This window comes from Schistosoma haematobium, chromosome 1 (assembly GCF_000699445.3).
Source record: "Schistosoma haematobium chromosome 1, whole genome shotgun sequence".
NCBI lineage: Eukaryota > Metazoa > Platyhelminthes > Trematoda > Strigeidida > Schistosomatidae > Schistosoma > Schistosoma haematobium.
Window position 1 is genome coordinate 31,181,053 of NC_067196.1, and position 62,259 is coordinate 31,243,311.

The window sequence follows — 62,259 nt, forward strand, 5'->3', positions numbered from 1 at the left end:
TATTTCACTTTCATACGAAAGAAAACACTGATACAATCATATTCAGTAGATTCCCTATTCAATAGCATGATTTATGTTTCACATCAGATAAAAAACAAACATCTTATCTGTCTTAATCGGGATTCTTCTTACGAAGTGTGCTGTGATTGATAACACGCAGTGCCACACGGTATCTCCATCTCTTTCAGTGTGACCCGAAACAAAATACCAGTGATGAATGCAAAAACATTGTCAGTTCATGTGTGTATTGTAAAGACAAAGGTATACAGACTTAAATTTTGATTGAGAGATGTCTTCATCTATTTATGTTGTATTATTATTGTATTACTATAACAATGTTTTAACTTTATTCATTTTGCTTATATTATTTATTAGTACGTAGAAACGTATAAAATATGGATAACACTTTCAAAAGGCAGCTGAATAACAATATTTAAGATAGATGACGCTGAAATGTTCGTTAATACAGTTTGTGTTTAACTGCATCTATTTCATCAACCGCCTTATAACCCTAATTTTAAAAGGTTTCCCAGCAGGTATGTTTTGCTGTTCTGTTTTTTTGTTACATTTACTTGTTAGTTCAAGTAAACCCTCGAAGTACAATCCCTATCGCAACTCTCAGTAATGATCTCGATATCCCAGTATCTTTTATGTAAAATATACTGATTATTACAAAACTTGAACAGATCAATATAAATTGATCAGAATATGCTGCCATATAGATACATATGAGATGTATTACTATGGTGAACCTAAGCATTTCACTATAGTTAACCATTTTTCGTGGCCAATGTGAGTAGACCTTTACGGAGTGTCTTTGAAACTTGTTTGTCAAGACGACGTGACTATATACTGTAAAAAAAAAACCAAGCTCATAAACTTGCATTTGAAGAACAAATATGATTCACATTGATATTTTTCTGGTCCAGTTGCAAGAGTGAGTCAAGGTTTGAGGGTTATGTATGCCTTACACTTTGTGTTCATCATATTAATGGGCTTATGTAATCTCGATTTCTTTATCGAACGGAAAATCATTTATCGTTCGGTTCTTCTCTATCAAAATCTACTCAATATTTCTCGATCACCTTGAAATTGTTTCAGTGTGCAGATGCTTGATTAAAGTGCTAAAACCTTCACATTGGCTTTACATTGGCTTTTACTAATTTCTTTATTCAGTCAATACTATCTGCCCTGAGTTTCCTTGATGTAATAAATTTGATTTTTCAGCCGTTACCGGTAGATTCAACTGTTATTTACTAAGAACTTGGTTTCTCAGTAGCTATTACACAATATATATTCTAATTTTTGAACTCTCTGTTTAGTATGGTTGTTGATGTATGTTGTCAACGTATAACTGATGAGGCTGTTACATTTACTGAATCTGCTTTTTATGGCTAGTGGAAAGCATTTATAAGCCGTCCTAAACTACACTGTAGAAGATACAGACAAGAAAACTGCGTTTTTTGCGGGATAACTTTCTTTGATTGAAACCTAGAACTTAGTCAGATCTTAGCATAAAAGTTTAATCTTTGAATTTGGTTTTAAATATAAAAAACACAGATAAAAGTAGTTGCGACTAAGGCCCATGGCAACACTAAAGTCTGTTGTCAGTTTTCACATAGTCATGTGACCTCAAGCTTTGTATGTCATATAGGAAACAAAATATGGTGTGGATATTTTGATCATTTCAAGATACAACTTTAAAGGTGCGTACATTGAACTTATCCGTTAAAATGCAGTAGTTGTTGATTGCAAGACGTCATTTGTAAATGTATTGCTTAGAAAGAAAACTTCAAGCCCAGTAAATACAAAGGTTTCTTCCTACTTAAATTACTGATCGAGCCAGTGATTATAGCAAACTGTCATCAGGATTTATAACTTCAAGTTGTGTTCGCCAGTGTTGTCTGCTTTCCTCACTTTTGTTTAGTTTCATAATAGGTATGCTTGTAGAAATAAAACTTTCGTGGTTTTACTTTTCAGGGGTTGATGCCCTTATTTGTTGACTCAGTATACACAGATGATATAGTTCTTTTTAATGAAACGCTGACAAAATGCAGTGTTCTGACCAACTTAAGCAACGATTCAGGCGCGTTTGGGATTCCATTTTCTCTCTCTCTCCCTCTCTCTCTCTCTCTGAATGTAAAATGTTGCTTCAGGATTGTCTTTCGTCATCGCCTGAATTTACGATAGGGAATGAGGTAGTTGAGCTTGTTGATCGCTTCACTTCTCTTAAGGTTCTCATCGGCATTGACAGATTGTTGTCTCAAGAAAGCTCGATTAGTATTTCCCAACTTGCATCACTTTTGGTGTAGGTGAGATATTCGTCTACCAACCAAATGAAGAGTTTACTGTTCATCAGTTTACTATGTTCTGCTTTGCGGCCGTAAAATATAGCCATAAAGAACAAACAACATTCGTTGGTTACTAGTATTCGACCATAGGTGTCTTAGAAGCATCCTCGTGTATTTTAGGACCACTGAGTAAGCAATAGCTGAGTTAGAAATAGGACACTTTGTAAGGATGGTAAATTGATTAATAAGGCAGTAAATGTTTATCAACTAAAGTAGTTGGGACATTTATTAGATATCCTCAACCATCGCCTACCTCGATAGGCTATGTTGTCTCGTGTAGGAGTAGGCCGAAAAAACGTTAAGGGCTGCCAAACCAAAACATAGCATCAGTTCATGAAGTTATTGGTAATTGAACTGAGCCATGTAAACTGGTGTAAAGTACCTGGTTGGAGTCCGTTTGACTATCGTAACCAATGTTTAAAGACTATAAATGAAACGGCTCAAAATCGTTTGCAATGGCACAGGTACATTCGTTCTTCCTGCAAATTCTAGACCTCTGAAGTCCTCATAATTTTTCTCCATTTCACTAATTTATATTTCTTGAACCAAGTCATCGATGCTTAATCTTTTCGATTACCACTGATACTAATAATACCATTATTACTCTGGGACTTGGACTAACAATTTTATTTTTAGCGGTTACGTCTTCTGGTTTCATGTGTTTAGTGAACACTTGATCATTACCAATTGCTAAGTCACTTTACTTATCGGTATTTTCACTCGAAGAGTCATCTGATAAGCATGTTTGTAGCCCAACATTCTTAGAACTTGAGCATTTGATCCTGCATAATATATATTCGAGTACCACCAACGTTTGTTATTCTTCTTTACAACTCGTGAAACCCTGATACACTGGGACACCAAATGTAGTGCACAAACATTTTAAATAAATCGAATTGAAATTTCATAAGTTTAAACGCATAATAGTTGAGTAAAAATAATTTATGAAGGTCCCTTTTTTTAAATATACATCTTTGTCCAGGAATAATGTAGTGTGTACAACAGTGCTATTGTTGCTCGTAATTCTGACGTGCATTTGATAACGATTTAATCCAATAAGTTAGATTGCCTCTCGCATTTCATATCGGAAGTCACAGTCTACGATTATATGCCAACCCAACACAATTATCCTTCAATTTACTATTTCTAGCCATCAGCTATTAATCTCATTCGCCAAATAAATTTTGAACACCAACGCTAGACCTTTCTACTATTTTTAGTGAATAATCACCGAAATTGAGTGACAAGGTGGACTTTTTCTATAGAGTTATTAAACTCCAACAGTTCCGATGGGAGGATCCGATGCAGACATAAAGGCGAGGATTGGCAAAGCAAGGGCCACATTCCTACAGTTGAAGATTATATGGGACTCAAAACAACTGTCAACTGGTATGAAGGTCAGAATCTTCCATACAAACGTCAAGAAAGTTCTATTGTACGGAGCGTAAACTTGGAGAACCACTACAGCCATCACCAAAAAGTATGAGTATGTATAAACAATCGTCTACGCAAGATTCTCAATGTTTGTTGACCGAATACCATCAGCAACAGCCTACTGTGAGAGAACAAAACAACTTCCAGCTGAAGAGGAAATTAAGAAAAGATGCTAGAAATGGATAGGACATACATTGAGGAAATCATCAAACTGCATCACGACTCAAGCAATAACTTGAGATCCTGAAGGGAAGTGGAAAACAGGAAGACCAAAGAATACACTGTATCAGGAATCGGGAGCAAATGTGAAGAGGATGAATAGTAACTATAAAGGATTGACCAGGATAGAGAATGCTGGTGGGTGGCCTATGCTCCTCCACGAATGGTGACAGGCGAAAGTAAGTAATAGTTTCGATTACATTCCATTCTCATGCACACTTGCATACTTAGGCTTTCGCCATCAAATATTGTCTTATGGATACATAATAAATGTGACCAGAATCATAGGATGTATAAATAATGAGTTACAAACTTAAACATTGTATTAGACGACCACTAAACTTTCCAGTTCATACAAATGCTTTGAATCGAAGAAGCTATCTACGCAAGATTGATAACATGTTAATGAATCGTCGTTTAGATTTAAAAAGTAATAAACTCTATAACGACCCTTCTTCAATCGTAATATTTTTGATGCTACTCTCTTTTTAGTTAATTCTTACAATACACAATGACGACGGAAGATCCAAAAGTACTATACCCTCTGCATTACCATGTTTGGAATAATGATTATATGGCTTTGGATGAGCTACTTCACCAGAAAAAGGTACGGATATGCATAATTTGACGAAATGCATTTTCACTAGCATGATATAGAGAAACTGGATCCTCATGGGAGAACCCCATTAATGTTATGCATTGTACTTGATCATTTGGAGTCTGCACGAGTTTTACTCCGCCATGGTGCAAACGCTTGCGTTTCTACTAGTAAATTCTGGACAGGTATTTGTTTCGAAGTTTGATTTTATCGATAAAAATTTAGCTGCACAGGAGGCCATTGCAACAGGAGACCCTGAACTTGTTAAACTAATCTTGGTTCATAGAGATGCTCAGATTGTCCGTCATCAGGCTGTTATAGTTGCAGATTTACTACAGAAGCTCAGAGAAACCCCCGATTTTTATATTGAGATGAAATGGGAGTTCACTAGTTGGCGTAAGTTATTATATTCTCATCACATTATAAATTTTGGTGAAACCGTTGAGGTACTTTGTATTGTATACATATGTATCGGCTAATCAATAACGTTTCAGTAGCTAACCTTTTTAAGCTTGATGAATTTATAATACTTCTAAGGTAACTATTTGTTGTAAAATGTAACTTAGTAAATGTAGTTGCACATGTTATCAATAGGTATTTGTAATATTGAGATTAATTTGTTAACAGAATTTTTTCTCCTTCAGTGCATGTGCTCTTACAAGTAACCTATTGAAAATTATGACCGAATAATCAAATTTAAATACAAATATCTTAATGTTAGATTATTTCTAATCTTGAATATTAGCGCTATTGATCTACCAAATAACAGTCAAAATCAGCACTAGTTTCACTTATTTTGGGATATTAGTATTTTATTATGAAAATAAACCTTGTGTTCGAATCTGCTTTAGTTAGTGATTTTTACACTAGAGATTTAACTGAAAGTCTTTTATAGAGAATTGTTTTTTATTGTTCGGTTTTTTATTCGCAATGAATAGAGTTGTTACTTGTTGACTTCCGAACTTATCGTCATGTGACTTAGTGATTGACACACTGCTTTCGACCATTAGGTCACAGTTTCAAGCCAACCAGTATCCCTAGCTCTCTCACAAAATGTGTATTTCAAAACCTAGCTCATGAAGCTGCGCTTGGCAAGATGAGTTACATTAGAAATCAAGTTTATTTCCAACTTAGTCATAATCAACTCGGTAAACGTTTGCATGATGCTTACTTTATTAGAGAGGTTTTTAAAAGACTAAACGGGTTCATTTTTTCCGAAATATGTGAATTATATCTAACCAAACGTACATTTTTCTGAAGTTGTTTTTCTTCAAACTCCACTTAAAGTCGTAAATTTATTTATTTATAAAGCGTCTTGTCGATGTGCTTCCTAAATTCGTTTTAGTACCACTTGTATCGCGTATGTGCCCAAGTGATGTTTGTCGGGTATGGAAATGTGGATCAAATGTTAGAATTGATACGAATCTACTGGGATTTAATGGCTCAGCATCATGGGTTCGTGGTCATCTGAGCTATATGTTTAGAGCCGGAGGTATGATATCAATTATTTTCATATGTTACGTATTGGTTCCAGTAAGGTTTATAAATTGATGTCTATCATTCTATGCTGAATATTCAATTTCCAGGTCAAATAGATCTCTCTTTATTTGGATATAGAGCAATTCTATGTTTTATATTTGTGAGCAATTATCAAAAGAGTGTATGTTAAATGTGTTTAAAACATGTAAACGATGTTACCAATTATCTATTTCGACTTGCTCATTACTAACTTCACTGTGAACAAATTAGTAGTATTATGTTGTGAAAAGAAACTATTAAACAATTGATTAAGTTAATATAGAGTCACAGATTGTCTATCAGTGTAATAATGACCGAAATGTAGGCAGATATTAAAAACACAACAATATTCACTCTACATATAATTTTTTTGGTGGAATTATCGCCACGTTTACTCCTGAAAAGAATATGTTGATCCACTAAGAAATTAAGACGTTTCATGCAAATACGTTTTGTGTTTAGGAAGATATATGTTTTTGAATGCTAAAAAACATTTAACCTTGTATTTTATGGTCACGGCTGAGTTTAAATAGTGTAGTGAGTTATGTAAGCTTTTCACTTGTATTGTTTAAGGTCTTGTAAAATAGAAATTAGTGTACACATCCAAGAAGATATGTTATCATGTTACTTTTTCCTGCTTATCTAGAATCTGGAGCATATATGGATGAAGTAAACCACACTGATAGAACTATTTATCGGCATAACGTAAATTTACTTAGTCGGTCCGATGGAATGGATAGCACACCAGGTGCCGGAAGTGGTGCCGGTGCTGCAGCTACTGCTGCTGCCCAACTCTTTGTACGTGAACCTTCGGAAAGTACTATTGCAAACAAATTAACTCAACCTATTTTCGTTACATATTTGGATACAGATAAAATAGAGTTTGAGAAGTGAGTTCTCTTGGTCATATAATATATACTTTTATATATTAGCCGAAAATACTTTTTTTTCCTTTGGCAATAGAATTGTCGACTGACTAACAGCTTCTCTTGTGATTGATTACTTCTTCAAGATATCCTTATTTTAATTATGTGTGTGTCCATATGGATGTTCTATACGCAGTCAGTGTGACATCACAGTCAAAATCTTTAACAGAAAATATTCACAAATCCAGTAAAATATTTAGTTAAAAATATATGGTTTCTATTAGTTTGGGATAAATATAAAATTCATTATGGTACTATTAGTTGTTATAATTTGATTTCGAACATCCTATTTTTTAAAGTCTCATTCAAAGTCAACTTCATAATAACTTGTTACTTATCGATTTTATTACAAACTTTCAAACTCTAGAGTGTTAAAAGTAGTAACAGTATTAGTAAAAAGAAAAGAGATTCGAGAAAATATGGGTTCGTGAAATAAAAAATAATAAGATAGTTTAGAAACTTAAGATTTGAGGAAGACAAAGAGTGAATGCACCTACTCCATTTCAAATGATTCTAAGCTATGTTATCTAAAATTTCGAACCATTGCTTACAAAAATCCAAAATAAAATCAATTTGTATGGGTGTATATATATAAACATCTTACTCAGGTAGTGTTTTAGTGTTGGTTATATGCTTTGCTGTAAATAAAGCATAGAATCTAAACTTTTTCATTTTTATTGGTCAGCAAGGTGTATCGTCAAACTCGACGAAATCCTTAGAGCTGTATCATTTAGACCGATCGATTTATACAATGACTGGGTTACCAATCGATTTCTTCTAAAATGAAAAATGTTCGGCAACTTCAGATATTTATAACATTTTACGAATTTTTTATAAGTGATCAGTCAGTCAGATGCTATGTGAGACCCGACTATAGCTGTTAGCTTGAAGTGGTAGTTAAATCGGCCCATCGTAATGACCTGATCAAGTTATGTTGGGTGGAACAATATTTCCTTTAAGCCCTGTAATGTTAGTCAGGTCAGTTGGAGGACGGTAAAACTAGGGTGAGGTCGTACTTCCGCCTGTACTGAGGAGTGGTGGTCGTAAGTTGTTTCCCTTGGGCAACTAGCATTTGCAGCAACATTGCTTTTTCACAACAAAAGAAAGAAGTTAGAAAGGTTCAGCTTTAAAAATTTCACACGCCACCAATACACGGATTTCCGTCCTTGTTAGTAAAGGTTTTTGAAGCGTAGAGCTAGCATATCACAAAATTCTCACAGAAAGGCCACATGTGATCGATTTCAAGCAGTTTCTTTCACAACGTAGTCACGCCACCATGTCGGTACGACCAGAGCTAATCCAGTTTTTCTTCAGGTCCATCAAGAAATATCATTTCACTGTTTACGCGATCGGGAAGTGAAAACCGACTTTATACCTCTAACAGCACTAGACGTCCTGTTGTTCATAATTGGATTACCTCATCACTTCCTAATGTTCTTTTTATTCCCATAAGTGACTGGATATGTGATGTACACTTTGCGGTTCCAGAATTTGTTTTCTCATAATATTTGGCTCATAAACAAAGTAAATTCCCAGCGGATTTCATCTCAAATCAAGAGCTACAATAAAGTGTTCAGTTATCTGAAAATTGCTTCTGAATACGAAATCTTCCATAAAATATGCTTATAGATCAAAAAATTGATGTTTAATTTGTAGTGATCTTTGTATTCGACAATTCACTTTATACGCATCTCAAATTAACATGTCCGACACGTTCCCATATTAATGAATAAGCAAACATTTTATTGTAAAGGGAAATGAAGATATTTATAAAAAAAGTATCTGACGAAAAGTTTTTAGTTCAATATTAAATCCCTGTAAGAGATGTAAATACAGCGAATTATTTAAGTAAACCGTCAAAATTTATTTAGTTAGACATTACTTTTAAATATTTTCGTATCACAAATTCACAGACCATTTTCTAGTAGGTCAATAAACTTAGAGTGGTATAATAGCTTGACTTTTAACCAGTAGGTCAGCGGTTTGAATCTCACTTAATTCCGGTTTGGACAATCGGATAATATTACTAGCCGTCACAAAAGTGTAGTTGAAGTCTGAGTTTATTATCCCGTATTTGGATAATGAACTACACCAAGGATTTGAAAATATATATCATGCAATGTTTTCTTTTAATTTGTCTGCGTAGTTTGATGTAGAATACAGTTCATTTAATCTTAAATAGTATGGATTGATGAATGGAAATAGTTCAGTATGTGTAAAATCATTGTTCAGACAAGTACACTAAATATATTTACTGTAAATTTTCTTAATTATCTACTATGATTTATGTGGTTAAATAAACAAACCGTGTGTTCTTGTTGAATGAATCCATATTAGTTTCTGTAGTGATTACTAGCTAAAAAATAATAAGACACAAGCATATAATTATGCAACCTTATAAGGACTTGTACTTCATTGATTTGAAAGTTCGTATTTAAAATGATGAATTATCAAAAAATTTGTATACTATTTTATTTAGATCCTTCAATGTAGATACGAGCAACATTTTTAACCGTTACAAAACAAGCTTTACTGAGTTTGTATATGAAATGATAGTTACCTGTTTGATAAATTAAATAATCGAATTATTTATATACTTATTTAGTATTTCCCAATATAATGCTTGTAGTGATCTCCATATTGCTATATTTCACTTATAATCTAATAAATAACGATTATTTGAGTGCAATAATTTTTAGTTGACTACATTTTGACTACCATTCGTTGCTTGTTCTTGATAGAGTTTCTCCATTTAAATATTTCTTTTAATCAATGGTTGTCTCTTTTTCTGTCTACTTAGTTCATATTTTACTATTTTGTTTCATAAATTTCCCCAGTTAAAACATTTTTTTATTGGTTATGAATACATGTATACTTATTGGTATGTTTGTCTGTATTATACATATAGAAGTAAATCGGGAATTTTAGGTTGGCGATCTGATCGTAAAGAAACTATCAACAATCATCCTTGTCAAGTAGGTTAAATTAAAGGCAATTGATAATCAATTCTGTTTTATTCATTTGCTTATTAATTCAATATATTTTATATAAATAACTGATAAATGTTTCTTCGAACTAATAAGTATTTCTAATGCATTTCAAATAACAATCCAAATTTAACACTGTTTTATGTAGTTTGTACATAATTGAATTACTAAAACGAAGTCGATTAAAGAAATTGTGAATAAAGCAACCGATTGATTTTAGTAGAACAAATAAAAAATTATCGAGCTTAATTATCTACATATTAAAAATTAATTATAAAACAAATATTCAGCATTTGTAGAGTTTGGAGCTTAGGAGTATTTTGAACTATTAAGAAAAGGTAGTCTAATTTTCAAATAGTGAATTCACGTTTTGTTTAATTGATATCTAAATTGAATCCCATACACTATTCATGAAATATACAGAAAAAAAGTCAGTTTCATAAAACTCTGGTAAGATACTACTCTATCTGGGACATTGAGAGATTTATCAGAATGAGCAAGAATGGGTTTTATTAAGATTTTAGTGACAAAGGTGTTAGGCCGTTGCTAATTTTCATAGAACATTACAATAATAGTTATGTAAGAATCACGAGACGAATGTTGAGAATAAGTAAAATACAAACAGTGGAAGAAATATGAAAATATTTTACCGATGGCCAAAGTAACGAAAGTAGTTGTACAAACTTTTTTTAAATGCAAAAGTTTGGTTTGTGAACATGGATACCAATGGTTTCAGCAATGTACAAAAAACGAACTCGTAAATCATGTAGCAAATTTGATAGAATTTGGTGGATAACCTTAAAAGCTCGATTCATTTATTCTTCACTTACCAAATATTAAAAAAATGGAAATTTTCACTACATTACAATAAACTCAACTTATTAGTTTGACATTAACACAAGTGTATTTTTGTTTGATTTCATTTATAAATATTATCATATATCAATCAATTTTATAACTGAAGTAAATAAACGTAAAAAAAACAGCATAATAAGATTGTATTGTTAATTTATTATTCCATTATGTGATTGTTTTCAAGTGTTAGTAGTATTATTTAAAAATAAGTTACCTTATACCCATCCATGTGATTTTCTGTTAATAACTTAAATATCATTTATGATGTGAATTAAATTTTCTGTTACAAAAAAATAATAATTAAAAAAAAAAAGAAAGAAAAACACTAAGGTTATATGTACAAAATGATGTAGATGAAGTAATAATTATGTCTAAATTCCATTAATTTCATCATTGTATCGTGATGAAATGCAGACATTTATATAGAACATACATTTACATGATTAGTTGTTATAAAAGTTTTCTATTGAGAAAGTTCAGTCTTTCGATGTATATCAAATCTCTACTATATAATGTGTTATTATTGTAAATATTTATGAATGAATTTGATATTACGTTGTTAAAATATATATATATATATATATATATATATATATATATATATATATATATATATATATATATATATATATATATATATATATATATATATATATATATAATTGTATTAACTTTTCTGTAAAATGAATATATATGTAACTCATGATCATGTTATAGTAGTGACATTTTTTCATTGATTCATGAAGTTGTTTAATCCACAGAATGATAAGAAACATTTACGAATGGAACAAAAATCGGTCCTTCTATCTTGCATAAGGTAGGGTTGATATCTCTGACATGTTAATTGATTAACTTTGAGTATTAATCTCTTAGTAAAGATAGTGTATTTCCTACAATATTTGTTTCTTTCAGTAATTAAATTCATATGAGTAATGGTGAGTTGTAAGGACTTGTATCATGTTAAAACAGAGATTATCCTTATAGTAAATTCAATCATTTTTGTAATGTTCATATCGATAGTCTAGATAATAGCCCTTATTTATAAAACTCAAATTTAATTTGTCAATCTAATAACGGTAAAACAAATCGTGATAACAATCATAAGTAGTCTATAACATACCATAGAATGAAAAAATACTCTTACTTTGTGAGTATATTTTACTGCATTATAAACCGCCTAGTTAGAAAGAAATGAGAATTGAATAGTTAAAGCCACTTTTTCTTCTAAATATGAATATCAGTCTGTTGTTTTTTTTTTCTAAGGTATACTGTGCATCGAATGTACAAATCATCACATTACGTCGTACAGAACATTTAACTGAAGAAAATCTACGTGATCTTAATCAACAGCATAATTCTAATGATAATGAACATGGTGGTGTTTGTGGTGTCAGTGGTGATGACATAGTATTTCCAGGTGGTCGAGGCAATTTACTAACAAATCTACTACAAACAGCCGCATCTGAAACTAAGACCAAAACTGATTTAGCTGTTACGCATGTAAATTAAATGAAACACCTATTTTTTTATTAGTACTAATTATGCGAATAATTGATGTACAATAATGTATTGTAGGTTTGTTTTTTCATCATACTTTCAATACTAGGATGATGAGCTAATTTAAATTTAACAGACTGTGACATCATTTAGTATAACTAGCAAAATTTGAGGTTACTGAAATTTTTTGTTACTATACTGGGTTTTTTTCATTATGAGTTGTTACTATGATTACTGATATTGATACAATGGATAGACTGGTTACTGAGTAATATAAAATTGAACTATGCATAATGATTAGTAATGTTAGTTTAACTGATTAACTTATTTTTAGATGAATATATTGTCTACACTAACTAAAATCAGACCTGCTATTTTCATATTTGTGGTTTAGTGTGCAGTCGTACTATGTTAGCTCTTTTCTTGATACTTTATATGGACACTGTAACGATAGTCTAGCATAGGAACTTATACTTGGTCACTGAGTCGTTTGTTTCATTTCACTAAAATTCTAAAACTATTTATATTGCCTACTAATTTTAAAAAATGCTAGGGATCAGATTCATTTTGGTACTAGAAGTATTCGATATTTAAGAAAAGTCAACTAGCCATAATCTACATAGAGCCTAACATTGGTGTGATTTAGCTCAGATTGTCATTTCAGGGCAACGAGATGAAACTAACAAGATGAATACCAAGAGAGTTAAAATAGTCTTGGGAACAGTGTTAGTAAAAAAATACTGTATTGAGAATATAATCCATGAAGACAAAATGAAAAGGCATACACGAAGGAATAGTGAGACTTAAGATCTTCAGGAATAGGAACAACGAATGCATCTTTACCATCATAACCGATCTGAAGCATTTCATTAAACATTTCCAACTATTAATCGTGGTTATATCAAGGACTCCAACCAGGTGGTCTACACTTACCAACACAGACCACACCAACAGTCAGTGACTTCAGATACGCCTTGCTTTGGCCATCGACAGATCTCTTCCAATCTGTTCCTACTCCAACCAGCACTGTGTCGGGGTAAACGGTGACTGGACCTACGTGACACGTTTCCCAGTCACCTAAGTCGTTAAAGGTTCACAGTTTTACCAACTTATTTATCGTCTTTACCTAGTACTCTATGTTTAATCTCACCATAGCCTAAGTGATTGCTCCGTGGTACATGAGCAATGTTTCTAAGACACCTATGATCAAAATTCTGCAGACTTTAAATGTCTTTTACTTTCCTAGGAAAATGTGAACATTCACTTAGCCAAGTCCAATTTTCTGCTGCGCTAAACAGATGTGACTGTATAAATATCCCATGGTTTCCTCAACTTTATTGACAAACATTCCGTTTATGTCTTTAGACTGTGTCATCAAAGTAAACTATTTTTCGATTCATGATTAAATTTCCATCAATAGGGCTTATTGTTTATTGATTTGTCAGTTAACGTCATTACCGTTAGAATACTCCGTACTTATAGTAAATTATCTACCACTTCATCAAACAACCTACTTTCGTACTTTATAGATAACTGTCATGTAACAAGTTAGGGACTAGTTGATGGGTCACTGAAAGCACATATTTACCAGTCCTATGAAATATGTTCAGTACATAATTCCATCGCTCCATAAGTGAATAAACGTTACCATTGGATTTCAGTGTCATACTTTTCACATTGTTTTTGGTAAAAGAACCACATCATTAATGACTTAAACTTATATATTCGAGTTTCTTGCCAGTAAACATTGTTTGTATGAAAATATTATTGGTTTAATCACTTGTTATTGTCCGTATTAGAGATGTGCTGTAGGGGTGTGCATGACATTCATGACTGAAGATATTAAAAACTCACGTTTGTTTTTATCTATCCACATTATGAATGCTTTTAATGTATTTTCTCACTTTCGTAATCCCTCTCAATATTTTGGGATCACATCTAAAGTTCATTGTTAGTTTTTTCTTTTAGTATTTACTGTGGTTCTTCGTTGCTCTCTTTCTCTTCAGTAACATACAAACCACTAAGTGTAGTTATTTTGAAATACTAACATATTTGTAAATTAAGTAACGAATTGTTCATCAGAAAATTGAGTTGTTTGAAAGACAAATTTGTAATGAATTTGAAACTAAGATTGTTAATAAGTTATATATCAACGAATGGAATGATAGTCCTAGAATATTGGTGATAACTCAATTTCCCGATTTGACAAACATTTACAAAACATAGAATCTTAAGGAGACTGATGACATTAGTCACTAATCAGTTATTAAACAACTGTAAATACATCTCAGTCTTACAAGAGGTCAGTCGTGGCCTGGTTATCTCAGTGACATTCTCTATGACTTTGAAGCTAAGTCATCACCTTACATCTCAACATAGTGCACCCGATGTTGAGTTACTTAGATTAGTGACCATACTGCAACTTGATCTATAGAATTCGGTTACCTTTGAGAATGACCTTACATAAATGACAGTGGTCACTGTTCAATGATAAAGTAATTATAGATCCCACATTGAATATTCGTTTTTTAAAAGTAAAAATAAGCTGTTGGCGTGTTTGATATAGTTTGTAAAGTACCATCGATGTGTATTTTACGTATTCTACGTCTTATACTTTATTTCACTCGTGGTAGACTGTTCGCCAACAAAATCCCACAACAAATCCAAAATATTCGCTATTTATTTATTAACTAGTGTTATTTATAATGCAAAGTGTTGCTTCAGGATTGGGTGGCATCGACACCCGAACTAATGATAGGGAGTGAAGTAGTTGAGCGTGTCTACCGCTTCACCTATCTTGGGAGTCTCATCAGCCCTTGTTGTCTGGTGTGTGACGAAATCTCAGCACAGATACAGAAGGCTCGACTAGGTTTTGCCAACTTGCGTCATTTATGGCGTAGGCGAGATATCCGTCTACCAACCAAAGGACGAGTTTACTGTGCAGCAGTTCGTTCCGTCCTACTTTATAACAGTGAAACATGGCCGGTAAGAGTAGAGGATATTCGTAGGTTACTAGCATTCAATCAGAGGTGTCTTCGAAGCATTGCTCTTATGTCCTGGAACTACCGAGTAAGTAATGCAGTTGTTAGGAAACGAGTACTAGGTAAGGATGGCAAATCAATTGGTGAAGTAGTGAAACTTCATCAGTTAAGATGGCTGGGACACATGTTACGTATGCCCAACCACTGACTCTCCGATGTGGGATGTTTTATGGTGTAGGAGTAGGTCGGAAGAAAGCTAGTGGCGGCCAGACCAAAACATGGCACAAATCCATGAAGTAACTGACAAGTGGACTGAGCCATGTTGGTAGAGGTGCAGACTACCTGGTTGAGATCTGCGAGATGATAGCAACCGATGGTTAGAGACCCTGAATGACATGGCTCAAAATCGTTTGTAATGGCACAGGTGCATACACTCTTTGTGTTCTCCCAAATTCTGATCTTCTTATTCCTCCTTGTCTCTTTTTTTTCTCTTCCCAAATTTATTTCACTGTATTATACTCTTTAAGTAACATCTCCAAACACTAATCTTCCCGATTACTGCTTATACTCTTATTACCTCTACCACTACGGGATTTGAATCGACCACTGCATCCCTGTGCTAATGTGGTGTAGCAACTCGAACTGATGTACGTGCGTACGAAGTTCTACGTTGTTACTGACTGGCTGATTTATAATTACTAAGAGGCATCATCTTAAAAAATAGTTGATAGTCTAATTGTTACAAAGATCTCTTTTCATCACAATATTCATATCTCGACTGATATTGTCAACATATACATTGTTAACCTTTCTCTTTTTCTAATTCAACGTAGTTCGTTCGAATATTTAAGTAAGCGTTCATACACAGCTATTTTTAAACCGCTTATATTTGATCAAATCAAACCAAACTACCTGAATATTTATGTGTTAATTACTGAAGTGACCGTTTACAAGACCATGACATAATAAATGAAGCCTTAACCTCTTCTGTAAATGACTTATATATTAACTAAGTAATAAGTGACCTTTGTTCCAATTCTCATATTACACGATAGTGTTATCATTATTGTTTCGTAATTTTATCCAGATATAAGGCATGCTAATTGTGTAAAATTCACATATATTACTGAATAATATTTTAAAGCCTTAATTTGTATGTCATCTTAATCTACCTTGAAACCATTACAGTATTCATTCAAGAAATATTGTTATTATCAGATTGGGTTTTGTGGAGAATTTTAGAAATTTTCACAGGTTGAAATCATGAGTCAGTTGAAGCTAGACCACCATATTGTTATACTTAGAGTGCTATCTGAACATTTTAAGATTAAAAGATTTATCCGATTGATTTTAGTGTTGTATTTTCCACTGTCAAATATCACGTGACAAGATCGCCAACCAGAACACCGACTTATACGACCTACGCCCTGTGTCAAACCAGCACGGACAGCCTCCAATCTACTCTGAATCCTTATTGATTCTCCTTGCCTATTCCTACCCATTGAGTTTAGAACACCATTTCAGCTTCCATTATATGAATAATAACAGTTATGCGAGATCTGAGCCATATTTATATAGTTACTTAATAGTCATTCAATAAGAATATGTGTAACAATAGTCCATAAATAATACCTAGCAGATACCGTTCGTTTATTCTTCGTTAGGATATAACATTTAGCAGTAGAAGTAATTAAACTTTCTAGGGTTCCAGATTATGTAGTTTTAATTACATCACCTTAACTATTAGATTTTACTTATGATTGAATATTTTCTAATTAAAATTTCACTCCCACAATAACTGAACATCACAGTCAGTGTTGTTTATGTGTATGTGTTGGTGATATTTAATTATTTGTCTCTTTTTACTCCACTTAATATATCTCTATCTTATTAAAAATCTATAAATTACGTGAAATGTAAAAGAAAAATAAACAAAATATTTCTTCTAATTTAAGTGATTTCAATTAATCAATCATCAAGTTGGATAGAGATGGTAATGTTTCATAATCAAAAAAAAATTATAAGTCTATTTAATAGATCAATCATTATTCTTATATGTTATATAAATAATAGGTACATGCATAAATAAACATTTTTTTCTAAAATGAATAATATTTATTTTGGTCTGTCCCTTTTCCAGTTTAATCAGTCAATCATCTTAACTAATGAAACCAATCACTTCCTTTCCCCTCTCAATATTTTCATCCTACTTTAATTTTTCTCCACATTTGTTTTTTTCTTTTAGTTACACTCTTTTGCTATTCTTGCTCCATATACCTGTTTGGTTATTATTTAAACTTTTTTTTTACGTTTACTTCTCTCTTTAGGAAGCAGCAAGCTACAATCCAAATCATATAACAGCACAACAATATTTTTCACCTAATATTGGTACACAAATTCATTTAGATGATATTGGTCGACCGAAAGCGATGATAACAAAAGTAAAGACATTTAAAGCACGTTTATGGATATGTCGTGATTATCCTTTATCATTGAAAGATCAAATTATACCGATTATTGATTTAATGTCTGAATATAATCCATACTTTCATAAATTGAAAGAATTTCTTACTAAACAATTGCCTAGTGGATTTCCACTGAAAGTTGGTAAGCTGTTTGAGATTTTGACTGAAAACGCTTATTATTGTTATTATTACTGTTTTATATTATTGCTTTTTTTAATATTCACGATCATATAAATAATGATCGGACAGCGTGTGTGTGTGTGTATGTATGTATGTATATTCGTCTTTTTTTATTTAGACAAATCATCATGTAGGTCGTCGAGAAAATGGATTGTCTGTAGGTAGGAGAGGGTAAATGAAAAAGAGATATCTTTACATACTAATGAAGTTTTTAGATCTTTTGCTCTCTTCTTTCCTCTCTCTCTCTCTCTCTCTTATATATATATATATATATATATATATATATATATATATATATAGTGAAATAATTCAATGAATAATGTTGATCAATAATCTAAGTCCATGATCAGTCACCCTTATACAAGTTAGAATGATAGTCCTGACCGTTGCTGCTACCTTGCTGTGGTGGTCGAGCTTACTTATCGTCATGAACCAACCGGGCTATACTGGCTGGAACAGTCGTTCTTTAATGTCCTGCCATGCCAGATAGGTCAGTTAAAGAGGGGTAAGTCTAAAAGCAGTAAACCCAAGGTTCGAGGAAGGTCGTACTGCTGCCTGTACGGAGGTGTGGCGGCAGTAAGGTATTTCCCTCAGACAATCAGCATAACAACGATGCTGCCTTCCCACAAGGGAAGGTGGGGTTAGAAAAGGTCGACCCTAAAAATATACACCTAACCGTATGGAGGTGGCCCCGTTTAAACTACTATGTTCAAATAATATTTTAGCTAAAATCTTAGAGTTGGACGTAATACCATGTCAGTATAGGGGTTGTGGAGATTGTTAAGTTTTTGATTGAGATCATGAATCAATTGATGTTAGACCACCGTTCGAGACCTGTAAGCACTGGACGGCCGTTTCGTCCTAGTATGGGACTCTTCAGCAGTGCTCATCCACGATCCCGCTCCCTGCGAGATTCGAACCCAGGACCTATCGGTCTCGCGCCAGGCGCTTAACCAACTAGACCACTGAGCCGGCATCCAATGGTGTTAGTGTCTAACATCAACCAATCCACGAAATTGCGCGACCAACTTCCATTGTACTGGATTGGTTGATGTTAGACACTAACACCATTGGATGCCGGCTCAGTAGTCTAGTTGGTTAAGCGCCTGGCGCGAGACCGATAGGTCCTGGGTTCGAATCTCGCAGGGAGCGGGATCGTGGATGCGCTCTGCTGAAGAGTCCCATACTAGGACGAAACGGCCGTCCAGTGCTTACAGGTCTCCAACGGTGGTCTAACATCAATTGATTCATGATCTCAATCAAAAACGTAATACCATGTGACTGATCTCCCACCAGTAGGTTAACTTGTTGGCTTAGTATACGCAGATGACGTAGTCCTGTTTGGTGAAGATGCTGATAAAATGTCTTTTGGTAGCACTGAGCAACGATGCCAGAATGTTTGGAATGCGCTTCTCTCCCTCTAAATGCAAGTTGTTGCTCCAGTACTAGCCTGCGTCAGAACCTGAACTAAGAATAGGGAGTGAAGTAGTGGAACGCGTTGACAACTTCACTTATCTTGTATTCTGACCAGCCCTAATGGGTTGGTGTCTTATTTATTTATTTAAACACATAAACATTGCTACAAGGAGGCACCAAATAGATATGCGTGTCTGACGAAATCTCTGCATGGATTCGAAAAGCTCGTTTGGCTTTTGCTAACTTACGACGCCTATGGCGAAGGCGAGATATCCGTCTATCAGCGAAGGGACGAGTATACTACGCAGCATTTCGTTCTGTTCTACTTTAAGGCTGCGAAATGTGGCCATGAAGAGTAAAGGATACTTGTAAGTTACTAGCATTTGATCACAAATATCTCAGAAATCTTCTTCGCAGACTATTGGTTGCTGTCCGCGTGACTATCGTAACCGATAGTTGGAGACTCTTGGTGACATGGCTCATAATCGATCACAATGGCGTAGATGTATACACACTTTGTCTTCCCTTAAATCCTGAAAATAAAATCACTTTATACGTTTCTTTCTACGTACTAATTCTTTCTACCTACATCATATTCTTGTACTCAATCTTTTTTAATCTATCACTGTCATTGAAGTAACTGATTCTATGAATTCGGTGTTGATCTTGTTGTGTTAATGAGGTATGGCAACTTGAACCGATGCATATTTGTGCCTGGTCCTACGTTGTAGATGACTGACAGAATGATGGTCATTAATTTTTTGTGTAAGATTAGATAATGCTACTTTAATATCTGAAACAAAATCTGATCTTAATGATCCTTGAAACAGTTCAAAGAAATAAATACTTGCACTTGTATGTCATTGCTACATGAAATAATACAATAAGTTCTCCTGAATTTTTTTTATGTTTAAAATTAATAGTTTTTGATGAAATTACGTTTTATTTTTTGTTGTAATTTTGTCATTTGAAATGATAACGAAAGCTTCCACATGTTAAATCTATTTCATTTGTTTTTATAATAATTTATTGCTGTAACGAGACTTCTTACATTGATTCATGTTGTTGTTTATAAAAAATAGTCTTGTAATAAGAAAAAAACGATATGGTATCTGATATTTTAAGGATGATGACGGTTAATTCTTGAATTCTCTGTTGAGATCAACTCAATGTTTTTTTTACCATGGTCTTGTTTTATACTGTTATTATTAACGACTTTCATATGAAGGATAATATAAAGGATATTTGCTTTTCTCTATTTGATCAAATCGAAATGACATTTACTTTGCTCTGTCTTTAGTTAATCAATTAAGATTGTAGATATTTTTATCACGTTAATCGGTAGAATTTTCTGGTTGTCTCATATTCTATAAAATCTTAGTTTTGAATTCTGGGTGGCTTTTATATAACACTTAGTGTAGGGACTACTATAAAGAAATCAGTAGCATTAAAAATAACGGACTGTCTTTGTTTGTTGACATAATCCTTCACTAAATACCAACTTATTTTAAAAGTTATGTTCTTCAACTTAAATTCTTATGTAAATGTTGGATGTTTCCTTTCTGTTGACTAAATCGTGAATTTTATTTGGAGTTTTTCTCCCTCAACATACGTTTGTTAAAATATTTTCAGTCATCTGACGATAGATGAGGGCATGTGCCATCTGTTTTTATTGTTTGTTTCGATATCGTTTTACTACTTTAAGGTCAAACACAACGGAGCATAGTTATGGTTGTGCCTTTATTTAATCTAATCACTTGTATCATTTCAACTCCATCATTCTTAGTCTTGTTTCCTGTCTTCACTAACAACTCAATGACGTTTTAATATCAAGCAAAAAAAATTTTCAGGGCATATTATACATTATAAATTCATGTTACTATATTTATTAAGAACTTCACTCACATGTTACTGTTAACCAACAAATTTCTACTTTCTACCCCTTTGTTCCTATTCCTTTGCTAACTGTATAGTTGCTTGGATTAAAATTTAACATGTACTCAAACTATAATTAGTTTGTGTGAGAGAATTCGAAGATTTTTTTGTCAAAAGCATATCAGTTGGACATTTATAAAAACTATAAATAACCCCGGCTACTATTAATCATTGTTCATGCATAGTTTATGACCAACTTGTATTGTAAGTTAAAACTATCCCTAGAATTATTCGTTTTCAGAAAAGGTATGTGAAAAGTTCTAAAGAAAACGAGTAGTTCATAGATCTGAAATTTTAACATTCGTAAAATGAGTTATTTGTACCAGCATTAAATGGATTATGTTATACAACATTTGGAAATTGAAAAATACCTTAGCCTCTTGACGCAGTATATTAACTTTGCTCAAACAACTTGAAATAATCGCATGCTATTAATAAATTAAAGATTAGTTTACTAAACCACTTGAAGGTACGTACTGTCCATTTGACTAGCTCAAAACAATGATAGTTAAATTTCACTACTTCAAACTATAAATTGACTAGATTACTAAATAGTTCATCGCCTCTTTGTTACTACACAATAACCTAAGTAGATTAGAACTATCTTAAAGAGATTCCCGTATTTACCTTTATTAATATAACTGCTACCAGTGCTTAATTGTCCAAAGCTTAGTTTGTGAGGCGACCGTCGAACATATATCCCATTATAGCGAAAATCCAAATTACAGTAATACTGAGCCCTAAAACTCTATCATTCATATGATACTTGTAACTTGTCTGTACCTGGACCTTAAAAGTAAATACATCATCAGTGTTATCTTTTTCCGTTTGAACAGTTCCTTATTTTTCTTTTCTACTTCAGTTTCATGTGTTATCATATTCCTAAATAATCATTTCTTTTATATTTTTCTAGTTTATTTTCCTTGCTTCAGTCATTGATCAGTTAACTAGAACATAATCTTATACTCTTTTTTCTTAGATGATCATAATACATTCCAATAAATAAGTTATGTGTGATTATACTACGTTTTTTGTTGAGATAACTGTACATCATATTTCCTTTTTTTACTCGTTTCTTTATATCTCTGTGCTCTAAAATCTATAATTTGTATTTCATCTACTATAATGTTATTATTTACATAAATTGGATTTATGCCAGTAAATAAACATGCAGGAGATTAAATATTTCTCTCTTTCTTTCTCTCTCTGTCTGCTGTTATAATCAATGTGAGAGCTAAATATATATTTGTTGTGATTGTTATTTTTTATACCATACACAGCTAAAGATAGATATTGGTGTTATTAGTTATGTTTGTATTATGTAAAAACAGGGAAATTAGCATCAATAGACGTCTGACCACTAACATTATCAACAGCAAACACGTTATGATTATTTAACCAATTGGAATGATTTATATTGAATATATTTATGTTTACTAATTTAGCTGTCTTCATCATTTGTATTCAAGCTTTTTTTCTTTTTCTTATCCGGGTTTGTTCTTCATTTCTCCTTAAGAACGGACTATAATAGGATCGATTATTATTGAAAGATAAGCTGCTCTTTTGAATAAACAATTTGTCAATTCATCTATTTGAATTATACAACACATACAGTTTTCTAAATAGTCAAATAATTAGTCAGTTGAGTACGCTTATATTTTTGTTCATTTCTTGTTGATTGTTCAGTGAAAAGTAGATTTAACATCTGGTATTGTATTGAGATAGACTCGAGTGTGTTTACTATATGCTAATTAGCCAAATATGTTATTTAATAGAAACATTAAAATGTATATCTTGTTGATATCCACGCTGCAATGTTCAAATAATTGAACATAAAAGCAAAATCTTGAAGGCTACTTACTACTTAGTACGATTCAAGTTTTCATTATTATCTAATTGTAATGACTTGAAACAAAACATATGCATCAGTATTTTAACCTGAACGAAGTGCTGATTGTTACTAATGGTAAAAGTGTTTACTGCGACTGCAGACTAACTGATAAGTGCTACTTATTGCAACGGAACAAGACTGCTATACCGACCCAAGTAAGAAAATGCGACTGTGGAAGAAGACTACTTTATTCACCAACCACTAATAAGACGACATCCACAATAGTAGTTTAATATGTGACTCTTATCAATGATTTAGATGTTAAAATATATTTCATGTACCGCTATCTGGCTAGTGAAATCAAATGTCACATTTTCAGACAAATCATATTTAACAACTTAATGTTTAAGTATTCTCATCACTATTTAGGGAACTTTTTCTTTTGATTTAATATGTTTAATGAAGTCAATAAATAAGATTTTTCGATTGATGTTTGAGATGCATGCTTCGGAGTTGCCATATTGCTACTAGTCATTAACACTGTATATCAAGGAAGTGTATTTAAAGTTCTTACTTGGCTCTTATCGAAGTCAGGCTAAGCAACATTGGCTATCAAAACCATGAAATGGTTTCGCATCTGATCGGAACCACTGAAGTACATATATGTATAACATGATGGAAAATTTTGTAATTAAAAATAAGTAAAATTTGGTGCATATTATCTTAGTTATGTCCATAACTAACCAATCAAATCGTTGTTTAGGCGCCTACCACGTCAATCTGGTCTGATGTGTCTGTAAACTATCCCTGTTGCATGTGACTTAATAATTGAAAGACATCATTATCCTATTGTATTAACGTGACTCGTAATTTTATTCATTACGATAAGACATGCAATACTGGTCGGTATAAATAGATAAAGTTTAAAGCCATGTTGTCCTTGTTCTGACTTGAGCTTTCACATAGACTCTGTTCGACAGTATCGGGTTTACGGTTCTAGTAGTATATCTGTAGGACAAATCAAATCCTACATATTACCTTGTACATCACATGATTACTGATTCGATTTCATTATTTACCTCCATAAAGGGGAGAGAAGTTATTAATATGCCTTATTACTGTGTTTCTTTGCCTTTCTTATGAATCACATGTTATTTTCATTGATCAAAAATTAAATATTGACGATTGTGTTATATAATAGAAGACTCCTAAATTATGAAATGTAAAGAAAGCAGACGCCTTTTTCAATTAAACCAACATTTTACTATTATCTTCTATTACGATTAAAGTTGTCTGCATAATAATGGTGTCACATAATTTGGTTGTTATTATATCACCATAATTTGGACTAATAAATGTATATTTTTTAAAAGTTAAGAAATATTTCACTGATTATACAACTTATTTTTCATTGATCAGATAAATTAGGGCATGGTTATCATGTTTAGTGCTGTTTCGTAAAAAATATAAAGTAGGAAACACTGGAAATTCATACGTTTCGTTCTAACGAATTTTTCAATGTTACTTTCAGAAGTAGAAAATAGAAAATACTGATGGCTGAGGTTAAATGCTTAGGATAACTTTTTATACTGAGTTTGAATATCTAACTTATGTTCAAGATATTTGCTTTGCTCCTCGGTTTAGTGTTCACTAAGGAATGAATTTGGTTGAATTACATTTATTTTGTGACCTGCGGTGTCTGATTTCGGTACTGATACATAATTTCCTTATACAAGAGCCAAACAGTATAGTAAAATGAAAATGTGAGTGAGAAGAGGGTATATTGACTATCAGAGTTGGCATTTATGCATGGTCATTCCTATATATATTAGAAAATTGAGTCACGAATGCTGTATGTCCCATCTTTATGCAACTTAAGCCATTTCTTAACCAATCACGTAGTTTTATAGGTATCAACACCAATTGTGGACTTGATAGTTTGAAGTAAATTTTTCGTAGCGACATTCTGACATACAAACTATTACATTAACATGTTAAGTAGATCCAAATTTTCACTGACATATACCTATCATAATTTTGATTGCACTAAAAATATTTTCAACTGTTTCCTTTGTATTATTTACACTTGCGTTAATTCAATTTCGGTTATTTATTTACTCTGAATAAGTGGCCTAAATTGGGTCACGAAACGTGAGAAATATAATTTTTCTACTCATTGGGATATAAGAAAAATGTATTTATTATCAATCACGTGAGGTTATCAGTCGACGGGCTTGTAATAAACCCAGTGTGTCACCTTTCCCTCCTGAAAAAAATAGGTTTGGCATCTCGTATTCGGCTTCAGGTGTTAGGATGGGGCACAAGTTATTTTAAGAGACTGACAGTATGACGAAAAATATTAAAGTGTGTAAAGCATCTGATCATAGTGGTATCAACTAGCCACGATAGCAAACGACCGTCAATTTTTTTCAGATCATTATACTAACTACGTATTTAGATTAGAAGCGGACGGTATGCGTTTCCCAACTTCAAATAGTTCACAGTATGATGTATTGGTCAGTGGAAATCAATTTTATTTTTTGGTTCAGTAGATTCTAAAAACCACACTTCCATAAAGAATTTTCGGGGTATGTATCTCTTTAGTAGTACATTTTAGTATCAAGTGAGACAACTACTTTGACATCTTGATTAAACTTTGACGCCACATTAAAGCATTCGGGGTATATTACCTGAGTCGCCTATTTATTGTGATCCTATCATAATATGACTATTCTTTGGAGAGTATTTTACTAAAAAATAGATTACCAGTGAATGTAAGTAATGTTGTACTGCCAGTCGTACTCATGGATAACCGATTTCTTCTATGAATGTGCTTCGTTGCTACCATAAAAAGAGGTTGAACTTGAGAAGTCATATACTTTATTGCCACAAGAATTCATGACCATCCCAATCAGAAATAATTTCCATGAATGTAATAAAACAGGACATATCATTAGAATACTCGGGTCACTGAAATTTATTCCAGTTATTATCGTTTTTCTTCTGAACTTTCACTGTTTCCAAGGTTTTCAATTGTTCTGTACATTATGTTATGTTATGCTATGAATCCAAGCCCTTACCATCGCATAACTTTTCCTCTTAGATAGATTATTTCTAGTTTATCGGTCAGTAGTACATCACATAAACACCTATCTCCTTTTTAAAATCAATTCTACACATAACGATCAACTCTAGGTAGGTGTAAAGATGTATTTCAATGGCGCTGACCTTTGAATACTACGAGATTTTGGCTAACAATTAAAACTTGATCACAATGTTGATAACCGTATGCTAGTCAATCTCTTGGTTCATAAATTTATTTTTCTCAGTGTTGGTTAATATTGAGTTCTTATAGTTGAGATAATTGCTATTCAAAAACTATGTATCAGTGAATATATTGCCTTGAATACAGTTGTCTTCCAGTATTCTGAGGCATGGGAGATTATGGATTGTTTACTTCATTTTGATTATATCCATTTTAGAAAGGTTAAGTATATTTCTTAACTATGGGACGAAATAATAAACGTTGGTTTTCCCATGTATTTGTTTTGTATTTCACTTAATTTTCTTCATTCTGCATACACCTGAGTTGTTTGTGTAAAATATCTACATTAGCTTTAAACGATTTTAACTTTTGTAGAAATTCCGCTTTATCATGTCTTAAATGCATGCGTCTCATTTGGCAATTTACATGGTCAAGATAATAGTGTGTATGGCGTTTCTACAGTACCTATTGGTAGTAAAGACTCTGGTCTCCATTATCCATCAGATTCAACAGATCCACATAAGAAAACGGATAGTCCTACAACTAGTAAATTTGCATCTGATAATCAAACTGATCAACCATTACTTGAATCTTCAACGGAATCCAGTTCATTACAACCACTTAAATGTGTTATTGATGAAAGTGTATTTGATGTAGGCAAAGGATATCATTTGATAGGTAAATTAAAATGTTGCTTTTCACTGTTTCTTTTCTATTGTCTATATAGCGATTTGTTGACTATTTTAAACTGTATACATTAAGATAGAATATAAATGTAGATGAAACGTGCTTAGATTTGCTTTTTTGAGGTGTCTTTGGAAGAGTAGTAAGTAACCTTGTGTAACAAATTGGTGCGTCCACGAAAGTATCATACAGCAACTGTGAATCAAAATAGCAAGAAACGTATTTAAACACTGTATTGCTGTAGTAAACGAGAACGCATGTGGGGACAGCCGAATATATTTCAACACAAAATTACAGAATCTCTTATTAAAATCTGAGAACCATACAGTAAATATTTCATTTGCAAAATGTCAAGCGATCGTCTCAGACTTCGTTGTTCCTTCATTTCCACACCAATCATTCTCTTTTCTTTTATTTTCTTAACCTTCTGCCTCCAGGCATTTCACTTTTGATTGATGATACTACTTATATCTGTCGACATCAGTAGCACACACCACACTACGACTGATTTACTTCATAAGAAAATGGGGACACACATATGAAACTCCTCTGGATCATTATATGAAATCTCTGCATTTTTTCTTTAGCAAGAGAAATGACTTGAAAAAGAAGTACTTTGGTACTAAGATCTCCAATCTCTACAAAATTAACGACTTGTTGTTTAAATTAAATAAAACGTGAAGGTTGATTTAAGTCTGTTAAGTCCCTACTTTGTAAAGCGGGAATAGTGTTAGGAAAAGTTAAAGGAAGATAAAAAAAAATGAGTCTCTTATTATCAGTTAGTATTGTTCTGTTACTTACTGGCTAACTTGAGTTTATTGATGGAAAAAAATAAATTGAATCGTTCACTACCTAAGTCACTGTGTATACATATACGACTTACTCTGTAATATTTTTAACAAACAATGACGAAAAAGCAGTTGCAAAATATAACTAATGAGTGTACTACTCTGCATAGATTTGATTAGTACGAATTCTTGAGCTTTTAAAAGTTGAAATAATGTTTTATGATTCCTATCAAAAAACACGAAATTCATTTCATATACTGAATAGTATTACGTGAAATTCATTGATGAAGTTAGCCGTTCCATTCTCATCATTACTTTTGAATTATGTTCTATACTTCTATCCACATTAACCCACTGTTGTCCAGTTTATTCGCTTTTGAAGTAGATTTCTTACTGTTAGCTTCCAATTTCAACTAATAATATTATTTCCCTTCCTCGGCTTATCATGTTCCACTAGTGTGAGTATGGCAGTTTTAACGGGTACACATTCATAGTAAACCTTAATGTATCTACAGTTGCCTAACTCCAACTGATTGTAAACGTTTTTATCAAGTTTTAAGTTTAAACGGTTAAAAATAGAGATAGACATTAGGGAACAGCACTAATATAATGATAAATTTATTTAAAACTCTCTTAATGAGTCACTATTTCTTTAAAACAAAAAATAACTTTTATTTTGTAAAGTTGAGAATTCACCTGGACACTATGGAGCTTTGTATGATGAAGAACAAATGGTTCAAATGGCTGTTCAACGAAGTTTAGTAGAATATGGATCATCGGAAAACTTGATACAAAGAGATTATTCATTGGTAGGTCCCTTCAAAACGATTTCTCATTTTTTATCCATTTGGAAAAAAAATCGTTATCTTTATAATTTTACTGAGATCTAATTGATGTAAAGTATTTTGTCTAAAATAACACAAATCACCTCCTCGAAATATGTCATAAAGTTATGAAGTAAATTTTCCTGACAATTATAAAAGATATGCTGAATTCAAACTGCTCAAAAGAATACACTTCTAAAAATTTCAAATTATCACTTAACACTACTTAAACTTTGTCTAATCATGCCGTTTTGTGTATGACTGTTTTCAAGTGTAACCAAAGTTTGATATGACTGGATGAATATTAAAATTTATTTCATTATTAGTATTTGGTAGATCATTATGGTTCAACCATGCAATCGACTGAAATTAACCAACGTATTTAGATAAAGATCATTTAGTGCTTTCATCTAATGTGTTTTTAGACATTGATTGGTCATTATCCGCCTTATTATACAGTGACTTCTTGATTCAACTTCTTTTATGATGTTCTATAATGATGTGGAACTTCTTTTTAGTATTAATTGGTGTTAACAGTCTTTTTTTGCAACAACTATTCAGTTTAAAATGAATTGGATTATTTCATCGTTGATATTTTGACTGGAATCTGATTATTCTCGGTTGGCATATGTGCATCCGATGCGGATTACCTCGATATTGTCATTGTGAAAAACTAGTATAAAATAGACGGAGTGTGGCTAGCAGGAGAATCCAAGATGTGCGTTTCATCCTATTTGGGACTCATCAGCGGATGTAGCTACATGCACCTGAATTAAAACTCATACCTGTTTTATAAGTGAACGGCTATTTTGACTCAGTAGCTAAGTGGATTAAGCGATGGTGTTTGAAGCAGACGGTTTTGGATTGGAGCCACGGAGTTAAACATCAACTCTAAGATCCACATACATCCGGCTAACAAATCCCAAATAGGACAAAACGCTCATCTAGAATCCCACTGCTAGCCATATTCTATAAAAAAATCATTCAGAATTTAACTAACTATACAAGCCGCATCAGAATAAGTTGACTAACAAATTTTATGAGAAAATCTTTTATACACAACTTCGCTCAAACCTTATTTTAATTTATCATAAGAAATAATCTTTTTTATGGGATTTTATTGTAATAAGATAATATTTTCTCAGAAAAAAAAACTTTAGATTACTGAGCATTTATTTTGTGTTCTCTTTTGCTCATTTCCCTTTACTAAGTCTAAACGAGGTATAGTCGAGGCGAGAGCTGATGAATACGTTGAACCAGAAGAAGCTTGGATGCAACAGTAAGCATTTGTACTTATTCAATTCACTGTTTATGGAGGTAGTATTTAATTTAAAGTTAATTTACATCACAATTTGACGAATGACCATGGTTAGCCATTCAATGAGGCGTTTTCAGTTTCAAAACAATAGCAAACTTGTTTATTCTAATTCACAGCTTTGTTTAATGATTTTTTCCTTTTACTCAATATATTTCGTCCTGAACTTTGATTGATCGATTTTAAGGTAACGCCCAGAAAAATTCAGTGTATATAAATATATGTATATCACAAATCCTGGAACTTCAGACCAATCCAATAATTATTTCGAATAAACAAAAATAGTCTTCGTTTTTAGTGCTGTTTACTAGTGCTTTCTCTCCTCTAGACGAATGCCCTTTGATAGTGGATCATCTTTGGCTCTATGAACGACTGTAGTCTGGCTGTTGAATGTTCAGTATACAACTCGATGGTAGCTTTAAAACTTCCAGGCTTATGAAACTTGCCCTTTGTAAACTGAAAATGCTCGTTGACTGTGCGTTCTTTCATTTTTGTCTCAAACTGATTACTCAATTATGTTGTAAATAATGTCAAGTCCAACACCGCGGTAATAGTTCAGTTGATATCGTAGCCTTGAAACTCTAGTTAAGGTAGGTATCTTGGGAATAATTTACGGTGGAAGCTTCATTATTATTTGATGACTTGAAATATGAATCGAAGGTGCAAAGAGCTAGTTATATTGTGATATGGTACCTTTTTATGTAAACATAGTTATATGGGACTGATAGCTATTAGTGTATCACAACGTCCTGATTGAAATCCTAAAAACCATGCAACTCGTAAGTCTGGGACGTTATCGAATATGGCTCCGAATGGAAGTCAGTAACTGTCTTGCTGTAGTTTTCTAATAAATTTTCCATAAAGTTGAGATGAACCCTTTTAATTAAAAAGAATTTCTCTTGTCTTTTAAATTGAAGTATGAATTTTATTAAATCCTGTCGTTGCCTATGTATTCATTTATTGTATATTCTCTATTTCTTTTCTTCATAATGTTATCATTCTGTCATACTGGTGTTCGAGTCCACCAAGAGTCTATAAATAAACATGAATAATTAATAAAGCTTTTGTAATTGTAGTAATAAAATAATGATATATCAGTGATATTCTAATGAGCAGAAATTAGAATTCCTAACGTCTTGTGACTTAGTGCAAGGTACTTCTTCAGAATAAATAAGTAATTAAATTAAATTAACGGAATTTTAAACAGTAGTTGATATAAAAAAGAGATTTGGTTACCTGCTAGTTTTTGTAATACATTCTGATAAAGCATTGAGTGGGTGATCCATAAGTGATGATTCACAACCAAAACATGTTTCTTTTTTATACTTGGCATCATCCCCTTGTGTAGTGCTGTGTTTCATGCGAAGTTATCACTGGTAATATGATTTAGAATTAGATGTAGATAGGCTAGTCACCATATGACTTGGTCTCGAATTCATTGGATATTTCTTCTATCTTGGCGTCGCCAACACGTAAGTTGAAATAAATCAAAGTTTCGCAGTATATAGCTTTTTGCCAAATAGAAATACTGCATGTAAATATCATTTTCAAAGTACCCTATATCGATTGTTCAGTATACAACTCACACACACATTTGTGTGTGTGATGAGGAAATCACAAAACCATAAACAAAAATCATACGTGATGTTTATTTTTATAAGTTATCATCTATTTAAACAGTATTTCAGATCATACAATTAAACATCCTTGACCTCTTCAATTAAATCTGGTTGTGTGAAGCCATTGTTTCTAGATGTGAATACTCTTTCCAATTTGAATCTGAAAAACGTATGTCTGCTCAAACAGACAAATCAGCACCTTAACTTGGTTGGATAGTTGATTATTACCTTTTCAAATTAATACAACTAAGTTTCCTGTTATTCTAAATAGCTTTGCCGTTAGAAGCACTTAATTGTCTTCAAAAACACCATGTATTAGTATTGTTGATCCAAACATTGATTGTATTCTAAAGTATATGAATTACTACTCTAAGCCTTTTCATTTCCCTTATTTAGTTGTAATTTGTTGGTATGATTTGATTCAATTGATGATTCACAAATTATATTGTAGTACTTTTCTAAACATTCATAGTTCCAAATAAAATCATTTTACCTCCATGAATAAATAGCCTTGGTAGTAATCGACATTTCGGAATGAGATTTTTTATACATGTAGATATGATAAGTATGCATATTCTTAGTGAGATTATTTCAGTATTTTATTTCTTATAGAGCAATCGCAGCCAGTTTAAGTCTTGACGGTGCTGAAATTCCTGTAACAAGTGCGGATGCAGCATATATGAAAGCTTTAGAAGAATCTCGTATTGAACAAGAACTTGAAGAAAAACGTCGCCGAGCTGAGGATGAAGAATTAGCACGTATACTTGAATTGTCAACCAAAGAAAAATAACTAATTATCTTGTTCTGTTTTACAAAATTTGATAAATCATATCTTTGTTCGTATACGGTATATCCCTTTCGAAAACACTTACACGCAAATACATACTACTGTGTCAAACTATAACAATAATAATGGAAGTCCAACATTGCTTCATCATATCACATGTGATAGAAAAACAAAATTAACCAAAAATGTATTGTATGCTACCTATTCGATCCCTGTATAAAACTTATCCGACTTGATAGTCAAACAAATCGCTTTCATTCATCTTCCCACTTCATACAAAAATGTCTGCATAGTTGATAGTCATTTAGTAATGATTTTTAACCTTTAATATATTCGTATGGAAATTATATAACTAATAAGAATATAATGTATGCCTTCCTGCTTTGAAACTGCTACTAATGAAGATATAACAACACTAAATTATATTTTAAATCTGTGCATTAATGTTATTATTTATAGCCTTGCTTAATACGCTTATTTTATTACCATTAGTTAATGCTGATGTAAAACGATTCTTGTAATGTCGTCTTTATCGCCTTCTGTTTAGCAAATATAATATCTGTTCTTAATGAAAGTCTACTGTATAAATACATCTTCACTATATTATCTGAATGCTCTGTGTAGTAAGCGTAATTCCCCCCCCATAGCCTTAACTCTCCCAACAATAATAGTTAAAACAAATGTTTCTCAGTTTTATTTCTTACGCTTAACCTGATCCGATTAATTTAATTGATAATGATAATAATCATTCTAGTCAGTAATATATGAATATTCTTATACGTCTTTTTGTGCATTATTATTTTATCCTATCAGTCATGTAACTGCTTTTTGCTGTTTATTTTAATTTCTCGTTATTATTTGGCTTCATTTTTTAGTAATATCCATGTGATTCGATAATTAATCATTCTTACGAAAATTATTATTGGACATCGGATTCGTCTGTGTATGGTGTTTGCTATTATTCTTATTCTATGAAAGGTTTAACATTGCTTATGTAACATGTTCAATCGATTGCTATAATATGACTAATCGATGTTTTATGTTTATTCGTCTAGTTGGATTAGTGTGGTGTTACACAGGATTATTAGCTTAGCTGTTGTCTTTGAAACAAAATGATTCTGCAACTTTCAACTGAAAGTTTCAGACCTCTGGTTATTGTGATCGTAAAAAACTTTCTCAGTTACCCAATGTCAACAGTCCATCAGTGGTTTTATCATGAAGTCATTGAATTGTGAAATCACCATACTACCTTGGCCTTCTATACACAGTAACAATTAATTCAACTATCTTACTTCTGTTAAATTAATAATCCTATGGTTAACCTTGCTTACCTCAACGCTCTACTTTCATCCCAACATCGCTCCTGAAACGACAAGATAAATCAATAGAGTATTTATTTTTTGAGTTATCCTCTTGTTTCTAAGCCTAAGGCAAGTATTTGTCCTAAATATTTCCCCTAGAAAACTGATCGCTTGCGATAGACAGTCAAACTAAACAAAGTTCATTAATAAAACTTATTAAACATCCTACAATTTGCTCATCCAGAACCATGTCTACATTGAATACCTGAAATGTTACTTATCAATAAAAGTAGTAAGATTTCAAGCCCCATTCTTTTTACAATACACATTTTCCATCAACGCACTAGGTCTCAACTGAATACCTAGATTAGTTCGATATGTGTAAAAGCAAGTGAGTTTCCTGTAAGTGCTCCCTCAAAATAGCAAGGAGGATGCATGTGATTATTTGTTCGGTATCTTAAGGTGATTAAACAGAGACTTCGTGATCAAATTTATCTTGCTGTTATCAGTCAAAGTATTCCTATCAATTATATATATATATATATATATCAAAAGCTAAGAATTAGCTAAAATCGTATCATATTTAATAAGAACTTAAAGTTAAAGGATTACTATATGAATAAATCCCTGTGTTTATCCTAATTTAATGAAAGATCTACTACTTTTCCCCTCTCCCCAAACGAAAATCTTACACTAAACGTTTCAGAAAATTTATTGTTGTAGATTGGTGGAAAAAAGCAGAGGATCTAATTCAAATCATTTGCATAAATACTTTTTCATGGAATTATAAGTGTCGACTCAACAATCAATGATTCACATTTTAAGGACTTCTAATTCTTCAACTAATACCTAAAAATAACGGTAATAACTGAGCGTTTGTTTTTCTTCTGTGGTGTTAATCAAATAACTAGAAAAGTGATTTCTAGACTTTTTTCAAAATCACCCAGTAGTAAAATGTAAAACTTCTCAACTTTAAATCGACTAGTCTGTATCTAGGTTTAATATGATCCATTTAAACTAAAAATACGACAATATAGAAACATAGAGAGGTTCATCAAAATGGTGTTGCCAAAAGTCATACTTTTTGAAAAGAATTTATTTCTAAAACCCAAAGCATCCAACCCAACTGACAAAACCAGGAAATAATTAAAGTACTAGCTGGTCTGGAAATAAAATTATCAAAAATAAGTTGTTTCATGAAGTTGTAAACAAAGGGAAAGTTAACAGATGCTTAGAAGGAAATATATTTACTGAATGATAAATACGTAATGGTTGATTTAATAAAAATTCATATTAGATATCACTGGCGGGTAGTATCCTGCCTTTCAAGATCGTTATGTTTTTGATCAATTTGAGTACACCAGTCTGGAACTAAACCATTTTCCAAGAAACTAGACCGACTCAGTGAACGTCCTGGTAGACATTCGAGCGCACCAAAAATTGCTCCTGTAGAGAGGAAATGAGGTACATCAATTTGAATTTATTCTTTACTAACATGATTTAATGAGTGCTGATAAAAATACATTAATGAGAAATAATGTGGAGTCATAAACTGATATTTATGAACAAATATTTATATTATTTCATCTACAATTACGGCATGGGCAGGTACACTAGTTTTTAAAAAAATCAAGTCCTGATAATTCCAGTTTAGTTTATCGCAACACACATCCTTTAGAAATGAAATTATCACTTCTTATATATTTTAACCTCGTGAACATTTTTGATTCTTAGTCTACAACCCATTCCATAAAATACGAGCCCGAGTTAAATAACGTACATAGAATGAAAAATGATAGTTTGACAAATAAGTTGGATGTGAGAAACAGCTGAGCAGTAATTAACTAATTGTATGGATTGAAAAATAAAGTCAAAATTACGACAAATAATATAATATGAAAGCGTATTAGCAACAAAATTTAAAAACCTACCACCAAGCCATCCTATGTAATTTGCTTCACCAGGAGGATTGTGAAACTTAAAACATCCCTTTAAAGCTTGTAACTTTGAGAACTCAGGAAGTTCGACAAGTGAATTGAGTTCCTCCATTAGACGAGACACGAAGCCGGGTAGCATGGTTGTGCCACCAATAAGTACAATATTTTCTGCCAACTTCCTGTTATATGGAAAAGACCACTGTAAAACACTGTATCAAGTGGAAATGGCTATAGAAAATAAAGTTGAACACCAAGAAGCATATATTTATTCAGTCACTGTTGCCCATAGCTTTTAACTAGTGAGGTGTAACACCAACATTCAAATCCACTTTCCTAAGAGCTTATAAAGTTTATTACAATGCGATATTGGTCAGCAAAAACTGATGAACTGTCCGAAAAACCCAGAAAAATGCGTCTTAGAAGTGAAAAAGCGAACAATAACCAGGATACTTAATCTAAAACAAACAAAAAACCTTAATACTCAGCTTTGAATCACGCATTTAGTGTGGTCTAGTGCCACCACCAGTGTTTGAACCGAACTAGGTGATTTAAGGTTTGACCCTACGGCCAACTAGATGAAGGGTGATTGTCACAGAAAAAAGTCACCGCCACCTAGAGCCTGCTAGTCTTTGTTGCATTATTGAGGTACTCATACCCTGAAAAGTAGTATACTGGACCCTCTGAAACTAATATTTAATAATTTCTGGAATTTAGAAAGATCCCTCTATAAATTTAGTTCGAATTGTAAGAAGTTAACAAAGTTAGTTAGAGACACCACCAACTGATACTACAACAAGGCAGTTTATTAACTAATGAGTTGTCATATTATCTTTGTTTCATAAAATCAGACATCATTTATTAGATTAATCTACTTGGTGTTCAAGAGATAATAAAAGTAGCCTGGTTAGGATATATAGACTACAGTGTAAGTGCATAATGTTCGTAACCAAAGTTCTGGAAAAGTTGGCTTTGTAAATCTCTACTGAAACTGTAAATCCCAAGTCATTTTTGATCGAATATTTAAGAGTTCATCAATATCTGTGTCCTGTCATCATGAGACACAACACAGCGGTCATCAATTTGTTTGTCAGATGCAGGCTTGTGAATTTAGGTTAGTGATATTACCCAGTTTACTAAACCGAAATATATGGAACAGGGTTCGAACCCTTACCAAATGATCCACCACCCTATTGGCGCAGTTGCGAGGTCAAACCCCTCTGTCTCTTTTATGATAGAGAAGATTCCAATATCTAATTTTCCTAGTATTTGGTCACCAGCTAAGCAAACAAACGTGTGAATAATTAATGAGTATATATATATATATATATATATATATATATATATATATATATATATATATATATATATTGAAATACAAAGTAAATGATTTGGGACCTGACTATCTCAAAGACAGTTTTCATTAGGAATCAATATATTACTGCGGCTTGCATGCACTCATTGAGTGTGCAAACTACCTGCACAGTCATACACCAAAAATTCTAACTGGAAGTGAAGACGAAACCTAGAAAGATACCACCAGTATTCCACTCATATTACAAAAAGCATCTTCAGCCTAGTCCATAGGTTAGCTTGATTTTACGTACAAAATGCTCAAAAGTTAATACAAAATGACCAGGGTACTGCATGACGAGAAATTAGAAGATTCACGTGCAGAGTAAAGTTAATGAGATTAAATACCTTCTAATATCAATAGGTGCCAACAAAATTGATCGTAAAATTAGTGTTGTAATTGTAATTTGGTCATTGTCTCCAGCAAACAAACATTCGACTGCCAACTCTCGGATATCTGATGCAACTTGAATTGGCCTTTCGTTCCCTAACTTGTCTAGGGGGAAAATAAATGTTTCCTGATACAAGTTGGGCTTTGTGACCGATGATTCAGCAGAGTCCTTCCAAGCCTTCCACTGGACTGCCCTATTGTGTGGACTAACAAAACATGTACGAACTAGGAGTAAGCAAATATGAGTGACACTCCACCTTTTATATCTTCAACGATATGTTCCGAAATAAAACAATCTGGACAGGGGGTTAACTGCGACTCCCCGTTGATAACATCCACCAACTTGGCATTCTCATTTAAGTAACCCATGATGTTTCTGAAAGTTAACGGACATTACTAAATATTACACGAAACATACTCATGAATTCTTTTGCTACCAAGCTGGGCTGACTGCCAAGCGTTCAGTAGAGTGTAACCTTCATAAACCTATAAACACTAGGATGAGGGCGAATATCCCTTACAGGCAGAACTTGAGCATCCATATAACCACAGTCTAATACAACAGCTGACGAAATCCCAAGAGTAAATAGTGCCATCAAGTGGGAAGTTGCAAAAAGTACAGAAGGTGCCTATATCAAACCAAAAAGATATCTGCATTTAGTATTTTACTTCAAAATGATTGAACAAAACGTCGGCCAAAACTTCACGGAATGATGAAGGACATAGGACACTTTCAACTACAACAACTCGTCTGTCCTTCGGGTTTACCAACAAATGTCTACGAAGTGTGAAATAAATTTTGATGATCATACCGATAGTATATATTGTAAAGAAAAGTTGTCAAGAACTCTCGTCTTTTGTCCTTTCCATCACATGAGGATATACTTCTTTTTTCACCTGTGGGCTGAAAATATTAATGATTTTTACAAGTTCGCCAAACCAAAGTGATCTCTGTTGGCATAATAAACCTTGGTCCAGTTTCTCCAGCGAAACCACACCTATCAATCTTGTTAATTACATCAAAAATGCATACTTGGTGTAAACCGAGCCTATGTCAAAAACAACTGCTGTCTTCTCACCGAGCATAAGGGACTCGAGTACGGGCATTTTGCCAGTGACATGTAGCGTACTCAGCTAATTGTTAGCTTTTTCAATACTCAATAATCTAGTAACTTCAAACTCATGGGGATGATTGAATAGTTGTTAACTACTTGAAGTTCACACCTAGACTTAAAGACGCGTCTCTGAAAAAATCGTTGCCTCTGATTTTTCATGAACATGAAAAGTTGAAATATTGGTAAATAATCGGTGATCTCGGAAGAACACTTGTACTAATCTCCTTCACCTACATTGGAACTGAAGTAAATGTCAATTACTGAGGTCTTACATAAATGATTGATTTGTTGCCCTATTTTTGCAATGTATAAAGTAGCACTTCGGGATCCATTTAGAATATGTTCATTCATGTTCTCTGCATGTCCCGCACAAAAGAAAATACGCCCACAGACGGGCATTTATGTGACCTAAAGGTGAGAGTCTATTCTAAACTCATGAATTATTCGGTGACTACATGGAGATGCCAATATACAGTTCGGCAAATCAGAATACTCTCGGTTGAAAACCCGAAAATCAGTTACTTTTAACCGCGGTCACACTATCCCCTTCAAAATCGGCTTCATCGAGAATAATCTTTTCGAAGTTACTAGTTACATGTTGGTAAAAGTCTAAACTAGCTCATGAGAGTTCCTTCACGGAATTTCACGGGTGCATCTTTTTTTACGATCAGGCAATTAACTGTGGTATTTGAGCCGGCACCAAGCTGGACTTTGTTTTATAGTCCTGACAAAAACAAATTCTTAAAGTTCATCTTTCTCTCTTGCATTCACTCTCATCTGGTTGTTTTAAAATCACTTTATGTGAACATGTATAACTGTGGATGCCGGATGATAAGCATAATCCTGAGCTCCATAACACAGAAAAAGACAGGCGAAATTAAATACTTCTTTGGGGACTTCTCAAGTCTGGTCATAGTTATCTAGACAAACAGCTTTGGCAACTTTCACAATCCAAAGGCTTGTACAGTTCTTTGAAGAAATCAACTCTAATAAGAGACGGAAAACAATTATTTGTCATGACTTACCCTATTATTATAACTCCGCCTGGAGTCCCTCCGGAGGCTACTGCCTGTCCCAAGCCCGGATAGAGGAGGAGAGTTGGGCATGGGGTTAGCGACTCCATCCCGTAGAACACTAACTCGCTAAAAAAACGCTAACCATAAAAAATTATTTGAACCTTTTAAACTCTGCCCTGGGAGTCAGAAGATCTTAATTTAGAAGAGTTATGACGCCACATGATGAAAGCCGAGTTCCTTCGGAAGTTACGAGGCCGATGCCCCTTCTGACAATCAGAGCAACCATTTATTTAGGTACATGGAATGTTCGTACAATGTGGGATACTGGGAGAGCCTTCCAAACTGCTGCAGAAATGAGGAGAAACAACCTGGAGGTCCTTGGGATCAGTGAAACACATTGGACGCAAGTTTGACAACAACGAATAGCTTCAGGGGAGCTTCTGTTATACTCCGGCCATGAAGAAGAAAATGCTCCACATACACAAGGAGTTGCATTGATGCTGTCCAAACAAGCACAAAATGCACTTATAGGATGGGAATCTCATGGACCAAGGATCATCAAAGCCTCCTTCAAAACAAAGAAAGAGGGCATTTCAATGAACATCATCCAATGCTATGCGCCTACCAACGATTACAGTGAAGACGCTAAAGATCAATTCTACGATAGGCTGCAGTCAATCGTCGAGAAGTGCCCAACAAAGGACCTGACCATTCTGATGGGAGATTTAAATGCCAAGGTTGAAACGGACAACACTGGATATGGAGACATCATGGGACGACAAGGACTAGGAGAAAGGAACAAAAATTGCGAGAGATTTGCAAACCTATGTGCCTTCAATAAACTGGTCATAGGCGGCACTATATTCCCACATAAACGCATTCACAAAACCACATGGACTTCACCGGATCACACCACGCAAAACCAAATCGACCATATTTGCATCAACAAAACGTTCAGGAGGACTATAGAGGACGTGAGAACCAAGAGAGGAGCTGATATTAGCATCAGATCATCACTTGCTGGTCGCCAAGATGAAATTGAAACTCAAGAAGTACTGGACAATGGGGCGGACAACATCACAGAAGTTCAATACGGCCTTTCTTCCGGATACTGACAAACTCAACAGATTCAAGATAGTCCTCAGCAATAAGTTCCAGGCCTTTCATGATCTACTCAATGGAGAGGGAACTACTATGGAGAGCAACTGGAAGGGGATCAAGAAGGCAACCACTTCAACATGCCGTGAGGTTCTGGGCCAAGAGAAGCACCACCACAAGGAATGGATCACTGTTGATACACTGGATATGATCCAAGGAAGGAGGAACAAGAAGGCAGCAATCAATGCCAGTCGAACAAGAGCAGAAAAAGCCAAGGCACAAGCTGAATATGCAGAAGTAAGCAAAAAAGTGAAAAGGAGCACCAGAACTGATAAACGTAAATATGTGGAAGATTTAGCAACGACGGCGGAAAAGGCTGCAGGAGAAGGAAACAAGACAATTGCATGACACGACGAAGAAACTCTCTGGAAATCACCGTAAACCAGAACGACCAGTGAAAAGCAAGGAAGGCAAGGTAATCACCAACATTGAAGAGCAACAAAACAGGTGGGTAGAACACTTCAAAGAACTCTTGAATCGACCAGCTCCACTGAACCCACTCAACATCGAAAAGCACCCACGGACCTCCCAATCAATGTTGGCCCACCGACAATTGAAGAAATCAACATGGCCATCAGACAAATCAAGAGTGGCAAAGCAGCAGGACCAGACAACATTCCAGCAGAGGCACTGAAAGCAGACGTAGCGGCAACTGCAAGGATACTCCACATTCTCGTCAATAAGATTTAGGATGAAGAACAAGTACCAACAGACTGGAAAGAAGGACTTCTGGTCAAAATACCAAAGAAAGGCGATCTCAGCAACTGTGATAACTACAGAGGCATCACGCTTCTCTCAATACCGGGAAAAGTCTTCAACAGGGTATTTTTAAACAGAATGATGGACTCCGTAGACGCCCAACTTCGAGACCAACAGGCAGGATTCCGTAAGGATAGATCGTGTACAGACAAAATCGCAACTCCACGGATCATTGTGGAACAATCAATTGAATGGAATTCATCACTCTACATCAACTTCATTGACTATGAAAAAGCATTTGATAGCGTGGACAGAACAACACTATGGAAACTTCTTCGATACTACGGCGTGCCTCAGAAAATAGTCAATATCATACGGAATTCATATGATGGATTAAACTGCAAAATCATGCATGGAGGACAGTTGACAAAGTCGTTCGGGAGAAAGAGAAAGGGTGAGAGTAAGCAACCTTGCCTGACATCTGAAGGGAAACGCGGGATACAGTGGACATCTAGGGTGCAGCTGGACGATCTGGACTTCGTAGATCATCAGGCCCTTCTATCGCAATCGCAACAACAAATGCAGGAGAAGACGACCAGCGTAGCAGCAGCCTCAGTAGCAGTAGGTCTCAACATACACAAAGGGAAAAGCAGGATTCTCCAATACAACACAGCATGCACCAATCCAGTCACACTTGATGGAGAAGATTTGGAAGATGTAAAAGCCTTTACATATTTGGGCAGCATCATTGATGAACATGGTGGATATGATGCGGATGTGAAAGCGCGGATCGGTAAAGCAAGAGCAGCATATTTACGATTGAAGAACATCTGGAACTCAAAGCAACTGTCAGCCATTACCAAGGTCAGGATTTTCAACACAAATGTCAAGACAGTTCTACTGTATGGGGCGGAAGCCTGGAGAACTACGAAAGCCATCATCCAGAAGATACAGGTGTTTATTAACAGTTGTCTACGCAAAACACTTCAGATCCATTGGCCGAACACTATTAGTGACAACCAACTGTGGGAAAGAACATACTAGATCCCAGCGGAGGAAGAAAGCAGGAAGAAACGCTGGAAGTGGATAGGCTACACATTGAGGAAAGCACCCAACTGCGTCACAAGACAAGCCCTCACATGGGATCCTGAAGGCCAAAGGTGGAGAGGAGGACCAAAGAACACATTACGCCGGGAAATGGAGATAGACATGAGAAAATGAACAAGAATTGGATGGAACTAGAAAAGAAGGCCCATGACAGAGTGGGTTGGAGAGTGCTGGTTGGCGGCCCATCCATGATAAACTTATAAACTAAAAGCAATATATAAAGGAACTACCACAATAATCTGTGTTAGAATCAATAAACTATCTGAATGAAACATTAAACTAGTTTAGCAGTAGGGAGACTGAATAAAGTAAAGCACATTAGTCTTTTTAGTTAAGTCAAATGAATAAGTATTTATTCCCGTTTGAACTCATAAAGTAAACATAAGTAACGTGCTATAAAGTGAAATACAATTAGAACGAAAATAATATTTTAGTCTGTCCGTGAGTACTACATATCCACGTCAAATAGACACCCTATGTGAGTGTGTGCAGCGGACAGGGCGAGTCAAGGCGAAGCATCAGGGGCACACAAGAGAAATGAACGGCTCAAAACATGACACAGACCAGACGTGATGTACAGTGACGATATTTCAATATTAAGTAAACAACTAGGACGTTAGTTCACATATTGATACACCGACAGAAGGTGCTTCTCCATATCATACGCCAGTCGGACACCAGCCATGACAGTGATTTGACAGGGTTTTAGGCTTATGTTGAGTTCGCGAAGTCAGTGAGTCGCAAACACTTTCATATCATCATCTACTCATTATATCGTGCCCAGAGGTTTTCCTAGTGCAGTCGATTATGTCAACATCAATAACAGCGTTTCTAAACAAACTGTCGATGAGTTGTGTTTAGATACACTGGCTATTGACGACTAACAACAGTTCATGTCAGAAATCTTCTATGGTTTCCAATAAAGAGTGCTGTCATAGATTTTTTATTACCACCATATCACCTGCAAAAGAAAGGCAAGGCTGAAAACTTGGTTAATACTTTTAAGTATGTTTTCGTTGAGTAAAAAAAAACGGTATATTCAACACACAGGTGGTAGTGTGTGTTTTTACAAAACTTTGAATTTCAGAGTAAGCTGTAGGCCAGGAACTATGAGTGCCAATTTCCTGATAGGTCAGCTATGTGTATAAGAAACGTTTGGCATTAGGAGCTTGTCCAGTTAATTATTATCGCTATAAGAGAAGTTGGTAGCATGATCTACCGAGTTGAGACCACGCACACGACACAGAACAACATATGGTCTTGAGATAGTATGTCCATCAGCGGAACGTCTTTGCACAACCTACCCTCAAACTGTCTTCTTGGCATAATGAGTCAGCGACAATCAACTCATAGTACCAGGAGCAATAACCAAAAGACCAAAGAAACGTAGCTTCCTCCAACCCTTTCGACCGAATTTGAGTACCTGGACAGGTTTTTCGGAAAGAAAAACGTTTTATTGGTCCTATTAACAATCAATCAAATGATAAATGCACGGGTTGCTCGGAAAATAGTTTTCGTTTCCAAGTAGTGAGACAAACATCACCGCTGCATTAATTTTCTGAGGAACAGACAAGTATGAATACATATATGAGTGACTACACATGTGCATCTATACCTTTTGATCAATACACATTTCTTACACTCTCAGTCTTTTCATGTGATCAGTCTATCAGGCTCGTGTGTAGGAAGATTGGGTGTCAGTTTGGACTGTTTAACGCACCACGTCGCACGTATCATTCTTTAGATACTGTTTGAGACATCATGATGCATCAACTAGATAAGCGAGTCATAATACGGATAAGGACAATTTATTTGACCTCCAACCATCGAAATCTACTAAAATATTTAGATATTCACTGCCCAAAACAATTCGTTTGTTAGGCATCCCCTGAGGACACCCGTGATTAAATACAAAGTTGACATGATGCAGAATAACTTCACTACTTCACAACTTCACTCAAAAGCTGATAACCATGTTGTTTCAATATTTTAGTACTTCCGGCTAATATATTTTCTTAGTGATTATTGTCGATCAACATAATGAGCGTTTTGGTTACATCTTGTAAGCCTCTGATAGTTTGATTTATACAGAGTATTTGTAATAAGCACTTATGAAGAATCGTTGTCCAGAAACATGGAGTATGTGGCCAAGAGATGTTTCTGAACTAACGTAGAACTACCACAGTTGATAGCATAAAGTCCGAGGTTGAGATAGTAACCTTAGTTTTTCCAATGACTTAGACTGCAAAATCAGTGGAAGATGATTGCATAATATCGCGGAATGATTGAACTTGGGCATTAACACTGTTGGATGCCGGATGAGTGGTCTAAAGGTTGAACGTCTGCACGCGAGATCGAAAGTCCTGGGTTCACATCCTGCTTTCAGGATCTTGGATATGCACTTCCAGGTTTTCAGTGGTGGTCTAACGTTGATCGATTCATGATGTCAGTCTGAACTCCATAATCTCCACCACCATATACTGATTAACACCCATCATTGTTGATTATAGTACGCTATACGTTGGACTAAAAAATAAGGTTTTCTTTTCTTAGTATTTTGGTGTTCGCCTGAAGTCCAATCGATATTACTTCAACGTTAATGCGAGTCTCATATAATCCTCAGGACAATATTGAGTCTCTACAATGATTGCTATTAGTTCGACGAAGCAATCTTCAAAGTCTAGTCTTTAAAGTCTGAATATGATCGATTCAAATGATAGTCACACAAGAATAAATATAAAAAGTTTTGAGCTTTTTATTACATGCATTATCTGCTATAACGTATAAAAATCCAAATGGATTCTGAAAATTCACATTTCGAAGTGATTGATATTATGAAAATATTCTAAAATTTATCTCTTGTTCACTTTCCGTTACCAGATACTTGTTCAAACAGTATAGTCGTCTATACGCTACTCATTACAGATATTTCTAATATGCTTCACGATACTGTACACACCCATGAATGTAAAATACTGATCGGATGTATAAATCGAGCTCCTAACACTCCTAGTTCAAATGACACTATTTTAAGCGAGTCACTTTCTAAGACTGCTTCGCTTGATTTCGCCTACTAAATTGTTTGTAGACATAGTTCCCTTTATTATTTTAAAGAGAGCAAGAACAAAGATTGGTGCAGAATAATGTGTGTCCATTTTATCTCGTTAGGTTCTCATCAGCTGCTTACAACCTAAAATGTTTGAAAATCAGAGTTATTACAGTTATTGACATACGTATACATAAGGAGGTGATTAAGGATGAATCTATGCATCATGATGTAGCGAAGATTCCAAAAGAGCTAATGAGGTCATAAAACTTTATTTTGAATAAATAAAGCTTGAGAGGGAAGGTTACAGAACATTGAAATAGTGATTATAACTCATGAAATTAAAAAACACATTAGATGATTATAAAATGAAGTGAAAATAGATTAGTGGTAATAAAGAAAGATCTCAGTTGAAAGCAGTCATTTATGAGTGATGTAATTTTAAAATTCAGAAAGCGTTGGAATAGTGAATGGAGTAACAATTTCATTCTCTATTTTAAACTCCTCAAAAACCCTACTTATTGCACATGCAATACAGTTCTTGCCCAGGAATCACATGAATACGACCTTCGAGACAAAGTATCCACGGTCAAAGTTCAGAAATACGGATCAAAAACTCGAGAAAACTTCTTCCTCATCAAGTATGCATTAATATGGAACAGTCTTACCTTTGAAATACGCATGACAGATGAATTACACGCGTTTGTAAGACTTAGTGATCAAGCCCTCACTTGCACAGATCTAGCATAAACGAACACATCTGAGTCACACCCAGACATTATAAGCCCTCTACATGTATAGGCCGAACTGCCTTATTTCCCTTCTTTGTAGTTGTATTAGGTACTTTTTCCTCCCTAATTTTTTACTGGAGGTAGGCAGGCAGCTCGCTGAACCTATCTACTTTCGGTCGCTAAGAGATGCTCACCACTACCCTCAAAAGTCAAGGGAACCGCACAATGGACTGCCTACTACCAGTGGTCCTGTGTCTATGGAGCCTGTTACCCATTAACTGGTTAGAATAGAACAAAATAACATCATAATGAAGTTAATGTGAGTACCTTCTTGTCTATTCTTTATCAGCTTTTTACTCTCCAGTACACTATGTTTACTTGCCATTAATATTATTTCACCACTCGTTACCTTACCTATAACTCATTTCTATACTTTTCCGTCTACTTAGGTAAACAACCACCATACAATATACCTTTCATAAAGCTTATACTGTGATTGGCAACCTATAGTCAATTAAAACATTACACCGATGCCTTACCAACAGTCCGTAATTTGTAACTGCCTGATAAGCTTGTGAAACACAGAGCATTGTGTAGGGTACGATATATATCCAGAAGATAAGCTCAAATGAGCCTAACATCACAAAAAGAGGGAGGGTGAAATTACTGACCCGCAAGGATTGATAGAGAGGGCGATGACTTCAATCCACGGCGAGACTATAATTTATTGACGACCCTTCAGAAATATTAGCCAATCAGCAAACAAACAGTATAGAGTAGAAATATATTATACAAGACCAAGAAATATAGTGGATACACTTCTTATACGTTGTTCAAAAACTTGTCAAGGTTAGAAAGAGGTTCAGAGGTTCTAAAATCGTAATGCATGCAGTAGAGGAGATCATACATATGATTACAGAATAGTCGGCCTCTGGAGCCATAATAAAGTCGCAAGAACTCTTTCAGCCTCGAACACATGGCTTCAAAACTGTTTGTGTGCACTCCGGTTGTTAAGTACACGAAATGCTGCTTGTGGATAACGACACGTGGCACATAACCAATCCTATGTAGGAATCTGTACGTTCTCCAAACATCTGTATATATTGTAGTACCTGGCTTCAGCCAGTGTTATTGGTGCTTTTATTATCCAGTTCGCGATAATTGTCATAATTTGCCTCAGTTAGGAATTATATATGGGGTTTTCATCACGAACTGACATCAGCTATAATTCCAGAATTCTATTTAGCCAAATGGATGAAAGGCTATTGCGCCAAAACCCGAGATCTGTTATCATATACCTGATTGATTTGTCCACAAATTATAGTCTCTCCGTTTCAGTTGTTATAGCCGTTCAAATATCACGTTTTGTACGAAATTTCCTGTGAACCGATCGTACGTTAGCATTAAGTACTGAGGTTTGCGCCGTAACCTTGAAATGTCTCAAACCCTTCTGATTGACTCGTCAATACATAGGACTCTCGTCCAATCCACCCATGTTTGTGGGGCAGAACATTTTGTTTGTACCAGGCTTTTCATGTTTGAGAGCAAGTCAATCAATCTGTGATATTGAGATTATTCTCCTACGCTTACCATTTAAACTCATGTTTCCAATTTTATACTGGTATAGCTATTGTACTAAGACAACCTATAGCATGCCAACTCAGAATTTTACATTAGGACTGTGTGGCAGACATCGGATGGAAAAAAAGAAAAAAATCAGACAATAAAAGACATAGTTATTGGTTTTCTTAACACTACTCTCTATGTGCAATTTCTGTTCTAATAGACAGCCTTTCTTATTCCAACCCCGACTTCCCTTCCTTAATTTGAACTTTCTACACATTGGTGAATATCACAATTCGTTGTGCTTTACTATTACATTCTCTCATCTTGAGCCTCTGATCACATTTCAATCTAGCTACAAGAGCTAGTATGAATTTTGTCTAATAATTTATCTCACTTCTGTCTGTTCCACTACAAAATGTTAAGTATTGTTTATCGTTCATATCCAAGTGCCTCGCTGCTCCTCGGTTTCTATTTTTTTCAGAATCTTGCTCTGACTACACAGCTATGGAACTTCTGACATCTGGAACAAACTGGACGTACGCGCTTTCCCAAGGTCATAGTTCACTCCAAGAGCTCTACAAGTCTACTTTATAACAACTATGAACTTAAAAAGTTGCATTGCATAAATACTTAGCACGACCAAAATACTAACACAATTATGCCGAGATTGGATCTGTTGTGTAACATGGACGCAATGCCACTTTGGGAAACCTTTTGAAGACTACTTAGTATATCTGATCGAATGAACTACAATTCACCTTTATAGATTATATTAATTTAGTTATTCTGTTTGGGATGCATACTGCGAACCAACAAATGCTGTAATTTGTAGATCATACCTGTTAAAATGGCGTGTACCTGCTCTTGCAGAAATATATAATAATAATACTGGGGCCTTGATTTTAATATATTGGCTGCATACTTTCAACACAGGAACATGACTTCGACACTGAGCTACACTGTCAAAATCACACTGAATTTGAGTCGAAAAGCTGCTTTATTAATCCAAGGTCAAATCTAAGGTCGAGGCCTTTGTGCTATCACTCAGTACAAGTGGTGACTTAAATAAAACCTAGGTACCCTTACGCTATTCACATTTATAGATATTATTGGCCTTATTCAGTATGATATGCTTACTATAATATTGAATTCCCAGCTCAAAGGTATTTCAACAAGTTCATTCAAAGAAAATTCAGATGATCGATAAATATGGCCTGCTCGAGCGACTGGTTATCTGTTCGTATCATCGAAATATTTCAACAAGTAATCTGTTGTATTTGTTTTTACACATAATTATGCCTGGTGATCACATAACCTAATCTGGCGCATTTATGGAAAGTTTGCGACAAAGTACAATCACACACATCATGGTGGCTAGCAGTATTCATTGAAAAGAATGAAGATTATTTAGATGTCGATTTCTGAACTGCACTTACATTAACTTCTCAGACCTGTTTTATATTCACTATGTATATATGTCTCATACATATTGATATTTTATTATCCTTTTCACTCAATTGAGACTGTCATCGCATCACTCCAAACTATAACTGCACAAACATTTATTCTAGCGTCATATCTTACTACAATAATATATTGTTTTTTCTCAATTATTTTTTGTTACTAATTTGACGATATATACATAGTCGTTTGTTCCTGTTTTATGCTTATAAACACGCCAATTAAACTGTTTGCGTATTTCACATCTCCCTTATTTTCTCCATTTCCTTCTTTAAACTCAGTTCGATATTCTTCTCAATTACACAGACCCGATTTATTATTATTAATATTCTACTATTATTACTCTAATTTTTTTTAATATAGCAATTATAATGCTAACATTATTGAAAATTGTGTATTATTGCATTTTTTGAAGAAACCCGAAATGGTTTCTTCACAACACTTATGTACCCATAAGATGTTTGTGAATAATAATAATAATAATAATAATAATAATAATAATAATACCTAACTGGCTGTGATTCAGGTAGGACTAAACGGCAGTGTCATTTACTTACTTACATACACCGGTCAACAAACATTGAGAATCTTGCGTAGACGATTGTTTATACATACTCATACTTTTTGGTGATGGCTGTAGTGGTTTTCCATTTTTCAGCTCCGTACAGTAGAACTTTCTTGACGTTCGTATTGAAGATTCCGACTGATGCTGGTCGGCAGTTGTTTTAAGTTCCATAAGTTCTTCGACTGCGGGAATGCTGTTGTTGCTTTTCCAATCCTTGAATTTACATCTGCATCAGATCCTCCTTGTTCATCGATGATGCTGTCCATGTACGTGAAAGATTCCTTCTCTTCCAGAGTTTCTACAGTAAGTGTGTTTGGGTGGGGGCTCTCCTTGTTGTATTTGAAGATTTCGGTTTTTACCTTGTGTATGTTGAAGCCTAATGATCATCCACCTACACTCTATAATAGTTTGCTCTCTTTTGAGTAGACATTTTAAGACTTATAAACTGTTGTTAAGAGCTATCTTAAATTCTTAGAGTTTGTCAGTATGTCGAAGGTAGGCTGCATGGAATCTTTATAATGCTATTTATCGAGTTGTTCATTGCTTTATTAGCTTCAGTTTCATCTCGTCAATCACCAGGTGGTGATCTGAGGCTATATTGGCTCCCATCCTGTTTCTCATGTTCTTCATTGTCCTTCGAAATTTTTAGTGATGCAAATATGGTCGATCTGGCTCTGTGCAATGTAACACTGTAAGACAAACGCTTTAATAAAGCTGAGGTACCGGAGACCTTGGCTTTTTTTCACCTGTATAGGAACCGGATTTTTGTCGCTTATTCTCCCATTTTAGTTTATCCTTTTCTCTCGATTCAGGCTTGCGCATATCATGGTTGAAGAGTGTTGAGCTTAGTCGGCTATGTTTGGTAATTAGCCATAATTTCTGTTTGGAGATTGTGTGCTTTGTATCGGGGGGAGCAGAGGTGCATATAGAGACACTAATAACTTCTTTGTGCTGATAAAAATGAGTGAATTCATTTGCCTGTGATTAATATTATTCTTTGCGGAACATAATGAAGTTATATTGAATGCTCCCAAGTAATACAATGGTTCCAGTTCTTGGTACTGTATGGGCGACATTATTTTTTGAGTCGATTCCATTTTTCTCGAGCAAGAAAATTCGTTGGAACTTGATCGCTGACGTTTATCCACATGTGAATAAATATGTTTTTCCAATCTTTGAGTGCAAGTTATGTGCCACGGAAGAAATATCTGGCACCAACATGGTAACGTATCGCTGTAGTAGCCAGTAAACAGTGTAATCTGGATTTCAGACTTTTGTAGTAAGGACAGAAGGCCTACGGCCTATGTTATTCCTTTTCTAGTATGCTTCTGTGAGTGTCAAGTCTCCCCTAGAATGAATCAATGGAAGATGCGGACACCACTGCTACGGGTAACAGGTTCCAAGTATTGATGACTCGGTGTGAAAACCTGTATGCCACGGGTATTTTGTTCGTTCTTGGCTTTTCTACTCGCCTGCTATATCCTCTGAGGTGTCCCGATCTAGTGGGAAGAAAGAGAGAGAATAAGTTAGGTCCGAAATCATTTCTCAGTATTCTGTACATCAAAACTAGATCTCCCCTTAGTCTGCGATAGGACAGAGTGAAGAGGTTCAGTTTTTCAAGCCGCTCTTTGTGTGGTAAACCCCGGAGTTCTGAAATTGCGCAGGTAGCTGTCCTCTATATTTTTTCCAGGATATCCCAGTCACCTTTTAAATAGGAGCTTGCAGCTTGAACTCAGTTCCCAAGCTTGGTTCTCACCAAGGTTTTGTATACTGTAGTGAACATGGTAAGATATAACTTAGTGAACGTTTGTTTTACAGCCCAGAGGGTTCTAACCCCCTTAGCTGCGACCTCCCGGCAATGGGCCGTCGCCTTAAGATCATTACTCACTATCACCCTTAGATCCTTATGAGACCGGACGACTGGTACTGGCACTTCCCCTATGCTGTACCTAATAGCCTCAGCACCCCCAAAGTTCATGTAGACACACATCGCTGCATTGATAGGCAGCAGCCACTCTTAAGACCAGTTAACCACATTACCTAAGTCCGCCAAAAGTGCGCATGCGTCTGTGTCTCCGGTTATTACTCGCCAACTTTTTACATCGTCGGAGTATAATAACATTCGGGACTGTATTATACTTGGGAGGTTAGTTACATACAGTATGAAAAATAAGGGACATGGAACGGAACCTTGAGGTAACCCACTCACTACTGGTCTCTAGATGGAGTACTTGGAATTTATTCTCACTTCCTGTCTACAATCTACTAGGAAATCCTTATTCCATTTTAAGAGAGGTCCGGCAATACCAAGATTTTATAACTTCAATAGCAGTCTACTAGTTGGCACCTTGTCAAAAGCCTTAATAAAATCTATGTAGACAGCATCGACTGAGTTTCCGTTGTACAAGATAAACCATTTCTAAAACCATATTCGCTGTTTAACATGTTATTGTTTTCCACAAATGTCATTATGTTGATTAAAATAACCCGCAGTGTCATTGAGTAAAAAAAGGAGAATTCAGCGAAGAAAATTTTCTTCTCGACAACATTATTTACCTAAACTGTATATTCATATATATTGTTATATGGAAAATATATGTCTATAGGAGACTAGTGAATAATGCATCACGAAAATGGATTCGAGAATAAATAACAAATGAGGTCACGTACTAATCAAGGGGTAAGGAAGAAAATAATTTATGGGCCAGGTAATAGTCTAATCGATAGATATGAAGAAAAGCAACCTGCTTGATCATCTGGGCTACCTGTTCCTGCCATCTAGATATTTCAACAAGTTATCTATTTTTGTTTGTTTTAATATATCACTATGTTTATTAATCGCATAACCTATTCTGCTGCGTTTCTGAAAAGTGTACAACCTTTCGTTGTCAAAGATACAAAAAACTCAATAAGAGACAATGTGGTTGCTGGCAATATACAACGGAAAGAATGCACAGATGTTCATTTAGTGAACTGTTAACATCTAACTGGAGATCACTCAATATTTATCGCCAGGACCGACCAAGAAGAAAGAAACGGAAACTTGTTGAAATACTTTACGCTGAGAATTCTATATTGTACCAAAAAAATATGATATTGAATAAAGCTGATAATAATAATAATAGACTGAATAATAATCAGGAAAACTTGTTTAAGGTAATAATAATAACTGATTAGAGTTTAAAATACAAAACAGTAATTTAAAAAATTCTATGATAATCAAATAAAAGTGGTCTTTTTGACTATTTTTACCAATATTTTAACTACAACACTGGTGAGGCTTCCAGGTCTGTAATTCGATGGAACTTGTCGTGGACCTGTTTTATGTATGGGAGTGACAATTGCGTCCTTCCAGTCCATAGGTAACACACCTTGGTCAGGCGACACGTTAAATATCACAGTCAGTGAAGCCACTATACACTGTGCAATATGTCTCAAGATTTTGGGGTGTAGTTCATCTGACCCTGTTGACTTTTCCACGTCTAAGGTGCTAAGAGCGTTGAGCACATCATCTTCATCGAAGTTCACAGTGAGCAGGTGGTTTGTTGACTCTGTATCCGGGTCTGGTTCTCTGTCTAGCGGAGGTTCCTGAGTGAAAACTGCCCCGAAATAGTCATCCATAGCCTCTGCTTTATCCTGATCTTCCTCTATCATTTCGGATTCACTTCCTTCTTTAATTAGGTCGGGAATCCAATGATGCATCCTTGTTTTGTAGTTTATGTACGAGAATATTCTCTTAGATTGCTTGACTGCAAATTGCGCTAACTGCATTTCATATGTTCTTTGAGCTTCCCGAATTTTATTTATACACATGTTTCCTACCAATCTCTGGCGTCCCGTCGTACCTGCTGTGCCAATGTTGATAGCAGCATCCCAACATTTCTTCCTTTGTCTTGGTAAACGCCGAATATCATGGCCTATCCAGGGATGGCCGTGTTTCTTCATTGGGACTGTCCAGGGTATGAATGGTTGAGTTACCCGATTGTACAAGTGCCTAAAATAATTCCATGCCTCTTCTGTTGAAGCCTTTGAGTCAATTTACCAGTTCTCAGCCGATGCTGCGGAGTTGACTGACTCCATAGCTGCCTTTCATATCTTAGGACGGGCGGGCGCAACTGTTTGACATGCAATCTCAGCCATGAATTTGAATAAGATGACTGCATGGTCACTTCTCTCTAATGTTGTGGGAAAATTCATTTGTCCGACGCCATCACCGTGTGAGAAGACTAAATCCGAAAGAGAAGAGGGGCTTTTTAAGTCATATCTTGTGGGATTTCTAATGTGCTGGAATAAAGCTAATGCAGTCGAGGTTTCTAACAGTTTGCAGTCGAATGACGTTATCGATGACCCTACTTCTAAGTTAACCCAGTTTATATACGGTGCATTAAAGTCGCCTACCATAAGGCTCTTACCCCCATTACACCAGGACCTAAGTTTGCTTGGAAGGAAATCACCTACTACACATTCTGGACTGCGATATTTTACAACTAATTCAATATCTTGTCGTCTGCATTTCAGCTTGCATCGCATCAGTTCACATGTCCCTGGATTACGTGCCACTGTTTCAACTGCTCGTAAGGTTAGGGTAGTTTGTGTGTACAGGATAACCCCGCCTCCCCTACAGTTTAATCTATCAGCCCTACTGGATAAAAAACCAGTCAAATGAATTTCATTATCTAACACTTCTGATGCTAACCATGCTTCTGAGACGGCAATAACATCCGTTTTTCATTACCCACCGTTGTCTTGAGCTCCGCCATTTTATTTAGTAGGATGCAAGCATTTGTGTAGCACACCTTTAATCTTGTGGAGAACTTTACCTTGTCACCCAGAGTGGTTTGGGGATCGTTTCGATCCGAAATTTTACAATCTGAAAACCCTTAAGAACAAGGTTTCTTTCACCATTTCGGTGGCGCTCATTTATTTCCACTCCCGCATCTCGACTCTTAATACGATCAGCTAGGCTGAGATCCTCACGGACATATATTCCGGATACAATCAGTTTACGTGAGTTACCTAGTATCAGGTTTCTTTTGTCAACCGTAGCAAAAGTAACCTTCAAGAGGAGGATTTTCTGAGGACTTTCAGAATCTGCCTTTTGTCCTATCCTATAAAGCTTACTAATGCTAACTCTTCGAACCGTTTTGGGAGTAGCTTGCTTATCAAGGAATTATCATGAATGAGGTCGTGCTCCGATCCAGCCTTTAGTTCCTTATCAGAAGATTCTCTTAACTTATGAAAAAAGGCTAACCTTTCAGGGATGTCCGTTTTGACACGCCGTGGAATTTTATATCCTGAAACCGTCTCTTCCCTGCAATCCGATTTCAATTTGGCGTCAAACCCTGAGGTTGCATTCTGCTTTCTTACTTTGCTTTTCCTAGGCGTGACTGTGAGCCACTCATTTGCCTTAGTTTGTCTCTTGATAACTTCCTCTACACTGCTCAGACTTGGCTCCCCTATACTTTGTATCAAATTGATATGTGAATCCGCAACTGAACACACAGATTCACATAGGCAGTTTCTTCTTCTCTGCGCACTTCTTTCTCCTTGTAACAATGCCTTCATATATATGCTTATCTGCTTCCCTGATGAGGTTCACCTTTATGGTCTCATTTAAGTCTAGAGCCGGGCTTATAATAACGCTCTTAATTTCCCTGAAAGCAAAGTTCTGTTCATCTTCTGCTGCCTGTTTATCAGAGGGTAATTTCTTTGCTTTGTTTAGCAGCTCGATCGCCTATAGAATCAGCAGAGACTTAGTGGAACAACATTCTTTACAAAACCAAAGTGATAATGGTTTGCAGCATCGTTTATATGCAGCCGGTGAGAGTCCGGATCACACAATGTCATGCCACTTAATGCGGTTATCACATTGCGTCCCCTCATTGACGAAGAAGTAGCATGCTGGTCTACCACAACAATGTTTCAGTTGTGCCATGGATTTGTTTTATGTTTATATATAAATAAAATAAAAAAGCAGTAAGAAATCGGACTTCAGTAGCTGCAGAAAGAACTTAACACCTGTGGATACAAACAATGCTCAGAGATATATTCAATGACGAAGACTAAGAACCAGTGTTTTTAGTTTTTCACGTATCTGCACTCGTAAAGATGATAAACTTCACTGGAGAAGAAGCGGTACTCTTGGGGATTACTTTAACTGAAAAAATTCAGTTGAAGCAAAAACAGTAGTTTTGATGCGTTGAAATGCCGAAGGCAAGATATTGAAGTAGTTGTAGTATATCGCAGTCCAGAATGTGTAGCAGATGATTTTCTCCTAAGTAAACTTAAGTTCTGGCGTAACTCTTCTCCTCTTTTAGATTTAGTCTTCACACACGGTGATGACGTTAGTCAAATGGCTTTTCTCCCACCACTAGGGAGAAGTGACTATGCAGTCATCTTATTCAAATTCATGGCTGAGATTGCATGTCAAACAGTTGCGCCCGCCCGTCTTAACATATGGAAGGCAGATATGGAGTCAGTCAACTCCGCAGCATCGGCTGAGAACTGGTAAATTGACTCAAAGGCATCAGTACAAGAGGCATGGACCCTATTCAGGCAGTTATACAATCGGGTAACTCAACCATACATATCCTGGACTGTCCCAAAGAAAAAGAAGCACGGACATTCCTGGATAGAGCGGGATATTCGACGCTTACTAAGATGAAAGAAGAAATGCTGGGATGTTGCCATCAGCATTGGCACAGCAGGTACGATGGAACACTACAGATCGATAAGAAACGAGTGTATAACTAGAATTCGGGAAGCTCAAAGAACATATGAAATGCAGCTGGCACAATCTGCACTCAAGCAGCCCAAGAGGATATTCTCGTACATAAACTACAAAACAAGGATGCATCATTGGATTCCCGACCTAATTAAAGAAGGAAGTGAATCCGAAATGATAGAGGAAGATCAGGATAAAGCAGAGGCTATGGATGACTATTTCGGGGCAGTTTTCACTCAGGAACCTCCGCTAGACAGAGAACCAGACCCGGATACAGAGTCAACAAACCAGCTGCTCACCATGGACTTCGACCAAAACGATGTGCTCAACGCTCTTAGCACCCTAAACATGGAGAAGTCACCAGGGTCAGATGAACTACACCCTTAAATCTTGAGACATATTGTCCAATATATCGCAGGCCCACTGACTGTGATATTCAAAATGTCACTTGACCAAGGTGTGTTACCTATGGACTGGAAGGACGCAATTGTCACTCCCATACATAAAACAGGTCCACGACAAGTTCCATCGAATTACAGACCTGGAAGCCTCACCAGTGTTGTAATTAAAATACTGGAAAGAATAATCAAACGGACCATAACGGCATTTATGGAAACCAATAACTTGCTGAACATGGCACAACATGGTTTCAGAAAGGGTCTATCCTGTACAACGAACCTCCTTATAGCTAGGGAGTTCTGGATGATGTCTACATAGACTTCAGTAAGGCTTTTGACAAGGTGCCAACTAATAGACTGCTATTGAAGTTGGCAAACCTTTGTATTGCCGTACCTCTTTTAAAATGGATTAAGGATTTCCTAGTAGGTCGTAGGCAAAATGTAGGGATAAATTCCAAGTGTTCCATCTGGAGACCAGTACTTAGTGTAGTACCCCAAGGTTCAGTCCTAGGTCCTTTACTTTTTATAATGTACGTTAATGATCTTACAAGTATAGTACAGTCTCCAATGTTATTATACGCTGACGATGTAAAAAGTTGGCGAGTAATAACTGGAGACAAAGACGCATTTACTCTTCAGGCAGACTTGAATAATATGATAAACTGGTCTAAAGAGTGTCTGATGCCTATCAACTCGGAAAAAATGTGTCTACATGCACTTGGGGGATTCAAAGGTTAATACGTACAACATAGGGGATGTGTCATTACCCGTAGTCCGGTCTCATAAGGATCTAAGGGTGATAGTGAGTAATGATCTTAAGGCGACGGCCCATTGCCGGGAGGTCGCAGCTAAGGGGGTTAGAACCCTCTGGGCTGTAAAACAAACGTTCACTAAGTTATATCTTACCATGTTCACTACAGTATACAAAACCTTGGTGAGAACCAAGCTTGGGAACTGAGTTCAAGCTGCAAGCTCCTATTTAAAAGGTGACTGGGATATCCTGGAAAAAATATAGAGGACAGCTACCTGCGCAATTTCAGAACTCCGGGGTTTACCACACAAAGAGCGGCTTGAAAAACTGAACCTCTTCACTCTGTCCTATCGCAGACTAAGGGGAGATCTAGTTTTGATGTACAGAATACTGAGAAATGATTTCGGACCTAACTTATTCTCTCTCTTTCTTCCCACTAGATCGGGACACCTCAGAGGATATAGCAGGCGAGTAGAAAAGCCAAGAACGAACAAAATACCCGTGGCATACAGGTTTTCACACCGAGTCATCAATACTTGGAACCTGTTACCCGTAGCAGTGGTGTCCGCATCTTCCATTGATTCATTCTAGGGGAGACTTGACACTCACAGAAGCATACTAGAAAAGGAATAACATAGGCCGTAGGCCTTCTGTCCTTACTACACAAATCTGAATCTGAATCTATGAAAATTATTCAGAGGAAAAATACCACTGTCCCTTTTGAATAGCGCGCGAGTATCGAGTTGATTAAAGTGTTTGTCCGGTCATCACACTATACTAGTGTTCACGGCACATAGGCAGATGGCAGTGAGCACACAATCATACTCACAGTATACTCAGCCACATGGAACACTGATTGCAGGCCTGAGGTTGATGTGTACTGCACTAAAATTTGTGCTCCGGAGAGAACGTACCATACAACCTGCTATCGCAGATTAAAAATAGTCCAGCTATCCAAAACTGATAATCTGATACAGAACTGCTTAAGGTATCTCGGACCCATTATTACCACTTTGGGTAAATTAGATATTGGGTTTGGACTAGATCGTGAGACAGCTTGGCCATATCATTTTGCATACCAGTCAAGTTTTCTAAGCTTGTCTTGATGTGAGACTCCATCCTTTCTCGGAAACCCCATTAACTGGTCAGGGGTGCACGATACATAACCGGGGTTTGGTAGAGAAAGGATCCAGTGGATTATGTACCTTCTGCAGAAGAATACTTTAGTTAAACAACTTATTATTCCCAGTTAACTTCACAGTAGATCAGTTCCAGCAGTAAAAGTATGTTATACGGACAATAGTCGAGTTTTGCAAGTTAAAGCGTTGATATAATGCAACTGGTGACTGATTCTGCGGGTTGAGAGGATTCGATTCTAAGTAGAGGGTGGAAAAGTTTCGGGGATGATATTTTAGGATTCCTCAAAAGATAGGAAACCTTTAATTATTAGGTAAAATCCATCCCATGGGAAAGAAATGTATGAAGTAACTATAATGAAGAGGTATGTGTCAGAGTCACTTGTCACATTCTAAACTCTACAGGAGACTATGTATAAGTAATCGGAAGAACTGTATGATATTTTTGTGGCAGATGCTTTTTCTTAGGGGATATTGTTGAGTTTGATTAGCTTAATGAGGAATTCTGATACTTTGAGCTTGAATACCAACGTCCATCAAACCGGGAAAATTCACACGAGAACGGTCAGTTATCTTTATTTAACTGATAAATATGGAAAAGAATTCTCAACAATAGGAGCAGTTCACTTCAACACATTATTACAGATTATTCAGTAGACTCACTATAAAATTATTCGAAATAAAGATAACTACCCATGAGACTTAAACAGGTCTTTTACACTTCTAGGTTTCGTAAGTTTAAATAAAGCTGAATTCGGTCGTTCTTATTTGAAAGTGCATTGCAGGTCAACCTTGCCGATCTATGTAAATTGTAAGGTCAGGCAACTTCGTGGAAATGAGCATCCTACAGAAGATAGCCGAAATAGAAGCAGAGGTAACTTTGTCGTAAAGCTGTTTGTGTACTTATCTTTTGGGCGTTTTCTAAGTTATATTGATTTCATTTTGACGTGTCATGTTTTGCATCTTATAGTCAATCAATGTTTTATCACCTTTTACCTAAGAGTTTTATTGCTGCTAAAAGTTGGGTCTGGCTTCGATATTACCTAGTGAATTATATTTCGTTAGGTAGCAGCGATTCGCATTATATTGCTACCATGTATCGTTTCTCTGTTTGTTCATTTCAAGATAAATCTTGCTTTAAAACTTAAGAGTTACTCAAGAGATCTGTACTTAGAGATGTGTTTTTCCGCATACTTAATAACTTATGTAAGCTCGCGTCAATAGAGAGCTTTTAATCGCAAGGGAATTTAGGGCCCATACCAGTTGAAATAAATAAATACGTTCTTGGCATATCTCGTATACTTAAACTAATCTTACAAAATAGTTTTGTTAAGTGCAATAATTCATTGTGACATCGCGTAAAACATGATGCAACATAAACACTATAGATCACTGTAACCTTCAGAGTAACTCATTTTTTTCACGTCGGCTCTTCCACTCAGCACCGTTCTTTTCCAAACGTTTTTGGGCTTAGTTCCTCAGTATTAGTATATAGTTTACAACTCTACTCACTGTTTTGACGAATAATCATTTACTTCTACTTGTATCACAATTTTATATACGTATGACCTCCTGAATTTTCAGGCGAAGCTATAATTCATGGATAAACCAGTTACGGCTGTGATGAAAGTTTGTTAATATCGACACCAAATTTATTTATCAATGTGGGTAAATGGTATTTCGCCATTATAGAAGGTGTCAGTTTGTGATGTGAACCCTGACCCTCGTTCCTAACCATAACATCTAACTGTAGATCCTAATTTTAATTCCTTACGCCAATCCAGAACCTCTAATCAACCATAGTAAGTTGGTTGACATTCTCAAGGCCACTTTAGTATCGCTTCGTGGCCGTGCACAAATCATACTTTCACTTATTCTCATTTATGACCATATTATTCTTAAACTATGTAAACTGAAACACCAACTCGTGCATTGATTTTGACAACAAAATCGAATCGATCAAATTACTTCAGCATAAATCACGCTTCTTACTTGCAAACTATCTATCCCTTATATGTAGTCTGATGTGTGAAGTAGTTGAGCGTGTCGACTGCTTCACTTATCTTGGAAGTCTCATCAGCCCTTGCGGTCTGGTGTGTGACAAATTCTCAGTGCGGATACAGAAGATTTCATACACATAGTTCCCTTTATCATTTTTAAAAGAGCAAGAACAAAGATTCTAGCAGAATAACATGAATTCATTTTATTTCGTAGGTTGTTAGCAGCTGACGAGAACCTACGAAATAAAACGAATTCATGTTATTCTGCTAGAATCTTTGTTCTTGCTTCTTTCAAAAGGATACAGAAGACCCGACTAGCGTTTGCCAACTTGCGTCATTTATGGCGTAGGCGAGATATCCGTCTATCAACCAAAGGACGAGTTTACTGTGCAGCAGTTCGTTCCGTCCTGCTTTATAATAGTGGAACATGGCCGGTAAGAGTAGAGGATATTCGTAGGTTACTAGCATTCAATCAGAGGTGTCTTCGAAGCATTGCTCTTATGTCCTGGAACTACCGAGTAAGTAATGCAGTTGTTAGGAAACGAGTACTAGGTAAGGATGGCAAATCAATTGGTGAAGTAGTGAAACTTCATCAGTTAAGATGGCTGGGACACATGTTACGTATGCCCAACCACTGACTCTCCGATGTGGGATGTTTTATGGTGTAGGAGTAGGTCGGAAGAAAGCTAGTGGCGGCCAGACCAAAACATGGCACAAATCCATGAAGTAACTGACAAGTGGACTGAGCCATGTTGGTAGAGGTGCAGACTACCTGGTTGAGATCTGCGAGATGATAGCAACCGATGGTTAGAGACCCTGAATGACATGGCTCAAAATCGTTTGTAATGGCTCAAGTGCATCCACTCTTTGTGTCCTCGCAAATTCTAATCTTCTGAATTCTTCATGTCCCGTTTTTTCCTCTTTCCATATTTATTTCACTGGATTATACTCCTTGAGTAACATCTTCAAACCCTAATGTTTCCGATTACTGCTTATACTTTTACTACCTCTACCACTACGGGATTTGAATCAACAACTGTATCTCTGTGCTAATGTATGGCAACTCGAACTGATGTACGTACGTGCGAAGTTCTACGTTGTTACTGACTGACTGAGTCTGGTGTGTATGGCTAAAATATAGCTATTCATATTTTAAATACTGTTGACATCTGACTTTCAACATCTCGTTGTCAAGTAAATCTGATTACACAATGAAGTTTGAGAAAATGTATGAGGTTAAACCGGAGTGATAACCATTCAATCCAGATGGATCTAGTAATCAAGTGAGAAATACTGTTCGCGAATGTAATCTTCGGTATGTCATAAAAATGT

At 35.3% G+C, this 62,259-nt stretch overlaps 3 protein-coding genes across 5 annotated transcripts in view; 2 read left to right on the plus strand and 1 right to left on the minus strand.

The window, feature by feature from the left end:
* Positions 1-504: 504 nt before the first annotated feature.
* ANKRD13A (Ankyrin repeat domain-containing protein 13A) lies at positions 505-34,262 on the plus strand. The gene is made up of 13 exons (XM_051215692.1): positions 505-536; positions 4,497-4,611; positions 4,652-4,787; positions 4,828-4,998; positions 5,948-6,094; positions 6,767-7,010; positions 9,955-10,021; positions 12,152-12,388; positions 17,694-17,973; positions 26,834-27,136; positions 28,615-28,739; positions 29,966-30,033; positions 32,301-34,262. The coding sequence occupies exons 2-13, from the start codon at positions 4,516-4,518 to the stop codon at positions 32,476-32,478; spliced, it is 2,052 nt and encodes a 683-aa protein (XP_051073706.1). The 5' UTR covers positions 505-536; positions 4,497-4,515; the 3' UTR covers positions 32,479-34,262.
* A 595-nt stretch (positions 34,263-34,857) lies between these two features.
* ACTR10_1 (Actin- protein 10) lies at positions 34,858-38,752 on the minus strand (the record flags this gene model as incomplete). 3 transcript variants are annotated; one of them, XM_035731465.2, is made up of 10 exons in its annotated part: positions 38,488-38,752; positions 38,395-38,452; positions 38,267-38,358; positions 38,124-38,232; positions 37,976-38,083; positions 37,873-37,940; positions 37,712-37,830; positions 37,412-37,679; positions 35,708-35,892; positions 35,077-35,222 (listed from the first exon to the last, which is right to left on the minus strand). In XM_035731465.2, the coding sequence occupies exons 1-10, from the start codon at positions 38,559-38,561 to the stop codon at positions 35,077-35,079; spliced, it is 1,227 nt and encodes a 408-aa protein (XP_035586900.1). In that variant the 5' UTR covers positions 38,562-38,752. The 3 variants fall into 3 exon arrangements, with proteins under 3 accessions (XP_051073708.1, XP_051073707.1, XP_035586900.1); XM_051215704.1 differs by having other exon boundaries at positions 34,858-35,222; positions 37,412-37,830; XM_051215703.1 differs by having other exon boundaries at positions 34,858-35,222; positions 38,267-38,452.
* A 20,935-nt stretch (positions 38,753-59,687) lies between these two features.
* The window catches only part of DRG1 (GTP-binding protein), an 8,040-nt gene continuing 5,468 nt past the window's right edge, over positions 59,688-62,259 (plus strand). Inside the window, exon 1 of the mRNA XM_051218428.1 lies at positions 59,688-59,801. Coding sequence (XP_051073709.1) covers positions 59,763-59,801 — 39 coding nt within the window. The 5' untranslated portion in view covers positions 59,688-59,762. The remainder of the gene's footprint in view (positions 59,802-62,259) is intronic.

Bases quoted from the DNA above. Each gene is read 5' to 3' on its own strand.
- ANKRD13A (XM_051215692.1), top strand. From the start codon at position 4,516: ATGACGACGGAAGATCCAAAAGTACTATACCCTCTGCATTACCATGTT. The intron at 6,095-6,766 runs GTATGATATCAA...CTGCTTATCTAG, and splicing joins CTATATGTTTAGAGCCGGAG to AATCTGGAGCATATATGGAT. The intron at 27,137-28,614 runs GTAAATTAAAAT...TATTTTGTAAAG, and splicing joins CAAAGGATATCATTTGATAG to TTGAGAATTCACCTGGACAC.